General features: G+C 38.8%; 1 protein-coding gene across 1 annotated transcript; it reads right to left on the bottom strand.

Annotated features, from left to right (window-relative positions):
- On the bottom strand, window positions 21,702-68,719 carry NDNF (neuron derived neurotrophic factor). Its single transcript, XM_003482448.4, has 4 exons — window positions 68,145-68,719; window positions 38,443-38,631; window positions 32,717-32,841; window positions 21,702-31,079 (listed from the first exon to the last, which is right to left on the bottom strand). The coding sequence occupies exons 2-4, from the start codon at window positions 38,628-38,630 to the stop codon at window positions 29,686-29,688; spliced, it is 1,707 nt and encodes a 568-aa protein (XP_003482496.1). The 5' UTR covers window position 38,631; window positions 68,145-68,719; the 3' UTR covers window positions 21,702-29,685.

Here is a 72,089-nt window from a genome sequence, read left to right as displayed (position 1 = left end):
TAGAAAAAGGCTAATGGTATAAGGACCGAAGTCTCTATATACTAAAGCATTACAAATGTCCAGAGAGTAAATTTAGCCCTTGAAATAGGATAGGAAAGAAAACAATATACCCTTCCGGGAAAGCAATATTCTTCTAGTGTTCTTTATTCATTTGGACAGACAAAAAGCATGTTCTAGGTCAATACTCAGAAACAGACTACAATAGCATTACCCTGTGCTAAGGGGTTGCTCAAGAAAAATGGCAGAACGGAGTTCCCTCTGCGGCTCAGTGGGTTACAAAACTTACTAGTAACCATGAGGATGCAGGTTCTATCCCTGGCTCTGTGCAGGGAATCTGGCATTGCCACAGAGGTTCCAACTATGGCTCAGATCTGATCCCTGGCCCAGGAACTCCATATGGTGGGGGCAGCCAAAAAAAAAAAAAAAAAAAAAAAAAAAAAAAAGGAATCAGCTACAGCAAAAGTCAAAGCTCCAGCTCTTAAAGGAAGGAATATCAAAGATTTTGTGGGCTTATTTTATTTTATTTATTTATATATCTTGATTGTGGTGGTGGTTATACGAGTGTATAGCTTTGCTGAAATTTGTAGAATTAAACGCCTTAGGAGTGAGTTCCCATTGTGGCGCAGTGGAAAAAAATCTAACTAGGAACCATGAGGTTTCGGGTTCGATCCCTGGTCTCGCTCAGTGGGTTAAGGATCTGGTGTTGCCATGAGTTGTGGTCTAGGTCGCAGCCGTGGCTCAGATCCTGCATTGCTGTGGCTGTGGTGTAGGTTGGCAGTTGTAGTTCTGATTTGACTCCTAGCCCAGGAACCTCCATATGCCGTGATTGCGGCACTAAAAAGTAAAAAAGAAAAGAAAAGAAAAGAATTAAATGCCTTAAATAGGTACATTTTATATGTAAATTAGTCCTTAATAAGGGAATAATTATCCTTTCATCTTGTTTTTTATTCTAACAAATTTCTTTTTTCCTCCAATTTATAAACTTGATTGCATCCAGAATGCCATTAAGAAAGTGAAAAAACAGCCCATAGAACTGAAAAAAAAATTGAACATATCTAATAAAAGGATGTTGTCCAGAATATACCTATAACTTTTACAACTCAATAACAAAAATGGGCAAATTTTTTTGTGTGTCTTTTTGCTATTTCTTTGGGCCGCTCCCGCAGCATGTGGAAGTTCCCAGGCTAGGGGTCAAATCGGAGCTGTAGCCACTGGCCTACGCCAGAGCCACAGCAACGCGGGATCCGAGCTGCGTCTGCAACCTACACCACAGCTCAGGGCAACACCGGATCGTTAACCCACTGAGCAAGGCCAGGGATCGAACCTGCAACCTCATGGTTCCTAGTCGGATTCGTTAACCACTGCGCCACGAAGGGAACTCCTAGCCAAATTTTTTTTTTTTTTTTTTGTCTTTTTTTGCTATTTCTTTGGGCCGCTCCTGCGGCATATGGAGGTTCCCAGTCTAGGGGTCCAATCAGAGCTGTAGCTGCCAGCCTACGCTGGAGCCACAGCAACGCGGGATCCGAGCCGCGTCTGCAACCTACACCACAGCTCACGGCAACGCCGGATCGTTAACCCACTGAGCAAGGCCAGGGATCGAACCCGCAACCTCATGGTTCCTAGTCGGATTCATTAACCACTGCGCCACGACGGGAACTCCTAGCCAAATTTTTTAAATGAGCAATAAACTTGAACAGACTCTTCCCCAAAAAAGTCCTAGAAATGATCAACAACCATATGAAAAGATGTCAAACATCAGCAGTCATGATAGAAATGCAAATTAGTACCATAATGCAATACCCCTTCAAACACACTAGAATTGTTATAATCAAGAAACATAAAAAACAGAGAATATTGGCAATGATATGAAGGAAACGGAGCTTTTAAACATTGCTTGTGGAAATATAAAATGATGTAGCCTATGTGTACAATACTTTGAAATTCCCTCAGTAAGATAAATGTACAATATGATATGGTTCAATGATTCCACTCCTAATTATGGACGCCAAAGAATTAAAAATAGGTGTTCCAACAAAAACTGTACACAAATATTAACAGAAGCACTGTTCATGGTAGCCAAAAGGTAGAAAGGATTAAAATGTCTACCAACAGGTGAATAGATAAACAATATGCAGTACATCCATGAACTGCCACATTATTCTGCCATATACATGAATAAAGTAAAATGGTATTGCCACTGGAAAATAATATGGCAGCCCTTCAAAAAGAGAAACATAGGGTTAACATAGGATCCATCAATTCCACTTCAGGATACTCACTCAAAATATTTGAAAGCAGAGACTGGAACAGATATTTGTGCACTCATATTCATAGCAGCATCAGTAACATTAACACATGTGGAAGCAACCCAAGTGTTCATTGATAGATAAATAAATAGACTGTGATTTATATACAAGGGAATATTATTTAGCCTTGAAAACTAAGGAAATTCTGGCACATGAATGAACCTTGAAGTTACTATGCTGAGTGAAGTAAGTCAAACACAGAAGGACAAATTCTATGATTCATCTACACAAAATTTCTAGATGAGTCAAGTTCAGAGACAGAAGAAAGTGGCTGTGAGGAGCTGAGAGGAGTCAGTGTTTAATGGATCCAGTTTCACTTGGGGAAAATGAAAAAGCTTGGGAGATGGTAAGGATATTTTTTTAAACAACGAAGATGTAGTTAATGACACAGAACTGTAAACATAAAATGGTTTAAATGGTAGATGTTATGTGCATTTAATCATAATGGAAAAAATGAAGTACTGAGACATGCTACAACATGGATGAACACCGACAACATCCGAAGTGAAAGAAGCCATGCAGGAAAGGCCTCCCAGATCATGTACTCATCTCATGTTTTATTATTTTTATTATTATTTTTAAATTTTTTTCTCTTTAAGGGCCGCACTCACGGCATATGGAGGTTCCCAGGCTAGGGGTCTAATCGAAGCTACAGCTGCCGGCCTACGCCACAGCCACAGCCACGCCAGATCCTTAACCCACTGAGCAAGGCCAGGGAACCTGCAACCTCATGGTTCCTAGTCGGATTTGTTTCCACTGAGCCACGACGGGAACTCCCTCATCTCACGTTTTAACTCCACCAAGGTTTTGAACAGAAAGGAAAGTCTCATTCGGGGTTCCAGAAAAAAAAGAAAAGAGGATCCAAATGAAGAAAAGACATTTCCACAGAGTTGGGGCAGTTGGTGAAAGTTGAAGTGGATTTGTAAATTGGATTACTGTAAGAAACTAACGATTCCCATTTGGGGGTTATATGAGGGTTCCTTGTAAGAGTGTCCCTATTTTGGTAAAACACGGTGGAGTATTTTGTGTAAAGTGGCAAAAGTGAGTACTTTGTACTGCTCTTGAAAACTTTTCATGTTTGAAATTATTGGAAAATAAATTGCTTTTCAAAACAACTATGTCAATAACAGGACAGAAAAGTAGAGAAGACATCAAACTTTGCCATAGAGGCTGAATGATATGGATTCCCTTTTCCTCACAGTGACAATGCAATTTATCCTTGTAGGATTTCATATGTTTTAAAGGGACACTGAGGAAGATTATATTAGTAGCCACCATGTCTTAGGTGCTATGAATGATGATATGGTAGAAACAATGGAATTTTTAATTCCAGTTTTCCACATCAAACTACCAAAACACTGTTAGGACTAATAAATGAATTCAGTAAAGCTTCACAATATAAAATCAATACACAAAATCAGTTGTGTTTCTATACACTAATAATGAACCATCGGAAAGAAAAATTTACAAAACAATCCCATTTCCAATAACATCAAAAGAACAAAATACCTGTGAATAAATTTAAACAGGGACATGAAAGATGAGCACACTGAAAACTATAAGATATTGATAAAGAAATTGAAGACAAGTAAATAAAAATTATTTTATGCTCAGGCATTGGAAAAGTTAATATTTGTGAAATGTCATCCATCCAGCCACAGCAATATGCACATTCAAAGCAATCCCTAATAAAATTCAAATGGCATTTTTCACAGAAACAGAACAAACAATCTTATTGTTTGCATGGAACAACAAAGGACCCCTAACAGCCAAAATGATCCAGGGAAAAGAGAGCAAATCTGAAGGCATCTTGCTTCCTGACTTCAAACTACATTAGGAAGCTACAGTAACCAAAACTGTGTGATACTGGCACAAAAACAAGCACATGGACCAAAGGAACAAAATAGCACAGAAATAAACCCATTCATATGCGGCCAGCTAAATCATGACAAAGGAATCGAAAACACAAAATAGGGAATGGACTGCCCCCTCAACAAATGGTGTCGAGGAAACTGGCCACCAGAAGCCATGAGTGATACTGGAAACTATCAACATACCTCATACAAAACTAAAAACCACAATCCTCACATCAAACCCTTCCTCTGCTGGGTCCTCTGAACATCCCTTAGCAATAAGCCTCGAATAGGAAACTCTTCCCCATTTTCCCCTTACCTTTTACTCCCACAGGTGTACCTCCCAGCGGGTCCTGAAGGCATCTGGCTCCTGTTGGCAGGTATGCAACCAGCATTGTCCCAAAGTTGAAACCTGGGTGGTCCTGAACAGAAAGAGCTCCTATCAGCGGCGCAGGGGTCCAAGTCCCGTGCAGAGACTGGCTGCCAGTGAAACACACTTGCACCTCACGGGTAAGGGAGGCGGGCTTGGCTCCACCTGCTGGCGAGCTGGGAAGTGCAGGCCACAACCACCAGTTCAGTGGAGCTCACCTCCAAGCTAACAAACCCAGACCAAGTTCAAACAAAGCTGTGATGCTGAACACCCTGCAGAAGTCCACATGTTATTAAGAGGCTCTGTGGGAAGAATATATTAGTAGCCCCCATGTCTTGGGTACTGTGGACGACCATTTTCTTTGGGGGTCACCTCAGTCATCAGGAAACCTAGCTCCCGTCAGTGGAACACAGCCCTGTATTGTCCTACAGCTAAACCCTGGTGAGTTCTAAGGAGACTGAGCTCTGTCATTGGAGGTGCCGGCCTGCGGCATCCCAGCTGAAGCCCAGCCATATCTGAGGAGACACAATTCCTCTCAGCTGTGCACAGAGCGCTCTCACAAATTTCTTTATCCTGGTCATTGGGAGAAAATACCACTTACATTCATTGTGCCCTTCCTTTCTGAACTTTCTGAGTCACTTGTCTATAAATTATCTCCCATCTGGCTTGTATCTTCAACAATGTGCTTTTTATTAGCTCTCTTTCTTCAACAACAACATTTTTTTTTTTTTTTCATTTTAGGGACACACCCTCAGCATATGGAGGTTCCCAGGCTAGGGGGAATCCAAGCTATAGCTGCCAGCCTTCACCTCAGCCACAGCAATAGCAACACCAGATCGAAGCCATATCTGTGACCTACACCACAGCTCACGGCAACACTGTATCCTTAACCCACTGAGCGAGGCCAGGGATTGAACCCTCAACCTCATGGTTACTAGTTAGATTCGTTTCTGCTGTGCCACAACGGGATCTCCATCAACATATTTCTATCAACATATTTCTACCTGCTTGGTACTAATGAAACCAAGCAGGGCCCTGTGGGGCTCCTGGGCACCAAAGACTTTCTGTGTTCCCCCATTTCTTATTTTTAGGAAATGGGCCTCATTCAGCCTTCATGACCTTCCATGTGTTCCAAGGGGCAGGTTCAGACAGTTGCTGATCAGGGAAGGAAAGGGATGCAAAGACAGGGGAAGAACAGTCAAACAATAGTACAACCTTGGGGCAGGATCCTGGTTTCCCCCTCAAGGGATACATATAATGATGTAGGCATCTTATATGCCTTTAAGAGAAAAGGTGTATTCCTTATGCTTCTTTTAGAAATGAATACTTTAAAATTGAACAGCTTGGAGCCTTTCCTTGAGCTTCCTCATTTGATTGCACCCTAAACACAATCACTTGTGAGCTAAAGATTAGGCACCCTGAGCACAATTGCCTGTGGGTTAAAGATTATTAGCACGCGATGTTTTTCAAGGATTTTCCTAGTTTGTGCTCATCTCTGATCAATATGCCTTTTCTAGGAAAAGGTATTTTTATTCTAGGAAAAATTTAGATGCCATAACCCAGAAGAGCACCACCAGGATCATGCTGAGATCTCCTGACACCAGCTTCGATGACTTAAGATTCCCTGAAAGAAAGAAGAAGGCATTTCTTATCTGAAACCCTGTTTTTCTCCTTTTAGACTCGAAAACCCCTTGCAATTCTTCCCCCCAAAAAGGCACAGTCTTTAGGGCATTAGCCTGCTGTGGCCTCCTTTGCCTGGCAAAGCAATAAAAGATATATTTTTTTTTCTCCTTCACCCAAAACTCTATCTCCACATTTCTATTTGGCACCTGTGGACAGAGGTTGACTTTGGCCACACTCTTACTACAAAAAAAGCAGACAGGAAAAAAACTTTTCCTTACTAATCCTTAGACTTCCTCATCCTGTACCCTATCTCCATACTGTCCTTGAATGTTTCTACTTTCATATACACTCTCCACTCTAGTTTTCCTGCAGTGATCCATCTCCCACTCCTAATCTGAAGTTGAATTTTTAAAGGTCAATAATATCCCGATAATCATACAAAAGAAATACTAAAAAATTTTACTCTCACCGTGCTCATCTTCTTTGTGGCTTTGGACTCTGTCAACCACTCCCCTTCTTGATACTCTCTCTGCTATTTCTCTTTTCTCACAAATAAATGCCCCCCCCCAACATCTACCATGATGGTCTGTAAGAATAAATATAAATTAGATGTTTTCCTAGGGAGAAAGATGTATCTCATTCTAAACCTTAAATATCTGAAAATTTGGATTTTTTGAGCATATGCTCTACCAGGAAACTAGATTTTTGCATCCAAGCCATGAAAACAAGATCCCTAATACAGCTGGGTAAGTTCTAGAGAGACAGGTTAATTTTTCCTTAATTCCAGTCACAGAGTTTCCCACCTAACTAATGGTATTTATACAGGTGCAACAGGAGTGTTAGTTATACATTACTCCTTGCCCAGCCAAGACAAATCAAGAGCTATGTGATTGTCCATGATAATTCCTGCTCGTAAATTTAAATTAGTTTTGGGGGCACCTCAAGAGCGCTTGCAATGCTACAAATAGCTTCTTATTAGTTAGATTTGAAAGAAATTTCACCCATTTTTTTTCTAAGTCAATTATGCCTACTGTTGGAATAACCGTCTATGTGCTACACATGGGGTGGCAGCCTGACTCTCTCATGTACCTTTCCAGGTAATTCTCCTTTTTTTACTCATTTTGCAGGCATCTAGGTATCCTCTGAAACTCTCTCGCTATTATGCTGTATACACAAGACAGTTTTGTGCATGTTAAGTAAATAAAGCTTGGGGTTCATGTAAGAAATAGTAACTTAGTAGGACACTGGTTATCAGAAAAGAAATGAGGCAATGATTGATCCCCTGCAGAGGCTGGCAGGTTTCTTGAGTGGCGTTAAACAGGTGGTAAAATGCTGGCCAGAGAATATTAAAAAATAATAATAACACTAGTACAGCCAAAATGATCGATCTAACACCTATTCTCAATCTGATGAGGTCAATGCCACTGAAATGGCTGAATTTCAGTAGAAGAATTTTGGTGACTTTCGGTGAGTGTACATTTCCCTAAGGCTGGAGATTGGCTCATTAACATAAGGAAATTTTGAGTTCCTGAAGAGGCCATAAAAAGGAAATATGATTTCTGATAGTGCAGCTAAATAGCTACTAAATTTTTGTTAGCAGGATCACATGGGAGAATGACAAATCCAATAATCCATTAGATTCTTTTTTGCTGGTGGAGAAAAGTTATGGGAAGTCAGACTTCCAAAAAAAAATGTGTATGTAAGACATACACTGGAAACATCCTTGGCAATGCTCTTAAAATTACCTAGCCAATGATGATTCAATACCATGACATATTTATTTATTTATTTATTATTTATTTATTTTTTTGCCTTTTCTAGGGCCGCTCCTGCGGCATATGGAGATTCCCAGGCTAGGGGTCGAACGGGAACTGCAGCCGCTGGCCTACGCCAGAGCCACAGCAACGTGGGATCCCAGCCGCGTCTGCGACCTACACCACAGCTTATGGCAACACTGGATCCTTAACCCACTGAGCAAGGCCAGGGCTCAAACCCACAACCTCATGGTTCCTAGTCGGATTCCTTAACCACTGCGCCACCACAGGAACTCCCCATGACCAATTTATATATGCTATTATGGGTAAAATGATGAAGCATTTTTTTCTAAATTCCAGAAGATCATTTTGTATGCCCGGGCAATGGTTTTGTGAACACAATTATCTTTAAGCATTTTGCATTCTGATCTTCCCCAATGTTTTTTCTCTGAATCAGGGGCTTATCTTCAACAATTAATGATGGCCTTTGACTCTCTCTAAGGCTTTTACTCTTTGAGTGGTATGGGTGTGATAATTTTAGTTAATGCTGCTTGTTTAGCATAGTGACTGGGTAGGTCATTATGAGATTCTGGATCATTATGCTTTAAGTGAGTCTCCGCTTTTATTATGGCTAAATTCTTAACTTGTTTTCATTTTTATGTGAGTTTCTGAAGAAATCAGAAGTCCTCTTTGATTGGGGAGCATTACCTATATCATGGTTCATCCTACCAGCTTACCTACTGTTGGTATAAATACTTGCTCTTTAACTTTTGTGACTTGATTGTCTCATAGGTGAATGATTAATTCAGCCACTTAGCAGATTCAACTTAATAGAAATTCATATTCTAATGGTGAATTTTGATTGATGGTAATATTGTCTGCTTAACATTTTTATTTCCCAATTTTAGGTACAAACAAAATGAAATCAAGATTATTCAAGGGAATTTCCAAAAAATTCTCCATAAAATCAAAAGATCATAAGATTCTCCTTCCTTAAAGAATTGCTGGTTTCCAGGTATCATATCAAGTGATAGAGGTGTTTATAATGGCCACATATATCCATTGTATAAGTACTCCATGCTTTTTTTTTTTTTAACTGGTCTTTTGATGTACTCAGAACCCAATTTCCAATGTGAGGTGTGAAGGGTTCCCCATACCTACAACAAGGAATTCTCAGGCACCAGGATGGTGTCCAAGAATTCAACTCAATTCTGACACTGTCTATTTGGAGGTAGTGTCAAATCCCACAGGGTTAGGGCTTAGTCCTATAGGACTGCTCTGTTCTATCTTCAGACACCAGCCGCAAGCCTGGGTGGTTACCTGTACTTCTGAACAAATGGCTAAAAATCAGAGGTGCTTAAGACTCCCTCCTCGGGTTTGGATAATTTGCTATAGAGGCTTATAGAATACAGAAGAACATTTTATTTACTATGGTCAGGAATGGCTAAATGGAAGAGATAAAAGAGGCAGGTGCAGAGAAAGGGTGTGGCACTTCCATGTTTGCTTTCTTGCTTTGAGCCTCTCTCCCAGCACCTCCATGTGCTCACCAAACTGGAAACTCTTCAAATCTGTCCTTTCGGGGTTTTATGGTGGCTTCTTTACATAGGTGTGACTGATAAAATTCATTGGCCACTTGTTGGTGATTCCACCTCTAGCCCCCGTCCTGAAGGTTAGGGGATATACTGAAATTTCCAACTCTCTAATTGCATGGTTGGTTCTCCTGGTAACCAGCCTTCATCCTTAAGTGCTTTCCAAAAGTCATCTCATTCACATAATAAAAGACACCTTTATCACTCTTAATACTTGGGAAATTCCAAAGATTTTAGGAACTGTGGATGAAGACCAAATATATGAGAAGTAAATTTTTGTCATCTGAATGACTAAATATATATTTCTTATAAATCACAATATGGCAACTTGTCTCCTATTGGTAGATATTTGGGCCTGTGTTTGGTTTTTTGTTGTTGTTGTTAAATAATGAAGCCATGAATTCTCTTGGGTATTCCATACCTGTGCCTGTCCATCTAGAAGTGGATATGTCTTCAGGAATAGCTGGATCTGCTGGTGGGGGAAAAAAAATGTGCTTGCAGAGCCTCCTTCTCTATCCATCTCCAGCTCTCCTTCTTTGGCTTTACTCTGGAGCTGGCTCTTCCCACATTGCCTGGCATGGGCACTGCAGTCAGACCCTGCAATTTTAAATTTTGGATCTACCACTTACTATTTTTATGATTTTTGGAAGTTCCTACATTTTCTATATTTAAGTTGCTTCATTTTAAAAATGACGGCAGGAGTTCCCGTCGTGGCGCAGTGGTTAACGAATCCGACTGGGAACCATGAGGTTGCGGGTTCGGTCCCTGCCCCTGCTCAGTGGGTTAAGGATCCGGTGTTGCCGTGAGCTGTGGTGTAGGTTGCAGACGCGGCTCGGATCCTGAGTTGCTGTGGCTCTGGCGTAGGCCGGTGGCTGCGGCTCCGATTCGACCCCTAGCCTGGGAACCTCCATATGCCTCGGGAGCGGCCCAGGAAATAGCAAAAGGACAAAAAAAAATAAAAATAAAAATAAAAATGACGGCAAGGAGTTCCCTTGTGGTATAGTGGGTTAAGCATCTGGCATTGTCCCTGCAGCAGCTTGTGTTACTGCTATGGCATGGGTTTGATGCCTGGCCTAAGAACTTCTGTATGTTGCAGGTGCAGGCAAAAAAATGAGATTATACATGCAAATTACTAATTCACATTTATTAGAGTTCCTGGAACATACTAAACATGGAACAAATACTGGCTTTATTATTATTGTTGTTTTTCTAAATGATTATTGAACCATGATCAGGGTTAAATGCCCTTGAAGGAGAAAAATCAGTCCATCTAAACTATATGGATTGAGAATGGTGAAGTTTCTCAAAAGATATGCTAGAAAGAATAAAAAATGTATATATGTATATATGTATGTGTACCTATATTTATATATACATGTGTCTAATACATCTTGTCATAATCACAAAGTACAACATAAAACTAAAATGTGGATAAAGGTGCATAGTGAATGAAAGCATATTTATCAGGAAGGTAACAGTGATTATGTTTAGATGGTTGAATATTGGTACTTTTTCCCCAACTCCTCTGTTTTAAAAAATGTCTATGGCAAATATGTATTACTTTTATAATAATATCACCAATAGTACATTCAACAAAATCTTGTTGGGTGCCTGCTAGGTAGACACTCCTCTGGGCATTAGGGATAGAGCAAGACACAAACCTTCTAAGGACAATCACACTCTATTAAATTAAGAGAAAAGCAGAACTGGATTTGACAACAGAGCTGTCAGCACAGTCTTAGCTCTGCTACTGCAGCTGTGTGACCGCCAGGAGGTCATTTAATGTCTCTGAGCTTCAGTATCCCAACCTAAATGTAGGGATAAAAGATCTACCTACCAAGGTGCTGTAACAACTAGGTGAAATAAGGAATATGTGAGTGCTCTGAGGGGTAGATCATTGTACAAATACATAAGGTGTGACTATTGTGGATTTTCTGTTAAGAATAGGACTGTCAAATTATTTTATGACAAATTGTGTCATAGGAAGTATCAAATACTTAAATATTTAAATGTAATATTTACATCCTTTTTATTGGAATAGCATAACAGTGAAGAGCTATCTGAATGTAAAATTGTCTTAAGTTTTATGTGATGAGGAAACCAGACATTAAAATATCCAAGATCTCTTTTATGGCTTAAAATTGGAAACATGAAAGAAACTTTGGATAAAGCTCATAATGGAAGTTTTTATTACCTAGGAAAGATATCTGATTTTTACTATTATTATTATTATTATTATTTTGCTATTTTAGGGCCACACCCATGGCATATGGAGGTTCCCAGGCTAGGAGTCAAGTCAGAGCTACAGCTGCTGGCCTACACCACACCACAACAATGTGGGATCTGAGCCGAATCTGCGACCTACACCACAGCTCACGGCAACACCAGATCCTTAACCCACTGAGCGAGGCCAGGGATCGAAACTGCAACCTCATGGTTCCTAGTCAGATTTGTTTCTGCTGTGCCACGATGGGAACTCCTGATTTTTACTGTTCTTTGAAATGCATTTTATAAAGTCTGCCTAATTTGCTAAAAATTTTATTCAATTTAAATGATAATGAAATCTCCTTGACTTAAAACTTGCTCAAATACATAAAATGTTCCTTTTTGTTCTACTTTTTAATTTTCACCAAATATTTTTTAGTGATCTCAGGCAAGTAAAGAGTGCATAGAGTTACTTATATTATGAATCATAAAATTTTATTATTAAAAGGAATATTAGAGAACCTCTAATCCAACTCCTCATTTTATGCTGAGAAGGTAAATCTCCAGAAAAATGAAATGACATTCATGCACAGCCAGTGAGGTTTCCACCTGGGCAGAGCCCCTCACTTTGACTCCCAGTTCAGCACCACCAGCTTAAGCTTTGTTTTGGTACATCCTGGCCTCTCAACAGTCTATGCCCGTTTATAACTTTCCATGGATCCCTGGGGTAGAGCACCCAGTGATATAAAAAATGCAATCTTCACAGACTGTTAGATAACATAAGTTTTTTTTTTTTCTTTTATTCCCATAGGATTGTTAATGTTCCTGAATTTTAAAAATGTTTTCTCAATGGGACTTGTCCTTTCTCTTTTTCTCAGTCCAAGTTGCATTGTTACCCCAATGCTTCCCTTCTAATCATCCAGCTCTGGCATTCAAGAGCAGAGCAATAAAACTTCTCACTCTCAACTCCTCCTTTCAGGTTAGATTTATATTTTCATTTGGAAGCAAATAAGAGGATATCTTTTGTATAGTAAACTTTGATACTTTTAAAGCAGTCCATGCCAGTAGTTTACCACTAGGATTTTGTTTTGTCCCATTATTCCTATTCGAAATCCCCAAATCTATGTCTTAGAGATAGAAAAAATAAACAAAGCAAATAACAAAACCTTCCAGTCTCACTCCTGTTTACAATGGCGTAAGAAACTATCACTAGCCCATTTTATGGCTCCCTCTAATACGACTATCACAGGAGAGACCCAGACATGCCCTCAAAAGCCCCACTCTGCCTTCATTCTGCTCTTCCTCACAAAGCTGGATTCTCTGGAAATCCTCTGCAGTACTGCACGGGCAAGCAAACTGATTGATCAGCAGCATTCTCTCTGATGAGGCTGCCCTTCTCCTTTTGTATTGCTTGTGGCTTGTCACTACTTTGAAGGACAGAGGATGTAGAATTTCTGTTTCTGCACCAGCTCTGGCATTTATCAGTCCTCATTGCCTTTAGCTTTAGAAAGCAACGTTTTTAGTTTCACCCAGATGCCTGCAAACAACTGGTACCTTGTAAGTTTCACACAGTTGTTATTAATGCTTATTGCTCCCCAGACTGTGAATAAGTAGGAGTGGGTCAGAACTTGTTTATCAAAAGAAAATAGACTTTGATTAGATATGGTGTGTCTTAAAGTCCAGCTAAAAGGAGAAATGATTTACTGGCCAATCTCCCGTTTTAATGCTATTACTGTGAATCAGTACATGCTATTTCTAAAGCTCCACATATTTTTAATGATCAATGTTATTGCAAGTTGGAAACACATAGGAGACTAGAAGTCTATCCTCCTGCATGTTACTTTTACCAATAAACCTGGAAGTTATATTTCCATGGAGTTTTGATTATTGAAGAATTCCTTTGGGAAATAATTATGACTATCAGGTCAAATTTTGCTAACTAATTTTGAAATTGTGCCAGTGCATGGAGGAGCCAAACAAAGGAAAGGAAATATTGTAGAAAAAAGCCTTTGAGTAGTAATCTAGGAACAGCCTCCGTAACTTGCTGTGTGACCCTGGGCAACTTGCTTCATCATTCTGAGTCTGTCTCTTTACATTTAAATGTAGGATGTTTGGATTAGCTGAGAGAGCTCTTCCAGGATTAATTATCTATAGTGGTCTCTCACTCTCTCTGTGGTTTTATGACTTGCTAGAAATTACTTGGTGTGGAGGGGTGAGATTGTTTATATTCTGTTTCTTAATTGTCGATAAGGTATATTGTTGATTTCTCATCATTTGAGCCCATCTGCTTCATAGCATTGCAGATTTACAGCCCTTGTTTCAAAACACCCACATTATCTATATTGTAAATGTGGAGGATTAGAGAATGTTTTTAATAACTGAGGAGTGAAACAGCAGGACCATTACATAAGCTTCTTAGAACAGTCATGTGTTAAAGAAACTAATCACAGAAGCCCAAGTCATGACATTAAGCAGACCTAGAGAGGGGCGTTTACCTTTTATTTGCAAACAGTCATTTTTAGTTGGCCCTTGGAAGAGTATAATGTTTGGATAATACATTTAAATGGTAAGATTTGCCAGCTCTCAATGCATGGGTTATTACTAATACACTGTTTCTCCTTTTATCCAAGTGATAAATCCTTTATGGTTATTTTGTAATCTAGGTAAGGGGAAGTCGTGAATTTTTACAGTTGCAAAATGCATATGCTTTCCCAGACCATGTTATAGTTATGTTTTCCAGGGACTTCTTTCTGGTTTATAAGAAAGCAAAGACAGTTTAAGAGGAAACTTTAGTAAAACTAATATCAACAAAAAGGAAAAAAGAGAGAAAAAAAAGGCTAAGATTTTCTTATCTGAAATCAGGTTTAGTTTCAATGCAATTTCCTCTTTTGATCCTGATGTCTGCAATTGTGTCAGCAACCTTGAGCTTATTTATGGCTTCTTGGTATAATCTAACTATGTGTGAAAGCCTGGTACGAGGCTTCCCTAAATGTTTGGTGATAAAGGTCAGTTCAGAACAGAGTCAGTGGGGGGTGAGGGGGAGCAGCTATCTTTACTCTCTTCTGTTTGACCTAGCAACAACACATCTAGCCAGAGTTAGAAGTGGCCTTCCACAAGAAACGAAAATGTAAAGGTGGATATATAGACATGTATTTTACAGATAGATACGTATGTACATAAACAGGCATTCAAATATGGTAAGTTGAATTTAGGAAGAGATGGCTGAGGTCAAAATTAGTAAAAATCAAAAGGATTTCAATGGCCCCAAAGCAGCAATTTTCAGTTGTACCTTTGGATCTGCAATCAAGGCTAACGTCATAACCAAGGAAAGAAAGTCAACAACATAGAGGTAGTTTCCACATTCTTGAGTTTCTGGCTCTTAGATTTTATACCAGTAGAAAACTCAACTAACTTTCTTAAAATTTTGACTTAATATTTGCAAAATTTTCTTAAACCTTAGAGTCTTTACCTAAATTTGAAGATCAAATATTCAACGCAACTGACATAACACCCTTAAAGGTTGTTTTCTTTGGTAGCGTCTTTCTTTTATCAGTTAAAAATAATGAAAAGATATTTGTTTGGGTTTCTGAATTCCCTTTGCTCTGTTTAAACAACATTGCAGCCAAAAGACCCTAATGAAAGTTTCCCTGTGACAAGCCCAAACAATGATCCAATAGGAATGAAAAACCAAACTAATGAGAAAATGATGTAAATGGTCAGCTTTCTGCTCTCCCCACAAGGATTTTAATTACAGAGAAATCAACAGCTGTGCCAGGGGTAACACCGGAGTGCTGGCCGTGCAAAATAACACCTTGGAGTGGAATGAATTTAAAGTCAATGGGCTGGAAATATTGGCTTTCCAAGCAATCAACAACACATTAGGGGAAACATAGAGCCTTTAATTTGGTTAAGTGTGTTGATCCAGATTTCTCTGTAGCATCTGATTCTGGTGATTGTGCAGACACTTGTGAGCCCTGATTAAATGGGAAATAATATTTCATATAAATGTCGGTCACAAGTCTGGGAAGGCAAGATGGCATTTAGCCCAGCATTTCATAAGCCCTGAGTACTTCCCCATTTGTGAAGTGTATGTTCCCTTGACTCTGTGACTCACCATAGGAATAGAATAATATTCTTTATTGTCATGCCTTTTGTATGCTCAACTTAAACAGAATATTCAATGAAACTTATTTTTTTTTCTCATTTTATGAGGGCTTATATCCTTTTCTTGTCCTGATTCTTTTTATATGAAGTTTATAGTTGAATTTGGATGCATTACCTAAAACATGCTCTTATTAATCAGCCCCCTAATGAGAAGTCTAGATTTGCTGATGAGTACCTGAAACACTGTTGTGTCAACCAAGAGATTCACAGGTTTTCACAAGTGGGTTCAACAGACTAAAATAATGCCAAGTCTAAAGGAAAACAGAAACTATTTTTTCAGCTTTTGTGACTAAACCTGAGCTTATTTTTTACATGAATATTTTGATAAAATTGATCCACTTCTTGAATGTTCTATTACATATTGCAAAATGAAAGAGGATCCGTCCTTTTAAGGGGAGAAACTGAGCACTTTGAGACACCAGTAGGGAGCATGGCAAAGTGTGACCCTCTGCACCCACTGTGGGCATTCCCATCTCAGGGACAGACAACTGACCATGTGTAGTGACAGTGTCTGGTCCCTCTGGGCTTTCTGCTCAGGGAGACAGCTTTGGGAATGAAAAGTGGCCTCTGCGTTGGAGTAAGACTTGAGTACAAGGCTCAGCTGTATGATTCAGGCAGTTTGCTTAACCTTTCAGAGCCTGGGTTTGCTTAACTAAGCAACTTGTCCCAGGTGACCTTCTTAGTAAGTGGAGGAGCTGGCACTGGAGCTTAAGGCTGTCCGACTTTAAGCTTGTGCTAATTTAAGTTTTATTTTCTTGGCGAAGATGGATGTTTCACATGTAGTCAATATGGATGGCTTTAAACATATGCGGATTTCATTAGAAGGCTCTACTTCTTTCTTGAAGGCTTTGAAAAAGTCCAACTGCTGCTCACTTCACAACAAGATGGCCCTGAGATGCCACTGCTCTTGGCCCTGAATATTCTTTGGTTGCATTCTCTCTGCAGCTTCCATCTGCTCCCATGACCCAGGTTCTGCTGCATGTATGCTGAGCCCAAGTGAGAAATGCAGGGAGGAAGAAATCCTACCTTTTAACACGTGTGCGAATGTCATAATTAGGGTCATGATCTCCTGATCCTTGGAAAATCAAGGCTACGTAGTGTTGGTTCTTTTTCTTTTTCTTAACACAAGTTTTTGTCTTAATGATTGAAATTGCTTCTAAAGAATCAGATGCCTTGTTTTTTCTTTCCTCACCAACCAAGCTAAAATATTTGGGACTCAGACAATTTGGGGGCTTCTCTCTGTTGTTGCTGTACATAAGTAGGCATCTGCCTTAATTCAGTTGTCAGAAAGAATAGTATAGTATTCACTAAACTAGACCTTCTGGGAAGATAGTAATCATGTCTCGTTTCTCCCTTTTATATACCCAATACACAGCATGGTGCTTGGTGCATGAAGGGCACTTACTATTTGTTGCATGAATGAGTGAATAAAAAGCACCACCTTTAGTTTCAGAATGGTTATAAACTCACTCATTTAGCAAATATGCAGCAAACACATACAGTAGATACATTCATTTAAATGCTTAAGGGTATATTTACAACTAGAATTCTTTGGTGGATTCACCGGAAAACTGTATTTTTGAATACTAGACATGTGCTGGCTGCATTTTTGAGATACCTATTTACATATTGATAAGTGTTTTATATGTAACCATCTTAACTGTATTATTCTAAACATAAGTTTATACATGAGTATAAACATGAGCTTATACTGGATTCTCCAACTCTATTTCATCACCCATATGGATTATTCTAGCCTCTTCTCCTTGTTTTATCAGTGAGCTCCCATTCTAACAGTGAGAAACTTGCTTCACCTCTGTGTCACACATTTACCCTATTGTCCAATTCCAGTGTACATGTATAGCACTACCAGAAATGTGAATTCTCACTCCCATTTGAAACAACTTTATCAACTGGACCACATGCTCATGTAAGTTTCTTATGCTCTTAGTCTTACAAATTCCATTCATTTCCAAAGTTACTTAGGTCAGCAACTTTTCTGCCCCAAGCTTTCCCTTCAGTGGGGTTGTTTCATACACTTGTAATACAGTTTGATCCTCTGGTCAAAATCTGTATTTCCTTCTGGAATCCTGTGGCTGCCTAAATTATTTCCTAAAATTTGCATACATTAAACTACACTGAAAATAAAAAAGTAAAAACAAATAAGCTAAGCGATCAACTCATACAATTTAAAAAAGAGTATAAATGCAAAGAAAACAAAAAGCAAGAGATCAGAAATTAAGAAAACATAAAACAAAGAAATAATTTAGAAGAGTAATAAAACCAAAAGCATCTTTTTTTGAGAAAAATAAAATAACAGATGAGCTCTTGCAAAAATTTAAGAAAATGGCAAGACAAATAATAAATAACAAGATAAAATAAAAATAAATGAAAATAATAAAGGAAATAAAATTATAAATAGGCAAATATTTAAAGAGCTTAATATAATACTGTAAACAAATTTGGAACAGTGCATTTGAAAATTTAAGTAAAATGACAAATTTTAAAGAAAATATAAATCAAATTTTTAATTCAAGAAGAAATAGAAAACATGAGTGAATACCATCAGTAAATAAATAGTCACTCAAAGCATAATAGAACCAGATGGTTCACAGGTGTTTTATCAAATATTCAAAAAAGCAATAACTTCCTAATAGTATACAATTTTTTTTTCTGAGAATGGAGAGAGAAGGAAATCTCTCCAATTAATTTTGTGAAGCGAAGAAAATCTTTATAAGAAAACCAGACAAAGGCAGTCTAAGAAAGAAAATTTATAAGACATTCTCATTCTGTGACATGAAAGTATAAATCCAAGACAAATATTTTACGGTTATATTCTCTATATGGTTTTATAAATAACCTTCTATCCTCTGTGTATTTATAAAAAATACACATAATTTTTTGTAAATACATATAAAATCAGGACCTGTACAACAAACCAGATGTTAGCATTAACTGTATATTTTATCTTATCCCAAATGCTGATGCAATAATCATTTTATTATGTACTTTCCAATTCTTAGTTCGGTCCTCTGTAGATCCCTTGAGAGTAGTTTCACTTCACTTTTTACGGTTACTTCATTTAACCATAATTCAAAATGAGCATGAAATGGGAATTTCAAAGGTATTTGCTCAAGCTCTTGTCAGAGAAGAGTGTCATGATATTTAACTTAGGGAGGGCTGAGATGCTGAACCAGTCTGTGCCCTTCCTGGTGCCTGCCATTCAGCCACCTGCCTGAACACTCCAAAGAGCAGCCTGCAGAGGAGAAAGCCTCAAAGTGGCTTGAAGATGTGTGTCATTTAGGATTATTTGGGAGCACTGGGTGAACAGATAAGAGACTCTCTTTCCCCACCATTCCTGCCCCTGACAGGAGACGGATTATGATTCAAGACACAAGAAGACTGAAGAACTACTTAAAAAGGATTTGGCTTCTTGCTCTCATTGTCTTACGTGGGTGGGGGGTAGAGGTTTAGGAAGGTGATTGTAAAAGAGAAGCCAGGGGATGACCGACCTGTTTGTAACCCAACCTCCTCACATGGACTTAGGGATAATTTCTACGCAGATTCTCAACTTTACTTGCCAATGTCAACTTCATTAGTGGGGAGCAGAAACACAGATCCTCCCAAACAGTGTTTAATATAAATATGAATATATAAAAATCACTTAAACTGTGCTTTAGAAACATTTCCTTTGAACTTACATTTGAATGTATTTGCCTGATTGTTAGTATCATGTGTGCACGAACACCTAAGCAGTCTTCCATTTTGCGGGTGAACACACCCGCAAAGATTCTGATGAAGCTAAAGATGAAGACAAAGTCTGGAAGCATTTTACTTGTGTTAAAAAATTATTCTGATGCTTATTAAAATAGTAAGGTAGGCTTTATTCAGGACTGCTGCAGTGGGTGTAGGGACTACTACAGTGTCATGGGGTTTTGCAGTGGGCAGAGATTGGGCTCAACCCTGGATACAGTAAAGAATAGCAGGGGTTTATAGCCAAAGAGAAGGATGGACGGAGGAGTCAGTGGATGAAAAAGTACTGTGGAAGTGTGATAATTCTTACTACACTGAACTAAAGAGATACTTACTGAAGGAAGGCCAGGGTGATAAGATGTTGTTTGGGAGGGGTAAAGAGTAAGAAGTTTGGTCAGATATTCAGAGTGATCAGATTCCAGGGTGAGAAATGCTAGCTAAACTGAAGTAGCAGGGTTCTTGCTAAAACTGGGCTATGCGAGACAGACACTGAAGATCCAGGCCTAAAAGGCTCAGCTGAGTCTGACAAGGGGTCAAGGAGGGACTTTGTCACCTGCTGGGAGAAGATGCACGTGGGCAACAATGAACACAGGCAGAAGGCAGAAGGCAATAGTTCAGTCCTGAATTTGGGATGGTTTCACATGTAACTGATAGAAACCACTGTGTGTTTATATTGATACACATTTTACGTGTCTAGGAATATCTGGGAAGAACTGATGTTTAAAAAAGAATGAGTTCAAGCAGACATGGAATGTGGGCCCAAATACCAAATTCAATGAAAAGAGCCAGTAGCAAAACTGTGTATTTAGTACAACTCCATATTTGATACAAATGAATGGTAATAATAAATATAAATTTATACACAGGGAAGGAAAAGTTTTGGAATGTTAAACAGAATTGCTAAAAATAGCTTTCTTCGGGAAAAAGAATTAGAGGGAAAATTCAAGTTTCATGTCATATATTTTAGTAATTTTTCACTGGTAGTAATTTTCTTTTTATAATAAACACTACGTTAGCAATTTGGAAAAAATATTTTTTAAATGGGGTGGGGCAAGGGGCAACAGAGTCCTCATCTCCCCTTAGTATTATCTAGGAAAGAGTTCAAAAGAAGAAGCCATATCAACTGACTCACTGGCCCCAAAGGTGATGTTTGAGTCTTGTCATCAACTGCTCTCTTCTCAGGCAGAGCACAGAGTTCACCAGCTTTCAGCCTATGACTCCAGCAGCAGCTGGACTAGTACCTAGGGAAAATTCATATGGGAACAAAGGTATAATAAAGTGAAGCAGGAATGTCAATGGCAAATACTCACTGTGCCAACAAAGTCCTTAGTAGAATAAGCACAGCCCAGCAATCCTTGAAAAGTAAATTTGTGCCAGCAAATTCCATGGAAGCAATAGTCAAAGGATCTTTCCCAGAGGAAGGAAACAAGAATCATCCCTTCCAGCACTGGCCTTATCTATAACCCTGGATTTGACACTGGGCTGCACCCCTTACTTGCTGTGTGATATCGGGTAAGTTACTTAACCTCTCTGACCCTTGGTTTCTTCATCAGTAATGTGGAAAACAATAGCATATATCTTATAGGATTATTGTATGGATTATCACCTAATGTCTCAGCTCAGGAAGGTAAATACAGAGAGTTCCCACTGTGGCTCAGGGTAATGAACCTGACTAATATCTATGAGGATACAGGTTTGATCCCTGGCCTTGTTCAGTGGGTTAAGGATCCAGTGGCCCTAACAAGACAAAAACAAAAACAAAACAAAGGTAAATACAAAACAAAACCCAAAACAACCACAGTCAACTCTATATACTAAAACACAAAAGCATTATGGAATTCCTATTGTGGCTCAGAGGGTCATGGACCTGACTAGTGTGAGGATGCGATCCCTGGCTCTCCTCAGTGTGTTAAGAATCCGATGTTGCCCTGAGCTGTGGTATGGGTCGAAGCTGTGGCTCCGATCTGGTGTTGCTGTGGCTGTGGCTGTGGCCGGCAGCTGCAGCTCCGATTCAACCCCTGGCCTGGGAACTTCCATATGCTGAAGGTGAGGCCCTTAAAAATCATACAAACAAAAACACAAAAGCATTAAATAAAGGTTTATTGCCATCATATTACAGACATGTTTCATCATATGTAAGCATTACAGCAAATTCTGTATAATAAGATATATAAGCAAATACCAAAAAATGTTGTTGCGATGTAAGACATCATGAAATGGAGAAATTCTACACAGTAAGGAACTTAGTGATACTTCGTGAAGTACTTCTCTTTTGTCTCTAGCTCTTCATATTTACCCATGTCAAAGATAATTTGTCGATAAATGTCCAGGCCAAGCTTTGAATGTTTTAACTTTTCCTCACTTTATCAATTTACTCATTTATTCTATTCTGCAAATTCACTAAAAAGCACGAGAGCTCATGCCATACAAATGGAAATAAAAAGATGCATACATTTGGAGCCAGATGTATCCATTTTTAATTCACTTTGTGACCTTGGGCATATTATACAATGCCTTTGTTCTTTGGATTCTTTGTCTGTTCAATGAAAATATTATAATGTCCTCATCTCAGGGTTGTTATGAGGACTAAATAATTGTATTTCACATGCATGGCACTCAGTATGTGCTTAAAAGTTGTGAGTTTCCCCGCTTTTCCAAAAGGAATCTTAGAGATCATCACCCTTCTCATTTTACAAATGAGAAAGCTCAAGATCACATTTTTTTTTAAAAATACCCATTCTGAGTCCCATTTCTATACTTTTTCCACTGCTGTCCTTTCTCTTATTAGCTTGGTTAACTTCAATAAAGAAGACAAAACTCAGTGGAATCAAAAAGTATTCTTTTCCTCTTTTTAATATAGGTAAGCCAAGAAGAGACTTTTAAAGTAGGAGTGAGTTTTATGAAAGGTAATAAGTAGTCTAAAAACTGTTTTAAATCCTCAGAGATATTAAAAACAGAAGTTCTGTTCTTCCAAGATTTCCACAGCAGAACACAAGTATTCTGTATGCTTTGGCACCAAGAACTCTAGCACAGAGTATTTATCTGCACATTTCAACTCAGGCCTCCGGAATGCTTGCCCATGGAATTGGCAAAGGAACTGAATTTCAGTGTTTAGAGCAGTCAAGTTTGCTCAGCACACAGCTGTATTTGAAGTCCAGATCTCTTCCTTTAGTCAACAAAACTTGCACAAAACACAAGTATTTTAACTGTAAGTGCTGGGATCTTACCCTGCTTTCATATCTTTGTCATCCTTTTCCATACCTGAAGATTACCCATGGATAAGCCAAGAGAACCGTGATTATGTTCCTGATGTTTGAAAAAGGCAAAATTGAGCAAACTGTAATTTAGATCTTGGCCTATTCATTTGAGGAAGAATGTAAAGCTTTATTTGGCAGGAAGGAGATATCCAATACTACCATTAAAAATGGCTTAAAAATCAATTTTTAAAGTTATTTCCTTAAAAACATGTTTTTAAAATGACATTTTACCATAATAAAATTGGTTGCATCTTATTGGGTCATTTAAAGACTATGTATATTTGTTTGTCTCTCTCATTTGTTTCACTTGCTTCTTGACTGATCTCAGGTAAAGTTCTTACTGCATTCAGAAAGAGCAGAAAACCTTAAATGTCTAAGGCTACTTTGAACTGCTATATTACGTGGAAACACAGCCACTGGAAATGGGCCATATTGGTGATTACAACCCCTTGCTCTTAGCAAATTGCTCATATAGCAAACCATAGCTGTTGTTATAACTTTTTTTTTGTTGTCTTTTTGCCTTTTCTAGAGCCGCTCCTGTGGCATATGGAGGTTCCCAGGATAGGGGTCTAATCGGAGCTGTGGCTGCTGGCCTACACCACAGCTCATGGCAATGCCGGATCCTTAACCCACTGAGCCAGGCAAGGGATCGAACCCGCAACCTCATGTTCCTAGTCGGACTCATTAACCACTGAGCCACGATGGGAACTCCTGTTGTTGTAACTCTTAAATGGTTCAGCCACAATCCAGATACTTCAGTCATGCGGATCTGTAGAAGAGCACAAAAATCATTCAGAGGCCTATGGGACATCTTTGTGGCTTCTGAGGTAACACACTGCTTCCCAAAACTGCTCCTTGATTTGGCATTGGGGAAATTTTCCAGCCTGCATGGTAAGAGGAGCAATATGTTAATTTTATTTAATAGGCCTGAGTTCACTTTATAGGAAAGGGTGAGGCTGAACAAACCTCTAATCCTGCTATGTATTAATGTACTTGGTTCCATTTCTTACAGATAATTTTTCTCAGGAGAAAAATCCTATCAGAATTGTAATTAAATTTGGACTGTGGGGGTCTTGTGAAATGTATCTTAAAACAACTTTATACTGTGCTGCCTCAATTACAAAAAGTAGGATTATACCATGGGCTAACTATGAATACACAATGGACATTTGCTCCCTTCCAAATTATAGCAACTTGACTGGATATTAATCTTGGGGATATTTTCACAAGAAGAGAGACTGGAAGCATTTCGAAATTGCTGTCCAAAGCTCACCAGTTTCTGACAATAATACCAGACTCATAAACAAAGCAGTGCAGTTATCACCTCTCTTAGTTGTAAAATGGTTATTTATTGATTTATTTTTACTGTTATTTCTGGATCTCATCACCCATAGCAAGAACCCATCTGCTATGAATTCTCTGTTATACACTTTAGTCTCGACTCACAAAAAACTATTCAAAATTCTGAAGTCTTGGGGCATGTCCACATCCTGAGAGGCTGCTTGATGTATCCCTGCTTCAAAGTTTTTAGACTCTGTGTTTCTAACAAGTTTCCAGAAAAAAATACACTTTTCTGAAAATTCTCCCCTGTAGTACTATAGGATGCTGAGTTACATTCATTCTTATTTTGTTTTTAGTTTTTTTGTTTTAGGCTTACTCATGGCATGCAGAAGTTTCCAGGCCAGGAATCAAACCATGCCACATTAGTGACAATGCCAGATCCTTAACCCATTATGCCACAAGGGAATACCATTCTTATTTGTTTTTTTTAAGGAGTCCTTTCCTGGGACTCAATGTCCCTCCCTAACTATTCTCTGCCTCTTCTAACACTTGATGCCACACTATCATTATTATCTGAGTAATGGCAACAGAGGAACGTAACTATGTCTAAGGGCTTGCACTCTTCAATCTGCGAACCAATTATTTTTCTGTGATGGTGATCAATAGCCTTCTGTTTGCTTTATTCTTTAAAAGCATATCTTAAGCAATCTTTGAAAGACATATAAGGGTGGACATGAAAATCCAGTCTAAGTAACTTCATCTCTAAACTTTGATTACTATGCTTATTTCTCAAAGGTTAAGGAGGAGGAATGCAAAAAATAGAAATGAAGGAAGTCTTACCCAGATACATGATCAACCATTCCTAGCAAACAGTAGAATACAATTTTAATAGAGTGGGTAGTGATCTAGGTCGAATTTTCCAGTGCCAGGTTGTGTGTAGGACAGAATCCAAAACCTTAATAAAATTAAGCTATATTAGATCTCTAATGTCTCTTGATCTCTCTGGCCACTGAGAGAAAGAAATTAGATAAAACTGTCTTCCTCCATGTTCCATTTCCTTGATCTCTCTATCCCATTTCCCACCTGTAAAACAATAGTAAAGACCCAAATCCCAAGACATTGCATATTTTTCTGCCCAAAATTCCCTGGGAAAAACATAATGATGAGTGTGCCCTGATGACTTCAAGGTCCTACGGACAACTATAAACAGAGGACGGCTGATATCTGGCCATGGTCACTTCACTGGGTCCTCGAGGGAGGACCCAAAGGTAAGTTCCCAGCCGACTTTATCTCTACGGCACCATATAAAAGCAGGGAAGGAAGTGGCTGGAGATGTTCCAAATGATCTTGCTCTTCAGGCTAGATGCTAGTTTTTGTTTTGGAATAAGCCAGTGCAGACAGACAAAGATGCATACTCTAGGTGGGTCTCTATATGCTTTCTGGAGTAAAGAAGTGCTTAAAATCAAGTCTTGGAGTGACCATTAAACTGGGAGAACAGGAAGCTGGTCTTAGTTGGATCTCAATTTTCTCATCTGTAAAGTGAGACAATAGAACTAGATGATCTCTAAGAGGTGTTAGTAAAGTGTTGGAAGAAATCCCAATTGGTTTCAGGTCCAACAGATAAATTCCTTGAAATCGTATGCAAAACTAAGTATGTGAGTAAGTGAGTGTGTGCGTATGTGCGTGCTTTCATTGAAGATGTCTGGACCTCCCAAACTGTTAAAAACCATTAAACTGATTTCAAATTCTAAAGTTCATTTAAGTGATATTTTAGTTTGAAGTCATTTCATTTCACTTTTCAGGATACAAAAACTAACTTTTCCACATGTATTATGAGTAACTAAGATAAGCAATGAGTTATGTCCTTTCCAGAGCTAATTCTCTGATGCATGTTTAAGACAATTAATCTAGACATTGATCATAAAGTAATTTAACCAAGAAAAGCATCTGCTATTATTTTTTGTAAATTCTGAATACTTTTAGAATAGAACAATTGACTAATGATCTCATGGCCTTATATGTGCATGCAAACCTAGATAAGAATAATTTGTCTCTAAAAATAACCATCCTTTTTTTTTTTTTAACAAGTTTGAAGTCGTCAGTTACGGGTTATACACACATTCTTAAGGAAATTTGAAATGATCTTTAAGAATGAGTAGCTTTGAGGAGTTCCCCCTGTGGCACAGTGGGTTAAGGACTCAGTGTTACCACAGAGCCACAGCTGTGGCACAGGTCATAGCTGAAGCACAGACTTGATTCCTGGCCCAGGAGTTTCCATAAGCCACAGGTGGAACCTGAAAAAAAAGAAAAAAAAAACAATGAGTTGCTTTGAAATCATAAATAAGACAAAAAGTTTATTTCCCTTTGGAAAATAATCCACAAGTAACACTCCCCCCACCAAGAACTGGTGATTTATATTCTAGTAAGGATTTTGGCGTCTAAGCAATTTCACTACTTATCTGACTATGAGAACTTTCTTTTTATTTCTCTAGTCTTCAATTTCCTTTTGCACCTGAAAAATAAAGATAATGAATTTGAATGAAATGTCCTCAAAAATTCCTCCTTCCTCAGCGATACTATGGCTATCCTTGAGATTCTAAATGCCCTGTACTCAATATAGCTATCCTTGAGCTTAATAAAGAAAAGGTTCTGCTTTCATATTAGCTACTTTCTAGTCCTTTGGTTAATTAAGAAAAAAATTTTCTTTCTTGTCCTCAGTTCACCTGAATGCTCCTAAAGTCTAAACACATAAGACAGCTTTATTTTTAATAGGTTTCTCTGTTCTTTTATGAGTGACAGATGTTTCAGAATATGTATTTAATCTTCCTATAATTTTTAAAAGGCAAATTTCACTGGGGCCATTAAAGAATTCTCTGAAAAATCCAGACTTTATAGAAACCACCATCTCAGCTGGCTGAAAAGTAAAAGCTTTGTTAAATTGACTTGGCCTGGTTCCCAGGGTTTCCCAGGTATTAAGCAATATCTGAAAGTTAAGTCCATCACCTTCAGAAGCTGCAATGACTCTTTGATTCTATTGTAATCTCATATAGCAACTTCGTCTGTAATAATACATTTGCTAATAATATGAGAAAGTTGATTATCTTTCCAAAGGCACCACAGTTATAACTTAGGATAGAATATCTCTGGGATATTGTCAATTTTGAAGTTCTCCTTCCAAGTTGGTTGGTTGCAAGGCCATTGGGGACATGTATTTCAGGTGTCACACTGTTTCATATATGATAATTTTTGTTTTCATATCTAAACACTGATGAATTAGATGGTACATTTTTTTTTCTTTTTTTTCTTTTTAGGGCTGCACCTGCAGCATATGGAAGTTCCCAGGCTAGGGGTTGAATTGGAGTTGCAGCTGCTGGCCTACGCCAGAGACATAGGAATGCCAGATCCAAGCCACATCTTCGACCTATGCCACAGCTTTTGGAAAATATCCCCCTTAAAATGTGCCATATGGAGTTCCCATTGTGTCTCAGAGGATTAATAACTTGACATAGCGTCTCTGTGAGGATGTGGGTTCGATCCCTGGCCTCACTCAGTGGGTTAAGGATCAGGTGTTGCCACAAGCTGTGGCACAACTGAGACACAATGGGAACTCCATATGGCACATATGGCAGTTTTAAGGGGGATATTTTCTTCTAAGGTGAGCAGAGAACTTTTCATAAGGACCAATACTTATACTCCCTAAGCCATAGCGATCTATACTCCACAGGAATGTTACTCATGCATGCCTACTGTATGAAAGGGAATGCCAGCACGTAGGGGAGATGTAGTGATTAAGGAATTATACCTGACCTCACCTGTAGTTACAGAAGCATTTGGAATTATAGAATTCTGCGAAAGACATCTTATGATAGAAGGTATCCTAAAATATCATCTTATCCAAATCTATCATCACTTAGTCTTATAATGGGAAAGAGGGACAATGGGAGGTAACAGATTTTCTTAAAACCATATAGCTTAGTTGATTGTAAATCTCAGACTCTTTTGAATCCTGATCCAATGTTCTCATGACACATCATATACAGAAATGTGGAGTAACTGTATAAAACTGTCGTTTGTGCAGTTTTTTTTTTTTAATTTTTATTTTTTTATTTATTTTTAGGGCCACACATGCAGCATATGGAGGTTCCCACGCTAGGGGTCAAATCGGAGCTACAGCCGCCATCCTATGCCACAGCCACAGCAACGCAGGATCAGAGATGTGTCTGCAACCTACACCACAGCTTATAGCAACACCAGATCCTTAACCCACTGAGCGAGGCCAGGGATCAAACCTGCAACCTCATGGTTCTTAGTCATATTCATTTCCGCTGCGCCACGATGGGAGAGTTTTTGATAAATGGTTTCTATTATTCTTTGCCTAAATTGTATTTTACACCTAAACTGCTTTTTAATCCTTCATGAAAAATCAAAGTTAAAAGTATCAGACTGTTAGTGTTAACACAACAGCAGCTTCCACAGTTTTCTCATAACTAATGATAGCACTAATGTGGTGGCTAGGATGCTTTCACTTAAAATCAAAATGATTATTTCACTAATAAACAATTGGAAAATACTTGGAATATCCCAATTTTGTAGTTAAAATAGAGGCTTATTTTTAAAATAGAGGTAATATATTTTGGGTTAAGGACGATTTGTTGAATACTTATTGAGCTAGAGTGTCTGACTTGTCCTATTCTTTTAAGTCCACTGGTGTTGTTTCAAGCCTCACAAAAGCTAGCTCCTACCCAGTGTCAAAATACAAATAAATTGTAATAATTGTACCTTTAGAGAAATGCGGTATGCCTTTTAACTACTAAAAAAGGGTCAATTTTGGTGCCAAATTACATAAAGGTTGCAGTTTTGGGGACAGAAGAGAAATGGAATACACCAAGGTAGCTGCTTGGGAAAATGAACAGTATATAATCTAGTATCTTTAATTTTATATACATGAATATAATGTATGTCAACTTTGTACATGAGATACATATTTAAACATTTTACTCAACAGATAAGAATTTACAATAGCAATATAAATGACTAAAGGGCTTTCCACTTAATATACTTAGGTTAGATCTGTACTTTAACAGGAAAGGAATTTAATAGTTTACAATTATAGAAACACTGACATTTAAAACAAGACTTTATAAAATAATTTATATATATATCCTAGCATCTATTGAAAGGAATGATTTGCATTTGTGGTTGTGTGCAATGAATGGCATATTTTAAACTTTTAGGTAATAAAATAATTTAGAAGCAGTTCATGCAGTGGTCAAAGCAAGGGATGGCCATTCCTTCAAGATATCCTTTATCTTTGATATCAGATGCACACTAGGTACCATCGGGGCTCACTGGACCAAGTCTCCTTCAACAATTACTTATATGAACACCAATATACATGAGTGGATATCCTTCCTTCCATAGTACAAATACAGGTCACAACTTCTCTCGGCTGTGGGAGTAGTCAGCTTATACTTAAAGTGATTGCATGTCTCTCTAGGAGTTCTACGAACTGTATCTCTATCTGAGGTAACTAACAGAACTTCCTGGTTTTCACAACTTTACTCTGATACTTCACAGAGTGCCCCCCATGTCCGATGACATAAACATCCAGCAGGTAAGATTTTCCAGGCTGAAGACCTTTAATTGTTTCTGTGGTCACTGCTTTTTGTAGGTTTTGACTATGGAAATATTTACAGAGGACCTTCTCTGATTTCTTCCTTGTATCTGGTCCAAGGCATTGGTTTTGTTCTCTTTTCTTCTGGTCTTCATTGTAGTTATCATCCACTTCCTTTTTGTAGATGCAAAACTTGTTCCTTTCCTGGGTACCTAGCCAAGCCACGGTGGCTGAAGAACAGGTACGGAGCTTGTCGAAAGCTTTGATTCGTGTGTCTTCAGGAAGAGAGGGAAATGACTGCTTACTCGGCCTGGTGGTGGCTAGTATTTTCAACAGAGAGGCTCCTTTCTTGTTTCCTTTCAGTCGAATGAGATATTTGGCCTTAGGTTTTCCTCTCAGCTGAAACTGCCGTATGCCTTCTACATTCTGAGACAGGAGAAGTTTCCCATCTCTTCTCACTTGGATCTGCACAGCATCCAAACAAGAGTGAATAAAGAAGGTGACTTTTTGGTGAGAGGAGACTGGAGCAAATCGTAGAAACTTTGCTCCCTTCCTTTTAACAAACACATCTGTAACCTTCCCATCTTTCAGCTCAACTGTCTTCTGTTTTGCTTCTTCCTTGGTCCGGGCAAAGGTGCCCACGTAGGCAGTGCTCGTGTTGCTGTTGCTGTTGGCCACAAAGACGTCAAAGTAGTACTGCGTGTCAGGTTTCAGGTCCGAGACAGTGAAGATGTTTTTATTTCCTATGCAGATTTTCTGAATGTCAACCTTGGGCCTCGAGTAGGCATGCCGCCCCAGTTTTGGGGAAGGCTTTGTCAGGAAGCTGCGTTCTTTACCTGAGTTATCTGAAGGAAATCCAAAGTGGGCAAAGTCGAAAGGGCTGAAGTCCACACCGGGTTTTGGTGCCATCATGAAAGCATCATCTGCACTCAGCTTCGCTTCCACTGCACAGAGACTTTTGAAATTGTGCTCTTTGTTGATGACCACACAGTACTGAATGGGTTGTTTCAGCAAAGAGGCTGTGGGGCTTGGTTTCCAGGCCAAAGTGACTGTGGTGCGTCCCAGCGAGGTGACGTCAACTCTTGGGTCGTAAGGTAATTCAGGGTAGGGCTGGTCAGACTCTGGAGTTGTGGTGGCATATACTTTGAAATGTGTATCTTTCTCTGTTGAAAGAAGCTCCAACTGATATAAACCAGATGGAGAACTAGAAGATATGAAATATTCCACATCATTGCCTTTGTAGGAGAATAACTCTGTGCCTTCCTCATTAATGATCTGCTGCTTCTGCTGATCCAGAGGTTCTAGATCACCTAAAAGACATAAGAGAAGCCGTCTATGCGTAAGGGCATATGCTGTGGCTTGCCAACCTTAAATTGTGATTTTTAAGACAATTTTTATTTGGTTTTTCTCCATTATAAAAAGAATAAATGTTCCCAGTAGAAAACTGGGAGATATAAAGAAAAGACAAAAATATCATCTAATAATGTCTGATCCAGAGATTGTCCTTTATTAATATTTTGGCTTATTTCTATCATCCTTTTACATATTTTTATGCAATTGATATTATTCTCTCTTATTTTTCACTGTAACTTTATTGTCATGCATATAAATACCTAGAGAAACCTCCATTTTTCTCACTTAATATTATATCATAAAAATAATATTGCTGGTTAATTTTTGACTATTATAATAATGTTCTATGTATGTAAGGCTTTTATTATTCTAAATTATTTCTTCAGGATACATTCCAATTAGTGGGATTTTTAGGCCAAAGACTGCAAACATCTCAGAGACTAATCCCTACTATCAATCTACTTACTAAAAGGATTCTATCAGTTTGCATTTGAATAGCTAGCATTTTCACTAACTTCACTTTTGTTAGTAGGACTGAGCAGTCTCATTAAAAGATAGAATGCAAAGCACAGTAAGAGGACCTAATTTTCAATGTGTAGAATACATGCCCAGGAAGAAAGTAAGGACAGTATTTAAACTAAAATAATGTTTTCCATTTTTGTTACTGTTGACATCAGCTATCACACAGATTTCAGTGTGTGGATAAGTTGGAGGACCTGGAGAAGGACTGCATAGCCAGACTGGGGTTGTATCTTTTCCAGATGATCACTGCAGATCGAGAGTGAAATATATAAAATTTCATATTCCTAAACCATGCGATCAACACAATCAAATCACTATTCATTTTCTCAATCCCAATCTCATCACTCTCCATATGGGTTTTCAGTATCTTCCTAATTACTGCATGCATTCCCTCATCACTGTAAGTATCCAGCTTGCTAGCATCCTGTCCTGACACCAGTCTCAAGCCTTCACCCCTATAAGGGAGTAGCATCAATCCAGGGTCTTAGACAGACTATACTCCTTGTATCTTGCTATTTGCTTTCCACTATCTGCATCTTCTTTAAATGCCTAACCAAATCCTCCTCCTGACTTTCTTCTCATCCTGAACTTTCAGTGTTGCTAAATGCCTTTTTGTTCTTTGTTTCTATCCTTCATTCTCCAGAGATTGGAGACACTTATCCTTGGCCACATATTAGATTCACCTGGGGGAGGGGGGCGGGCACTTTCACCAGTCCCAGTATCCAGAGCTTACCCCAGGGGAGCTAAATCATGACCTCTGAGGTAGGATCCAGACATCAGTAGCATATAAAGCCCCCAAGTGATTCCAATGTTCAGGCAGGACTGCAAACCACAGCCAGAGAAACTGATTCACACCTCTTGCCTTTCCTCAAGCCTTCAGTCGTCCACACCTGCCTCTCTGAACCTTTTATTTCACCAAATCACCGTCATCTGATGCCAACTCCCATCTCCCTCATTTCTATCCCCGAGTCTCCAGCTTCACCTACGCATCCCTGCTGTTTTTTCTTACTAAGAGAAGGCTGCATGTCTCAGAAGACTTTCCGCCATCCATCCAGAGGTTAGGGCCGCTCACCTGAGCCTTCCCCACTTGCCTCCTCTGGCAGCTCCTGGAGGCTCAGCTTCCACTCTAAGGGTGCATCACAAGGAGTCACTGTGACTGATAATGGAGTGTTGTCTTCTTCAACCACAAAGAAATACCTGTGGGAAAGTGGACCAGTTCAGACTGAAGTAATTCATTCTAATGCTTATAACCAAGATTACTGGAAAAATCACTTAACTTATATTCAATTAACAGAAAATAAAACTGGCTACCTGACACAAGTGATACTTTCAGCATTAACTGTGGAAGCCCAAGAACCCAAGATTCTGCAATCAGATCTCCTATCAACATAATGAGAAATAATGAAGTGATTTTGAACCAAAATGTGTTGTTTGGGTATTGCTTGAGTTAAGAATCAAAATTTAACAGTTGGGGGTAAAAAAAAAATTAACACAAGCCTGCTGGTGCAAAGTAAGTCACACCAAGAAGAATTTCCAGGTATGTTGTCCTATAGGCACTGATTTTCCATAAATTTGGAGATAATTTCTAAGTTAACCTGAGGGCACTCTAAGGTAGTCATTGACTCTTCCAAAAGATCATTTTCAGAGTAATGTTGTTCTAAAATGCATACTGATTTCTGGAAAAATAACACTATTCATATTTCCTTTATAGGTGATTACAAAGTATTGAGTATAGTTCCCTGTGCTAAACAGTAGGTCTTTGTTGGTACATTTATGACTTTTATTCACAGCTCTACTGTTCCATATCTTTGTGGAGAGAGGTATCTAATTACTATTTGAGGAATATTTATAAAAGTTAAAGATCACTGTGTCAGTGGAAAGACACATTTCCCTATCCTTATGATTTTCTGTTGAATTAAATAACCTAATGATTTTAAAACAAAATTTTAAAAGATAAAAACGTTCTCCTCCAAGCTTACCCCTCAGATTTTTTTAAAATGATGCCTCAAAAGAACTTTTAAGAAGAATAAAAATACTGCTTATATTGCTTATTTATAACAATACTACATATTCTTACTCTGAATAATTTAGATGATTTCATTTATCGTTCAAAGTCCATAATTTTTCAAGGGAAGAAACAGCGGTTTCCATTGCAGCAAACCCAGAGCTGCTCACTGGTTTCAGGGAAAAGAATAAGCAAGTTTTATCTTCTAGAGATTGCACCTCCTGGTATCTCCTGCCTCTCTACTCTCGCCATATCCACTTCAACACCCTCTCTAAACTGACCACTGTGACCTTTTTCTTTCTCTTCACTCCACATACACTGAATTAGCAGACATTTTAGGCTTCATCTTTTTTTTTTTTTTTTTGGTCTTTTTAGGGCCTCACTCTGAGCATGTGGAAGTTTCCAGGCTAGGGGATGAATCAGAGCTGTAGCTGCCAGCCTACACCATAGCCAGAGCAATGCGAGATCTTTAACCCACTGAGCAAGGCCAGGGATTGAACTTGCATCCTCGTGAATCCTAGTCAGGTTCGTTACTAATGAGCCACAATGGGAACTCCCTAGGCTTTATCTTTAAAATATACCCAGAACCCATCATTTTGTTCCACTTTCCCTGGTACCACCAGATCCAAGCCACCATTTTGTCGTGCCTGAGCATGGCAATAGCCTTCTGACTGGTCTTGTTTCCATGTTGACTTCTTAGCTTATTTACCTCCTTCTAGGAGGAGATAATCCTTGCATCTCTAAGTCCAAACCCTCCAAAATCTTATTTCATTCAAATAAAAGCTACAGAACTTACAATGATTTGGGCCCACAACCAAATCTCTAAACTTGCCTCCTCTAGTCTTTTCCTCCTTTCATCAGTTTCTTGCTGTCTTTGGAATGTTTGTGGCATACTCATTCCTCAGGGCTTCTGCACTTGCTGTTCCTCCACCTGAGATGCTGTTCCTCCAGCTTTTGACCTTACTTGCTCAGTCACTGCATCAGCTCTCTACTCAAGCACCATCTTGCCATAGAGCTACTTTGACCCTTTAAGATATCATCTTCCTACCCATGAAGCTCTTCTCTTCATTTTTCTTCAAAGCACTTATCATTACTTGATGTATTACTATATGTATGTATCATGATATGTATTATTGCCTGATGTTATCTTTCATCTCCCTCAACTAGAATGAGATCTACAAGAGAGCAGGGCATTTGGTTCACTGATGAAGACTTAGATACTAAATTCTTAATAAATACCTGTGGAATTAACTAATGAATGGGTGTGTAGCTTTTCTTAATTGTTCAGAATCTAAAACTTCTCAGCTGGCGTCACTAGCATGTTATCATCCATTTTACCTTCTGTGCTCAAACCACATTTCACTTCCAGATTCCAATATTAAAGCCATTGGAATACTGCTTTATCCTTACTATTATTTATAAATAAATAAATAAATTTAAAACTTGAAATACAGTTGATGTTCATGCCCTTTCTATTATATAATGTCATTTCTTCAAGACTGCCTTTTCTTACTCTTTTGGATCAGGTTCTCTCATATATTCTCAGTGTCCTATATTTTTCACTTTGGGCACCTATTGCAATTTGTGACTATTTATATTACTATTTGATTAATATCATTTTCCCCACAAAGGCCCACTGAGGGTTCGTTTTCCATGTCATTTTATTTCCAGAATTTAGCACAGATTTCTGTATGTAGAAGGTACCTGATAAATCTTTTTTTTTTTTCTCATCTTTTATCTTTTGTCTTTTTTTTAGGGCCGCACCCACGCCATATGGAGGTTCCCAGGCTAGGGGTCTAATCAGAGCTACAGCTGCTGGCCTATGCCAGAGCCAAAGCAACACCAGATCTGAGCCACGTCTGCAACCTACACCACAGCTCACTGCAATGCAGGATCCTTAACACACTGAGCAAGGCCAGGGGTCGAACCCGAAACCTCATGGTTCTTAGTCGGATTTGTTTCCACTGTTTCACAACGGAGACTCCGCTAAATCTTTTTTTAATGAATGAATTACTAAATGAATAAATAGAACCCAAGAGTCGTAACACCAACCTTATTCTAGCCTGAGGATACCTACATCTAGAGTCTGTTTCCGCCTGAAGATACAGAATCTGAATGGAAATACATGTGCTTTTTCTCCCCTTACTATTCAAAGAATTAGGAGGTGGAGGTAGACATAGGGCTGTGCAAAGATAAATAAAGTGAAGACTTTATAAAAGTAAAAAAAAAAACTTGTTCAGAATATAGCAAAGTTACACAATCATCCAGACAAAATAACTAGATGGTTGGACTGTTTACTGGATGGAAACTTTATGTACCTTAAGTATCCCTAAAGATAGGTGTCACATGGTTTAATTTTAATTTGGTCAGCTTTTGGAGAGTAGAATTTTGTTCCTTTGGCCAGTTGCATAGGTGATATTAACCACATAAACACAACTGAACCTAGCTGCATTACAAAGAATTAGGTAAGACAAAATAATTTATAAAGCATCATGGGATTTAAAAAGTACTCAAAACTTGTGGTTTTGATTTTTACATGGGTAGCAGAGCTGACACTGAAGCAGAAATCAGTGTGCAAGTTCATCCATTATCTTTCGTTCTTATTTCAAATAAGAAAGTAGTTTCTTTCCCAAAGTAAGCAACTATGTCTTAGTAACTTAAATATAGGCCATAAGCAAGCAATAACAAAGAAAACAATGCTTACATTCCACAAGGTAATCATTATACATATAAAACATCAGGGAGTCCCTCTAAGTCAACATTTTCATATGGAAGCACTTATGATTAGGCATAAAGGATAATCTGAATAAACTTTAACAATTCAACAAACGTTTACTGTCTACCATGCACAGCGTACTCATGGAAGGGAGCTGCAATCAGAGATGACAGGGCATGATCTCCGAGCTCCAGGTATGTACTGGCCAGTGACGGAGACAGAAATATGATAAACATGCCCCACATTATGATGATACAGAACTGAGGGATAAACACTCCATGAACCATTTAGACTTTGGAATTTATGTATAAACATAGAATAATTAATGAATTTGTTGTCTTTTGCAATCCTCTGCCACCAAACTTTATCTGGAATTGCAACTTTAGTTATAATATCGACAATGTCTATGTCCGTCTCCCGCTACATATTTCCCCCTAGAAATGATTGTGGTCACAACTCTTTACCTAGTATAAGTTAACATTGCATCCAAATGTAGATATCAAAGTCCCCAATCATTATTTGTGGGTGAAAAAGAGACCAAAAGAATGAACAAAGGAAAGAAATAAAGATGGAGGGAGGAAAGTAGTATGTGTTGTTTTGAAATATCTTGTAATAAAAACATGGGCTTCAAAGAAAAATATGTTAATTTTAAGACAACTCTTAGAACTAAGACTTACTTAATTTTTAAGAGATTGAAAATTAAGGATAACCTTTTTATTTAAGTAAGTGATATGACTGCATAATGAGGAATCCTATATTTTAAAGAACACTGCAAAGCAGTACACAAAGCACATTTAGGAAATCAAAGTAATTTTTAACAAAAAAATTTTGTTCACTCAAAAATTTCAAGAGACAAAAGAATATGAAAAGCAAAATGTGTTCAGCATGAATTCAGCTGATATTTAAGGCTAATTTGAATCATTAGGACTGCCTCCTCTGCCCTTCCCTGTTTTTACAGACTGAGCCACTGTAAATACCAGAACATCGAGTTTCCTTCAGTGTAATCATCCTTGCATTTTGTGTCTTCACTCTTATGGCTGTCATCAGCAGAGTCATAATTCTTTTATGTATCACTGACAAATCAGTTTCCTAATCCATTACATTCATTCTATCAAATAATTTCATTCGGGTGGTGCTGAAATGACCTAAACAATAGGTCACACCAGTCAAAATATGAAAGCCGATTATTGACTGTCATTCAGACTGACCAGAGGGTAATATTGACAGTGTCATTCAGTGGAAGGGGAGCACTACCTGATATTATTGTCAATCAAAACTGAAGTGACAAGAGAAAGATTACCTGATGATTTGACACATCTCAAACTTTGGAAAATAGATTACTGATGATGTGACACAGTTTTATCCTTTGGAACGCCAAGGCACCCCAGGTTAAAAGGAGAAATAGTTCAAATTATCACAACAATGTAAATCAATGATACTTCATTAAAACTTTACAAAATGAAAAAAAGAAAATATGAAATATGATAGAGAGGAGTTTGGGCATTGCAAAATAAGTAATTTTAGATATAAAGAGTTTACATGATATATATTATTTAGTTAGTTATATGATATATATGTAATTTTTTAAAAGTCAAAATATTTAGAAGCATTATGTGAGCGCCATTTGCTGATTTGGAGTGAAGGTAAATGAGCAGCCAGTTTTAATCCTTGTTTGGTAAGATGCTTTCAGAACCCAATCATATTGATTAAAGAAATATTATCCTTACGAATCAATGCAAACCCTTGAAGAATCACATGTATTCAATTAATTCCATTAACCCTCTAGAGTCATTCTCAGAAATTTCCTACTGTCCTGAAAAAAACAATCATTCTAAAACATAAGACATGCAAGGATTGCTCTGTCCACCCCAAAGGAGATCACAGTTAGCAAGAATCAAAGAGCCTGTACATAACGACTAGTAGTTGCACTGCCATTGCTTTTCTTACAGAGAGAAAAATAGGCAATGCTATACAGAATTTGATTGCAAATTATCTAAAGTAAATCTAAAAGGCTCCTTTCTTTTTTAAAGACACCTTTATGAGCTTATTGATAGAGGAACTACTGCAGGGAGAATACCTTTTAGGTGTGTCTCTAAAGAGATAACTGTTAATTTCAGCTCCATCTGGAATTACTGATGAATCATGAAAAAATGCCTTGTCCCGAATTTGCATCTGGAAGAGTTCCTCATCTCGAGTGGGTAACTTCTGGGTCTTTGAGCTGAGTGGTAATAGCAGCCACAGCATACACCAGTGGAGAGGCACCATCCTGGGGCAACAGAAAGAAATGCTTACATTAATTCTATAGGCAAAACACATGGGCAAGTTGCAAACTTTCTAAAGGGTTACCACTACTTTGGTTTTGACAGGAAAAGCTGTACTCTGTATTTTGGATATAGGTACATGATCCTGAAGGCAACTTTCCTGTTTTTTTTTTTTTTTTTTCCCTAAAGTATTTCATTGAGTTAATAATGAATTCACCAGAATTTCAGACATTAAAAAGATTTTTGAAATGAAAGGACTCTTGGTGCATTAATTCCCTGAGTATTCAGAGAGAAAAATCCTCCTTTCATTATAGCAGAAGCCAATATGGTTATCGTAGCCAAAATTGTTATCTCTACACAAATGTCTCAAATCATGAACCGTAACATAAGTCACAGAGACCCACTTAGAGACAGAAAATTGCCACTGGACAGTTATTCTTCCTTAGAATTCGACTAAAGGGAGTTCCCATTGTGGATCAGCAGTAACGAATCCAACTAGTATCCATGAGGATGGGGTTTGATTCCTGGCCTGGCTCAGTGGGTTAAGGATCCAGCTTTGCTGTGAGCTGTGTTGTAGGTCACAGACATGGCTTGGATCTGGCGTTGCTGTGGCTGTGGCACAGGTTGGCAGCTGTAGCTCTGATTTGACCCCTAACCTGGGAACCTCCATATGCTGTGGGTGTGGCCCTAAAGAGAAAAAAAAATTGACTAAGGGTCATATGGATATAGAATTATTCTTATTATGCAAATCAGATTTTCATAAATCAGAGATTTTAAGAGATTATGAAGTTTAACTTTCTCATAGGATAAGCAATTTGTCCAATATCACAAGGCGATTTACTTGTTATTGTCTCACATGACAGATTTATCAGATAACACACCATTTATATATAAACTTTTACCATATTAAAAAGCAGGCTTGGGTTCACACTTCAAATCAAGAAAGACCATTGGGAAGTTCTATAGTTAGGTCATTTTGTCTTAATCTCCAGCAGAGTTATGTATTTACCACTCCAGGAGAGTGTTTTCATTGAGTTACATTTTGGCATTTGTCACTGACTTTCATCAAAAATCCTTAAAGTATTATGGATCATTCTTTAGGGCACATTGCTGTAGGGAGGTTTTTCAAGGACACCATCTTCTACATGCTTCCCTCTCCCAACAGGAAGCTTCAGGTGAGTTCTTTTCTCATCAAGTGCTAGTGAAAGGCTTTGCTTCCTTTGAGGATTTGGTGCCTGTTTTCCTCACAGAAAAAAACTCTAAGGAGTTGTTTTCCCTTATCCCTTTGACAACATATATCAGTGAGTTCTAGCATTAGGGAAATAGAGTGTCTTTACAGTGAAGTACTTTAAATAGTGAGAAAGTCAAATGCAAATATTTGTGATAATTTGGAGTGATTGCCAGTTTTATTTCTAAATAGTTATTGCCACAGCTATGAGGTCACCTCTACTTAAACTATCACTTGATTTTATCTTTGAGTGCTATCAAAAATAGATCTATACAACTGAAAATATTTTTGAAGGGAATAAATTTCTCTTTTTTATGAGAGTCTAAGAAGTAGTTTTTCTCAGTGAGCTAGCTCAGAAGACCATTTAACTTACTTTTTCAAAAGTTGTTTTCTGCCATGTGTGCTGCAGTTTTCCATATAAAATATCTTCAGTAATTAAGAGTTATTATGTGCAAAACACAGTGCTAAATTCCCTAACTGCATTATTGCATTTACTCTTCACAAAAACCTTGTGAAGCTAAGTACTATTCTTATATAAGAATAAGCCTCCTAAACATAAGCAGAGGGTGAATCGACTGCAGAGCCCAAACATTTATCCTTTATTATATCTCTTAAGAAGGCAACAATAATTTCTTACGAAAGGCTCTTATTTTTCATTCTTATTTTTCAATTGTGTTGCAACTGAAGGTAAATTTGACAAACAGCTAAGAAACTTGAACTTTTAGTTTCAGCTCCTAACTAGAAGTGTAATTCTAGGCAATTCACTGAACATTCTGGACCTCAACTTTATAAAATTTTTGCTTGGATGATCTCTAAACTCTGAAAAGGAATGATGATTCTGAGACTAAATACTAAAATCTTGTTCCCAAGTAGCTTGTAGTTTAGGAATAAGACCAGTCTCCTTAAGTTTCATTAAATAATCTGTGCCACAGATATCCAGATGGTTGTCAAGGTGAAATCCAAAGGGAGCTGGGGATGTAAATGGGTGCTCCCATGAAGTTATTAACAAGAGACAACGGTTTTATCTGCCAAAGATGGCTGGATGGGTCAAAATCAAAACTCAGTGAAACTATTTGAAACAAATAGGGACACAGTGAAGTAAAGTGTATGGCACCTCCCCTCATAACCCTAATCCCTCCCCTCTGTCACCCTTTGTCCTGTAGCTAACAGACATGGAAAATTGGAAGAGAACTTGATATGCTGCCCTTGTAAAGAAACACTTATTATTTCAGCATAATAAAACATATTCAGTTTATTTTATCTCTGAAACTTTGCCTCCTGAGAGCAGAAAAGGCCAGATAATAAAATACGTCTCCTTAGAAATGCTTAGAATTTGGCTTTCCATATTTATTAGGAACTTAGAGAAAACATGCCATGGCAGCACTTGAGTGTGAGATACTTGGGTGTATTTGCCCTAGAATCATTCAAGGGCAGCTTTCTCTCATTAGCCCCGTGTTTTCCCTTAAAGCTGTCAATTGCACAGTACCTCTACATAATGAGGAGGACAAGCTGCCCAATGCCCCAGGATATTTGAGATATTTAGGTCAGCCCCAGAGTTAGAGAGCTAGATGGTTATGGCTGGTAGGGATTTACCCAGCATCCTCAGCTGCCTGTGGGAGGAACTTTCTCTTTATCAAACCAGCTAATTACAAGAGGTAAATTTTGGGTTAATAACAATATTAATAAATTTTATTGTATATGTGCTGTACACATATTCTCTCATGTAATGCTAATAACAACCCAATGATATAGGTACTATCATTTATCCCATTTCAAAAATGATCAAACTGAGGCTTGGATAGGTAAGATCACATAGTGAATACAATCTAACATGAGATATCCAAACCATCAAAAGTGACTTTAAAAATATGGTAAATATGATTATTATATAGTCCCCCACATCAGCTACCTAGCAATGTAATATTTAGTAAAGTAAACAATTTCAGATAATAAGATTATGCATAGTAACTGTTCAAAGACAATTCTCCATGGGCTTCTGTGATTCTTTTTGCATATTTGGGGAGCAGGAGAACTGACTGCCTTTGTTCCAGATAATCTTTTCAAGGATGTTCATGTAGGAAACAGTCTCTGAAGAAAAAGCTTCTGGAGCAAGAGAAGGCATGATTATCACCCATTATAAAAATCCAGGTTCCCCCCAAATAGACTGCCATCAGGCCCTCTTTGCATCATCCTGTGAGAATTGCGGGTCAAGCAGCCAGTAGGAGAAAATACTGCTGCTGGGGGTCTGTGGCTTTTGCTAATGCTCTGAGCGATATGTCCTTTGTCTCTAACCCAAGAATCTCATGCCATCAAGCACCCATGAAACTATGGCAGGCTAACTTGTTAGCTTGTAAAGGAGGGTAAATTCTCAAACTCTTCACAGTTCCTTGACACTAAGATTTGATTTTATTTTTACTGGCTTATCTACTGGCTCAGGTAGATATTTTTTATTCAGATTATCATCAGTAGGGAATAGATTCCACTTTATCTTTTGCTTTCGTTATATAAAATGTCACATTTCCACAGCTAAAATTCTATCAGGTCACATTTTTTTTGTTTCTGAAACAATTTTAACCATTTTAATTGCCACATCAATTATGGGAAAAATAGGTATCTTTCAGAAAAGTCTTTAAAATTAGTATGATCTCTTTTTATTGTATCTACATGAGAAGATGGAAGTTAACTAAACCTACTGTGATAATCATTTCACAATATATGTAAATCAAACCATCATGCTGTACTCCTTAAACTTATAGAATGATGTATTATTTTTCAATAAAACTGAAAAAAATTAGGATGATTCCCTAAACATAAGACTTTATATTCTGGTGCATTATTGTTTTCAAAATGTTATCTAATAACATTCATCTACTTCTGGGAAAAACATACTCAGTTATTAGAGAAAGTTAATAATCTGTTCAATTTGATCAGGTTATAGGCAGAATTTTTTTGGACAAAATGTACTTAAAAGAAGCACTGAATACAGCTAATCAAAAATAATTATGCAGACATTGTGCATATTTTTATAATTTATTACTCACTGATTCAAATGTAAAGCATTACTTAAGTATTGTTGAAAAAATAGAATTTTATAGATTTTTTTTCCCTTCCAAAAAATGTTCTCTCTCAGACATTCAGTTTAATAATTAGTTACTTTAAATAAACAACTGAGAATATATTCTTCTTAAGAAATAAGCCTTGGGTAAGCCAGTCTATAAGGACAGACTTTTCTTCTAAGATTACAAAAGTGCCCTCTAATGGCATAACTTTTCCTCTTATTTCTTTTTGTTCCTTTTAGGTATCTAGTGCTTATCTAGAGCTTAAATTTACATTTAAATTAAATAACACTTCTCAGAATTTCTCTTTCAGTATCATTACTTCTGCCAAGGGCACTTGGTAGATATTTCTGAAAATGTGTTTGCACAGCAAGAAATTTTGCTATCTATCTACAATCAAGGGTCTAGTTCTAACAGAGGTAGAAAGTTGCTAGGATGATTCTAAATATTTTTATTTTGCTAGGCAGATCAATCGACTTGGTTGCACAATGATTAACAGCCCCCAAAAGTAGGTGGTGTTATACTACTGCTGAGAAACTTGACTTTAACTGTTTCGATTGAAAAGTTCTAATGAATCATGTATTATCAGTGCTTATCTGAAACTCTGATTGTTCATCTTGTCAGAAGCCTTCTCCACATTTGGCATACTCCCTCCTATCTGACCGAGACTGAAGTGAGAAAAATGATTTGGTAAACCTCAGTTTTTAATCTATATTATTAGCAATCTAGAGTACTGAAGATGTGAGATCCTTTTATCCTTTGGAATGCCAATGGGTTCTAGGTTAAAAGGAGAAATCATTTTTGAAATATAATTGTCCAATGAGACTAATCATTATTCTATACTTAGAAAGGTGGAGAGAGCTTTAGGCACTGAAAAGTCACTTTAAATATTATTCGTTTATATGATACACAGAGATTTAAGGTCAAGCTATTTAGATACATTATATGAATGCAATTAGCTGATGTTAAAGATCCATGAGCAGTGGTTCTAAAAGAACCTTTTATATATACATTACTATTATTATTATTATCATCATCATCATCATTTTGGTCTTTCTAGGCCCGCACCCACGCCATGTGGAAATTTCCAGGCTAGAGGTCAAATCAGAACTGTAGCTGCTGGCCTATACCACAGCCACAGGAACGGGGGAGCCGAGCTGCATCTGCAACCTATACCACAGTTCATGGCAACACAGGACCCTTAACCCACTGGAGCAAGGCCAGGGATTGAACCCACGTCATCATGGATACTAGTCAGGTTCATTACTGCTGAGCCACGACAGGAACTCCTATTCAATTTTATTTTTCTATGTGCTGACCCCTCTCTGTCGAGCAGGTAAACACTAAACACTACTATAGCTTTAGAAGGGTGGAGAGAGGTTGCTTTTGGGTGTTTTGGACTCTGATGACTGGGGCTGCTTTTCTTATTCCACTCACCTTTACCTTCTCTGCTGGGTTCTCTGCTGCCCCACCCCACAGTGAACTGCAGACCAGTTTTAAAGAAAATGCCAGTGAAGAGCTCTAGGTATTTTTATTGTCCTACAGAGGGAGGAAGTGGGGCAACTGATGAAGAACGGAAAGCATACAAATAATTCTAAGGCTTTATTTTCAGCATTAACTTGAACGTTTTAGTCTGTGGGGACTTTAGCACAGTTAAATAGTCAAACAGACCTGGCATGTCCTTTTCCCACAAATCTGTGGCAATACTTGAGAACTGTAAAATGGTCAGATGGTAAGCAAGAAACAAAGGGAGCTTGAATAATTTATCAATGTATCAACTAAACACCCAGGATGACTTCAATCATCACAAAAAACACAACAGGAGTTCCCTTCGTGGCTTAGTGGTTAACGAATCCGACCAGGAACCACGAGGTTGTGGGTTCGAGCCCTGGCCTTGCTCAGTGGGTTAAGGATCCAGTTTTGTGGTGAGCTGTGGCGTAGGTCGCAGATGTGGCTCGGATCCCACGTTGCTATGGCTTTGGCGTAGGCTGGCGGCTACAGCTCCTATTTGACCCCTAGCCTGGGAACCTCCATATGCCACAGGAGCGGCCCTAGAAAAGGCAAAAAGAAGAAAAAAAAAAAAAGGCAAAAAACAAAACAAAAAAACCCACAATGGGCCTAAAAGCAAATAAAACTTTCCCTTGGGAGTCAACAGCAGCTCATTACTGTCATTTTGCAAAAGTTATCTTCAGTTACATAGTCAACTTACTATCTTGGTTAAGCCAATGGTTAATCCACTTGGTTAACCCAATTAGTGAAAATAAAAAATTATTATTTGAAATTGTGCAAACAATGATAGTAAATAAATCTGGTTACTTCTTTTGCTTCTCTAAAATTTGTATTAAGTGGGTTTAACCACAAATCCTAATTGAGAATCTTGAGTAGGGAAATATTTCAAACCACTAAAAAGCTTGCCTTTAATATTTATAGATCACTGATTAGTTACATTACCTCACTAATTGAAGAAATTTGCAAGTCTTGTAGATAAAAAGTTCTTTCAGGTTTTCATGTAACTTTCCAAGGCTCTCTTAATAGAAGATGTCATATAAATGAAGGCACTGCAGGTTTTCTTAGCTCTATAGTTTCCTCAGAATGGCAGCCAGCAGCCCTACCTAACTGCAACACGATCAAAACAAATCCCTCCTTCCCTTTACCACCAACCACCAAGGTCCTGCATGTTCCTTGTAGAACATGTGAACATATTTGTAAAAAAATGTCATCAAGATTTTTGGACATTACATGGTATAAAACTTAATAAGATCAGATTCATCAGTATAAATATGCCTCACATGGGATGCAATTAAAAAGAAAACTCATAGTGTCATTAAGATTCACTTAAAAACTATCCAATGCACCCAATCACATGTAGGCCACAAACATGAAATAAATTTACAATGACCAAAAAGAAAGATGGGCATTCTGAATTTACTTGAGGCAAATGCATCTGGAATAAATAAAATCTAATGTTTAATTACAGGGAGTGGAAAGTGCATGATTATAATTTAGTGAGGATAATTTCAAGGAATGGTCTGCCACAGAGATTTCTGTTATTTTCTTTTCCTTTTTAAGTGCAAATATTTAGTCTTTTAACTTCTATTTTTAAACTCAAGGGCATTTGTTTTTGTTTGAGTCATCCATGCCACATCTGATAATAAATCTGAAGCATTTGATCTAGCTGTAAAGAAAAAAAATGTAGCCTTGGTCAGGGAAAAGACCCTGTGTCTCCCAGGATCTTCTCTGTGAGCAAGGAAGGTTGGGAGTGCGTGTGTGTGTGTGTGTGTGTGTGTGCGCGCGTGCGTGCGTGCATGCATGCATGCGTGCGTGTGTGTGTGTGTGTGTGTCTCTGTGCACTTTAACAGTAGAACTCCTACCCTCGACCCACAGATCCCCTCAAGGCAGAAACAAATGAAAAAAAGCTGAATTCCCAGGAGCTGTTTTGTTCTGCTATCTTTCACAAACAATGAAAATGTTAACTGAAATTAATTGGTCATTATTTTTTAAAAAAATATTTTGACTTATTTTTTTAACGTTTTTTTTTTGGCACCACATGCAGCATGCGGAAGTTCCTGGGGCCAGGGATAGAAACCTGTGCCTGCCATGGAAGCAACCCTCTCTCCTGCACCCCTAGCTCCACCCCCCGCCACTGCCACTGCAGTGACAATGCTGGATCCTTAACCTCCGTGCCACCATGGAACTCCTGGTTGTTCTTATAAATACAGAAATAGCCTCTGCTGTGGTTGAAACTTTGAGGGAAATTGAGCATATCGTGGTTTGGTATATTTCCATGTTTGAAAGGGGTAAAATGAAGCAGGTAGAAGTCAAGAGCTCCTGGTCTGCGCTAAGGAGTGTTTTGCCAGCACTAGGTGAGCTCTTGTTCTGTGATCACTTCGAAGACAGCTGCAGTAATTCTGACTCCTATAGCCCAAAAGAGCAGAGCCAGTGCGGGGCACAGAATCCATGGCTAAAGCTCTCTAAATGCAGGCTGTCATTACAGAGTGGAATGATTATTAAGGGTTTTAGAGTTCATTATGTCAATAATCTATGGATTAGGAACCTTCACAGACATTTCAATTTCAATGGTTCCAACCTCCTCTACCACTTCTCTAAATGATTGCCAACTTTCATTCTGGAAGGAAATTAAATTAGTATGAAAAAGCAATGTAAAATTAAAACATGCCAAAGATCTGAATAAAGTTTCCATTCTGTCATCCCCTCCCCTCTGATCCTTATGGTGTACAGTTCATAGCAGGGCCAAGGCTAGGGCCCTCCAATTTTAAAAGATGGCCAAGCCTACATAATAAGAACAGCTTGAAAGAAGATCAGGTTTAAAGTAAGTAATTTTGTATTCCCACCATCATTAATGTCAACAGAAAGAATAACGAACAACTGAAGTTCCTGTCGTGGCACAGCAGAAATGATTCTGACCAGGAACCATGAGGTTGCAGGTTCAATCCCTGGCCTCGCTCAGTGGGTTAAGGATCTGGTGTTGCCGTGAGCTGTGGTGTAAACTGCAGACGTGGCTTTGATCCCACGTTGCTGTGGCTCTGGCGTAGGCTGGTGACTACAGCTCTGATTAGACCCTAGCCTGGGAACCTCCATATGCCGTGGGTGTAGCCCTAAAAAGCAAAAAAAAAAAAAAAAAAAAAAAAAAAAAAAAGAGTAATGAACAATAGAAATGGTCAAAATAAATGTACTACAGACACAAAGTAGTATTTGATTCAGGAAGCTAAGACTCATTGTATTAAAAGAAGAAGTACATTTCCTAAAATATATCTGATAGGTGATTTGAAAATATGACAAATTCAGAAGCAATGCAGAAGATAATGCAAAGTAAAACTGGAACAAGATACTGAATGTCTTCCTCCTACCAAAATTTCCTCTGTAGGTACAACAGAGATAGCTGGGATCATATCCACTATCTTAGGGGAAACTATTGATTCCTGGAACAATGAAAACGCCTAGGGGAGGAATAATATGCTTGGTTGCTTTTCTTTTTTTTTTTTTTTTATTTTCCCACTGTACAGCAAGGGGGTCAGGTTATCCTTACATGTATACATTACAATTACATTTTCCCCCACCCTTTCTTCTGTTGCAACATGAGTATCTAGACAAAGTTCTCAATGCTATTCAGCAGGATCTCCTTGTAAATCTATTGTAAGTTGTGTCTGATAAGCCCAAGCTCCCGATCCCTCCCACTCCTTCCCCCTCCTTACTTTAGTTTGGCAACTAAGTCTTATTTCCTGTTGATCTGCAACAAAATGGAAATGACTTCCTGTGCAATGTTCCCCAAAGCAGTTAACAAACTGCGGACCCCATCCTCCACAAAATTTAGCTAAGATAGAACATGGCAGCGTGCCAGCAGCATCCAGCAGGAGCACATATTGGCCTCGAAGGTGAGACATTAACTGTTATGGTCAGCAAACACCGAGTCCCTGCTGTGTGAAACATGCTAAAATACACTGAGAGTACGACAGTACTGAAAATGCATATGTACTATTCCAATGTTTACCATCGAGTTGAGCTGATATTAATTATGCATAAAAGAACCCTCCTGTGTAGGGGTGGCTGAAATAAGTGCTTAATAGAGTTGGAATGAAGAATCACCAAGAGCTGGTGAGGGCAGAGAAGGATTCAGAGAGGAAAGAAAGTGAAGGGAGAAGAATGAATTAGATTTAGGGATAGGAGACAGAGGTGGGACATCAGGGAGTTAAGGCACAGAAGTAGAACTGCATCAGCAAGAGTTCAACAAATGTCAATCGAGCGCCTTCTATATGCTGCACGCTGAATGATGAACCAATAATACAAGCCATCCTCTCTTCTTGAGGTGTTTATGGTCTAGTAAGAAGTGAGGAAGAAAATATTCCTATACAGAGGTAAAGAGAGATCAGCAGGGAACTAATTGTGAAGGTCTGTAAAACCAAAATCTACCTTTATAACGGATGAGAAAACTTAGAAAGCTAAAAGATAACTATCTAATGGTTTACAATCTATGTCTTTAAGCAACTGCTGAAATTCCTGGGAAAAGATCTGAAGAGGGTCCTTAAAATTTCACATCATGTGCTTAAGACCACAGAGAAGTACTCCAGAGGCAAGGACAAGTATTTCCTCAAAACAGGCTACTTTTTCAAAGATCACTATTTTCTTTTCCACACAAAATCTCCCTCCCCTGCCACCTCCAAGGTCAGGAAGCATAGTTCAGTGGGAAAATCATAAGACTCATAGTCAAGACACTTCCACTGTAGACAGGAGAACTCATCCTTGTTGGTGGCTTGTTGGCCCAAGTGTTCTCCAAGGTACCCTACAGCTGGGAACCTCTGAGTCTAGGGTTAGTTCATTCTATCTCTTGCAAAAGCCAGCAGCATAAAGCAGAAAGAAGTTCCTTAAGGACATACAACAACCTAGGTTCCTCTGTATCTAATTCTAAGACAAGAAAGAACAGGCCAAGGACACAAGTGAAGGAACAGACATGTTTCCTACTTTTATGGAAACATGTCCATCCATTTCATGTACTGAATGGTTACTCTTATAGGTTAACCTTGAGAAAGAGTTTCCATAACCATGGTAATAACAAAGAAGAATATTAATGTGAGGGTCTATTGGCAAGTATACTCAGTTCTACTTCCCCTGGAAATAACCATTAAAACCCTAGAGGTGGGTGAGTAGTAGACTCACTACTCAATAAGTCGTTGTAGACTCATTGAAGTTTGGGACTATAATATATCAATTATAGATGATATTTTTACAGTTATTTTAACCAGGAAGGAAACTTCGGTAAGGTACTCCATAGATTTCTTAGGCTACCAAAAACTAAATACGGTCAAAAGAGTTAACCACCCCCCCAAAACAAACAAACAAAAAAACCCAACCAACCAACCAAACAAAAAAAAGGAGTTCCCATAATGGTGCAGCAGAAACAAATCCGACTAGGAACCACGAGGTTTTGGGTTCAATCCCTGGCCTCGCTCTGTGGGTTAAGGATCCCGGAGCTTTGCCGTGAGCTGTGGTGTAGTTCGCAGATGCAGCTCGGATCTGGTTGTTGCTTTGGCTGTGGCGTAGGCCAGCAGCTGTAGCTCTGATTAGACCCCTAGCCTGGGAAACTCCATATGCCATGGGTACGGCTCTAAAAAGCAAATAAATAAATAAATAAATAAATAAATACATAAAAATCAAGAGAATAAAAATTTTCCAAGCACTAACTCCATACTTCAAATTGAACTGGATGATATGAGGGCTCAAAAGAAATATCCTAGTAATTTATAATCTACTTATAAAGACAGTAGTTACCCAGACACCAGAGTCCAATAACGTCCATATCACTCATGCACTACTTTGTTACTTAACATATATGTAATGAGTCCTTGCTACATGCCAGACACTCACTCTTCTGGAGACAGGAATGATCTAATGAATCTATGTTCTAGTGAGGGTGACAGCACATACACAGATACATAAATAAGAAAGCACTACTGGCTGGTATTCATAGCACAAATGCTATGCAGAGAATTAAAATAGGCCTGTGTGAAAGATAGTATGGTGATAGCCACTTTAGATATAGCATATTTAGAGGAGATTTTTTGGAGGAAATGAAAGTTACTCTGAGATATGAAGTAAAGGAAGCTAGTGGAACAAATTTCAGGGAAAAGAGCATTCTAGACAGAGGAACAGCAGGTGCAAAGGCTCTAAGGTGGCACTAGGCCTGGGGTATTCTGAGAGGAAAGGATCTCAGTGTGGAACAGAGTGCATGAAGGGGAGAGTGAAAGGCAAAGGGCAGATCATATACAACTTTGAAAATCATATAAAGGAATTAGGATTATATCCTGAATGTGAGGGAAAGCTCTTTCAGCAGGTCAGGACCATGATCTGGTCCATGGATTTTAGGAATAACTCTATCAATAGTGTAGAATATGGATTTTAGGGAAGGGATAATTATAAAAGCAAAAACCAATCTCATCTCTGTAAAAACAAAATGATCAGATCAAGGCAAGGCTACTGCAGTAGTCCATGGCAACATGCTGATGGCTTAAAGCCTGTGGAGGAGATGGAGAGTAATGGAGAGATTTGGGGTGAATTTTACAGGGAAGGTCATGATAATGTGCAGGTGAGTTGGGGGTAGAAAGTGAGGAAAAGAGAAGAACCGAGTACCTTGATTCCAGGAACACAGTTACAATAAAATGGCAAAACATAAGTAATGAAGAGATGGAAGAAATCATAGACAAATGAGGTTAGTCAAGCAGGATTTCCAGGTGATATCAAAGAATTTTTAAATTGCTGGTCATCCTAGTTGCACTTTTAAATTCTTATATTGGATAAAGTACTCGAAAACAGGAGAAAAGAAGATGGTGTTATCTTCATGTTATGAGAAACATAAAGGAGCACAGCCAAGGTGGGTAGTAGCAAGATGAGTGGGTTGGAAAAAAAATGTTGATTTCAGTAGTCATGGTGGGAAATGGGAAAGTGGTGAGACATACCGGGAAAGGCAATACATACACATGTACCAGTAGTTGCTTCTTTTTTAAAGGGAAGGATGCTTAATATTTGAGGCTAATTTGTCAGAAGTTCTGGTAAGGGGTTGTTTATGGTAAGTGAGCAGGAAATGAAGAGAGAAAGATACAGAAGTTAGGAAGAAAATCTGAAGAGAAAACTTTGCAGTTTGGCGTATGTGACCAGACCTCTTCGTAAGCTGTGTCCAAATGGATAGGCTAATGGATAAGTTTTCTGATGAAGGCACATCTGTCAAATGTTCCAAAAAGGATGCTACCAGGCACTTCTCTGGTGAGAAGTACCACTAATAGAGGACAGAAAGATAACATGAGAATGAGGTGGGCTACCCCGGTGTGGGCAAGGAAGAGGCAGGTAGTGAGCTCACTGACCAGGAGGAAAAAGCAATGGGGAAAGCAAAGGTGTGACCCAGCACAGCTATTAGGACACATGCCAAACTCTAAAAGATAATAGTCTAAAAAAGAAAAATTAGCAATCCTTTCAGATATTCTGTAATATACATATTAAGTGTTCACTAAATATTGATTGATCCAAATTAAATAAGCATTGTATCTTCTGAACTGAGATCATTACTAGTCTTGTGTGTTAGTTGACAGCAAGGATAAAACTAAAAGATGAAAGCAAAATACTGAAGAAGGAACAAAAGACTAAAAAGTGATCAATCTCTTCACTCATCCATCAGTAACAACCTTGAATTTTTATGACCTTTCTATCTATCTCAAGTTAGACATGTTACTTTCTCAAATGAACTTCAAAATCTAAAGGACTTCTTTAGTTCTGATTATATTAACAGAAACAGTTACTTAAATTAAGTTCAAATATATTCCTGTTCTCAGGACAAACCTGGATTTAAAATTTGCTTTGATAATTCTGCCAGCTATGTCTGCTAAACACATGGGCTGCATTTTCCCTAAGTTTTGAACAAAGAAATCTTATACAACCGAGTTTCTAATGATGTCATAAAAAGCGATACTCATCCACAAGGCAGTGACAACAGTAAATTTTTCTAGGACAGTAGGCATAATGGAATTGCAGAGCTCACTGGCTGACTCAACAGTTATTAGGCACTTACTCTGTGCCAGGCACTTCTTGAGATCTGGAAATATAGTTAGTGCACAAGATGTGTGCATGAGGTTTTCATGCTTGCAAAGCTTATAATTTGGCAGGTGATGAAGGAGTAAACAACTACATATAATGATTCCAGAGAGCAGTAGCACTGACAAAAATGAAAGAGGTTGGGGGAATCACAGAGAGGGGAAGGTTTGGCAGATAGCTTTTAGGTTGCATGATCAGGGAAGACCTCTCTGAGGAAGACATTTCAGCAGGGACTTGAATGGGGGAGACTAAGCCATGGAGAGTCACAGAATTTGGGGACTGGAAGGGACCTCTCACAGATGAAAAAACTGAGGAAGAGAAAGGGGAAAGACCTATTTTGTCTCCTGGGCTTCGCATCTGAGAATCCGCCTCACCTGTGCATTAACTGCAACCCTCAGCTACCAAGAGGGACACTTTGGCAAGCCTTAGGGACCAGAAGACAGGCATTGACCCATAGAGGCCAGTGATAATCACATCAGGTAGGGAACAACAAGCCATGTTAAACCCAGGGAGTGCTAGGAGGCGTGACACCATGTTTTAAGGTCCATTATCAGATATGAGGGATTAGAAGCCCTCTGGCTAGCCCAGCTAGTCCCAGTTGCTGGCATGACATTATAGGGAAGGAGACTGGGACTCAGAAAATACTTATCTAATAAAGCTCTTAAACTGAACAGAACAGTTTGAAAAGTAGGAGGTGTTCAGACAGAGGAAGGATGCTGCCTGACTTTCCCCAGGGAGAGTCTTAATAGGATTGCAGCAGTGTGGTGTTTACTTAGACGGTTTGTTATCTGAGCTCTCTCTGTACACTGTCAGTAAGTGAGCTAGTGTTTATTAAGTGCCTATTGCCAGTTCTCTGGGGACTTTAGAGGAGTGTAAGTCAGAATCACAGTCCTCTGGTAAAACCAGAGACTTTATTCTTTTATACTTTGTTATCTCACTTGAATTATAGCTATTTTTACATTTTTTTCTTGCCCCTAAAGAAAAGCATTTGAAGAGGCTTACATAGCATGAGTGAACTCATAAGTGTCACTTAGACAAAAATCAATTTTTACTCTTTACATCCCCTATATAGACTATTTTTTTTTAGTATTTGCACAAAGTGGACACAAAATAAATAGTTGCTTAATTATACTGCTTTTAAGAAACTTATAGCAGAGAGTAAGGTAATCTGAAATGCCCCCTACTAGAAAAATCCCTTATCGTTCTGGACTATCCAGAAAGTTGGGGGTGCGTATTGGCCAAAGCCTCAGGGCTGATTGCTACCTTCAGACCCATTTTTCTTCTTCCCAAGCATCTAACCTTCAGTGGTGTGGAGGGGCTCAGGGGTGGCCTTAACAAGCTGGACCTGGGAGTGAGGATGGAATCTGAATCTGGGCCCTGTCCCTTCCTCCATACCATTGCCACTGTGGGCAGATGAAGTAAGTGGAACCACTCTGAGCCTTGGTTTCCATGTTTGTTTCCCAGTAGTTCCTGGTGAGGCTGCAAAAGGGCCACCTTGAAATCAGCACATACTAGTATTACCTCAGCAGCATGGTCCTGCCAACTGCTAAACTAGGAACCTCAACGTAATGTGATATTTTATTTCCCAGGTCCTGTTACCCATCAAATTTGGCCAATCTACCTGCTGCATCTTTTCTTTTCTTTTTTTTGTCTTCTGTTGTTGTTGTTATTGCTATTTCTTGGGCCGCTCCCCGCGGCATATGGAGGTTCCTAGGCTAGGGGTTGAATCGGAGCTGTAGCCACCGGCCTACGCCAGAGCCACAGCAACGCGGGATCCGAGCCGCGTCTGCAACCTACACCACAGCTCACGGCAACGCCGGATCGTTAATCCACTGAGCAAGGGCAGGGACCGAACCCGCAACCTCATGGTTCCTAGTCGGATTCGTTAACCACTGCGCCACGACGGGAACTCCAGCTGCATCTTTTCTATAAGCTGTTCTCTCTTCTCTATCCAAATGGCCAAGGCCTCAAATTGTCCTCACCTGCATCTCCCCTAACTGCTCTCATACCTATTTCTCTCAGTCTTTCTGCCTGGCTTTATTTTGCCCCCTATATAAACAAAATCTGTTTCTCTCTTCTGCTTAAAAAAAAAAAGTCAGATGCTTCCCATGAAGTAGAGAATGAAGGCCACACATGTGAGGTCCTTTAGGTCACTATTCATTCTACAAAGTCATTCCTACAACTTCCCCACAGTCCTCTGGGGTACCCTTGCCCCTTATCTGGGGGCGAACTCCCACTCATTCTTCAAACCTCAAGCATCTATAACCACAGGGAAATTTAGTTGTGTATTCTTCTGTGCTCAGTAGAACAATCTCGATTGCAAACCATTTGAATTCTGTTTGCATGTATTCTTGAGAGCCGCCCCCCCCCCCAGAGTGGCAAGAGCATGCTCTCTACATGTCTCTCCACAACAGTGACATGCTGATCACTGAACCCAACATCGAACAGATGCCTATCACATTTCTTGGGTGTGATGAAAAGTGGAAATGAAAATAATAAAATTGATCATTTTTGCTGATTTATGGAGTTTCACAAGAGATAATGTAAGCCAAATAGGAAATAAGTTATGGATGTTTCGACAATTTTATGGGTGCCAAACTTATAATAGTTACTGTATGAAACCTTAGAAGATAGGAAGAATATCTTTTGAGGTGGACATCATGGGTATCCATTGGCATGGCTGCTCTAGACAGACGGCATGTGCTTGCAGGGGCCGCGTATAAGGATGTATTTCTTATTTCCTTAAGAACACGAGAATGTCCTGGTTAGAATAACACAGCACATTACTCAGGGGGGCCTCTTTCCTCTATAAACATGTAAAAAATGTTTGGTTGAGGTACATTCTGATCTGAGAACAGGAGTTGTATAGATCCATGCTTCTCAAACCTTAATGTGCACACAAATCACCCAGCCTCCCTGGTATGACGCTGATTCCAATTCCAAAGCTCTGAGGTGGGCACTGAGACTTGGCCTTTCTAACAAGCTCCTGTGAGATGTGGATGCTGATAGCTCATGGATAGTACTTTGAGTAGCTCTGTCTCTCCAATCCTATTATCTGGCAAATATGCTGTAGATTTTCATCCCCAGGATTTTCATTGTTTGAACTTTCTGATTTCTAATTTTCATCCATTTCTGAAGTTTAACATCTTAAACACTACTTAGGGAGAAACAGGGGTGAAATAGAGATTGTCCATGTCCTTTTTTCCTCTTACTTTGAGAACTATTACTATATCCACATGATTTCACAGCTTTCTCTTTTCTTTACCTTCTTCATATGGAAAAAAAAGGGGCGGGGCATGCAGGTTTGTTCTCCCTGGAGAGCGTCTAGATTTATCTTAAAGCCCAATAATGGATTAATGAACCATTACCATTTGGGAAATTGTAAGAAGATTCAAAATTATACCAAAGTTCCTAACTTATTCATAGATTTGTTTGGGTTGGCAAGTACAGTATTAATAAATAAGATGCCATCAAGAAGAAATTATTTATTACCATAGAATAAGAAATACCACAGACTAGGAAGTAGCAATTGATTCCATGGATACAATCCCATTTTTTTCCTTAAATATCTGATGGTCCTGAGCTAACTCCTTCCTCTCACCCTACAGTTGTTTCGACATGACAGCCTTACAGCCTGGCTGCTGTCAAAGAGGATTTGAGAGGGTTTCTTGTGCCAAAGCCCAGGACAAAATTAAAACAGTCGTTTAAAAATAACTATACTCAGGAGTTCCTGTTGTGGCGCAGTGGTTAACGAATCTGACTAGGAACCATGAGGTTGCATGTTCAGTCCCTGCCCTTGCTCAGTGGGTTAACGATCCGGCATTGCCGTGAGCTGTGGTGTAGGTTGCAGACGCAGCTCGGATCCCGTGTTGCTGTGGCTCTGGCGTAGGCCAGTGGCTACAGCTCCCATTCCACCCCTAGCCTGGGAACCTCCATATGCCGCGGGAGTGGCCCAAAGAAATAGCAAAAAGACAAAAATAAATAAATAAATAAATAAAAATAACTATACTCTTAATTGATGATATAACCCAAAGACAGATGAGTGAGGTAGATATACCAGGGATCTTAAATAGTTAAAATGGCTGAAGTTTTAATTATTCTTATTTCCAGAAAAAAAGAATAAAAAAGGGGATTGTCACATGAGTGTGTTGTTCTTGTTAAAGGAAATAAAGTCTTCAAACTGTTTGGCCTTAAATTCCAAGGCCAAAAACAAACCATAAACTTGGAGCCATGTATTTGGAGAGATGAGATCATATTCTCCAAGGACACTGGTTCCTGACAATCTAGAAGTTTAGAGAATCGCTTTTGTCTTTCCCTTCTCACTCTCCTATCCCTGTCTGAATGTCTCAGGTGGCTGTTCCCACATCTTGGGTTCCTGTCAATTCAAGATTGAATGTTCTTACAAAAACTTTAATTTTTGGTTTGCTCGTTACTCTTTTCTACTCTCCCCTGTTATGTCATTTTTATGTATATATTCATTTATTCATTCACATTTGGGGACAGTTAAAAGGCTGCCAAAATTCCTATCTAAAATAGAAAATGATCACTAGACTTAGAGTAAGAAGATCTGAGTTGAAGAAATTCTAACTAAATAATCATTGGCTTTTGTATTTTGAGCAAGTCTCTTAATCTCTTTGAGTCTCAGTTTCATCTGCAAAATGAAGACAATTATCTCCAGGATTGTTATAAGATTAAAAATAGTAGACATGAATGTTCTTTTAAAAGTAAAGAAGGTTCTCCTTCTTTGAAAATACTATAAACCAGCTTCTCAAAATAGTTGCAAGGTTTTATTCAACAGCAAAAGGTACACGTTTTTACTTGCTCTTAAAACAGAGATATGAGGAGTTTCGGCTTCAGATCATTCTATCTTTATTTACTTAATCTATCAGGTAAAAGATTACGTTCCTATTTAATGACACTGGCTAGAAACAGAGGAAAGGCCAAGATGTTGGGTTTTTAAAAACAATCATACAACAGTAGGAAACCCTTCATATATATTTTTTGTTATCCTTTATACCCCTTATCTGAGGACATCAATACTGTTTAATAAAAAAAGCTGGATTAGGAGTTCCCACTGTGGTTCAGTGGGTTAAGAATTCAACTGTAGCAGCTCAGGTTAATGCAGAGGGGAGGGTTAAATCCTTGACCCAGTACAGTGGTTAAAGGATCTGGCATTGCTGTAAGCTGTGGCATAGGTCACCGCTGTGGCTTGGATTCTATCCTGGCCCTGGAAGTTCCATATGCTGTGGGTGCAGCCATAAAAAACAAAAACAAAAACAAAAAACTGGATTAAAACTGATTCAAAGGTGAGTATGCTCAGGCTTTTCAGGCACTAGATTAGCAAAGGATTTAAGACACACGTGCTGAGATTAGAAAGTTGAGGATTAGGCTCCGTTCCTGGGATATTCTGCACTATTATTTCTGGATTAAGAGATGATTAAAGAACAGGACACTCAAAAGGCAGATGAATGTGGACAGACTACACAGTCACTTTTAATGAAGAGTTTATAGTAAATTGTGACAAAATAATACAAATATGAAAGCCTACAATTACAGAGATGACAAACCATAAAATACTGATCCAACATGGGAATTTAGACCTATGATGATTTCATTCCTTTTTCCCTCCCAAAAGTAAAATATATAGTTAGGTGTGGTATTTGTTCTTATTAAAAACTTTTAAAGTATTAAGAAAAAGCTGCAGTGAATAAGTTTTGGGTGGGGGGGATTCCACGGTGTTCAGGGCTCATTACAAGATAGAATCTGCCAAGAGCAAAAAATGTTTCCACAATGCCTCTTGGCAGTTGTTGCTTTGTAGGTGTGAATAAACTTTAAATGCAGAGATTTTTGTTCAATTATAGACTGAAGTTGGTGGCTGAGGTGTTAATATGAGTGTGTGTGTGTATGTGTGTGTGTATAAATACTTTTATTGTCTGAACTTACTTATTCTTTATTGTATTTTAAAGGACTTTAAACTTCCAGGATATTTGAAATATCCTATTACATTATGTCTATAATAGCTCTCATCATTACATTGAAATGTACAATTTCACCTAATTTTTTTGAGAAATCATTTAAGAAACCTAATAACTGATCTAATTTCAAATCTTATCTCTCAAAAAATGGTACATTTTTAGTGGAATAATAAAATAACCATAGAGCTGAATTACTATTAATTACTACTAATTTAAAAGAAAATTCTGTAACGTGTTGATTTTTCAGTATTGTATCTACCATAAACACTTGGCATATGTTACACAATCATAGAATATATGTTTCTAAGAAACATATAATCTATGATTATATCCTTTAACATATAACTCATTTTCTAATACCTAATTCCCTGATTTTCTTCTGTGGAAAATATGTTTTATTATTTCCTTTTCTAGTCAGCTTTTCTCTAAAGTATGCCAAAGGCTTTGTCTATTGTGTGAGCGCATGCACGTGTGCACACACACACACACACCAGACTCAACAAATAGTGTATCTCAGGGCATTTTAATACCCAGGTTTGGTCAGTGGGATTCATTAAGAAGAAGGTTGAAGAAAGGAAAAGAAACTTGCTTTCAATTAATTCCATGGCTATATGTAGACTTAATAAATCAAAGTGATGAACTCATTTGCCTTTTGTCATTGGGGAAGAATCTGTGCAAATAGTGGTTGGAAATGTGAGGAGGCAGGGGAACTTTTCCGCAGAACTTACATGTAGTCAGAAACTGATACATCATTTCACTTTCAAAAATTCCCCCTATTAAAACAATACTTTTTATCCTTTGAGAAGGACAAATATGGGGCATTATTTGTCTATTTATCATTGCTCATCCTTTGTGTTATTTTAAACTAGAATATATTTAGTCTCAAAAACAGGATGTTTAGGCATGGCCTTAAATATTGACTTAAAAGTGAAAAACATAATCATTTTCCCCTAAAAAATTCCCTAATAAGTTAACTATTACCAAAACAAACAAATGAAACCCACCAAGTATTACATAAGAAACCTATGAGTAAGGTCTTACGGATTTAGACTAAATTAGTGATTTTTTGAATACTTAAATTGTAAAAAAAAATCTAAGCAAATTGTGTCCCTGAAAATTAGTTTGGCAATTAACCTCAATTTTATATTTTTAGACATTTCCATCAATTTTTTTTCCCTGAAACCAAAGAGTTATCACTTTATAAAAAAGTTTGTGAGCTTAGGTAATTCTTTTCTCAGAAACTGAGTCTCAAATTTCTCAGGAGTAGGTGGATAAAATACCCTCCTCACTGGTTTCCTGTAAAGATTAAGGAAAATGATGGATGTGGAAGTACTTTGTAAACAGTTAAGGATTATGATATTATTAATAAATAGAAGCTTTTTCATTCACATTGTGAAATCCAAAGCACAGAAACAACCTTAACACAATGTTTAGCATAATTTAACTGACAACGATACTGAAATATAATAAAATTTCCAATAAAAATTTCAAAATCTACCACAATACACCTTTTTATGAGACTGATAGGAAAGCTGGATAGCTTTTTAAACTCTTAAGAGTACTGCAATTTTCATAACATAATGGAGTACAATATCCAATTATTGATAGCAGAGGAATTATGAAATGTTTATATAAATAACTAAGAATACTCTTGCAAATAAGCGTGGCTAATTTAATTGAGGGCTCTTTCAGCTACCTGTTTACCTCCTTTCAAGTCCTCTGGCTCTGTAATGTGTTGTCTTCAAAACTCTTAGAATTGTGATTAAAATATCTCTATCTCTATCTCTTTCATTTATATAAAACACCTAAGGCATTCTATACTGGGATGAATATCATAGTCATAGCGAGTGAAACTGTATGTTTCAAATCTTTTTCTAGTTGATTTGTGGAAGTCAGTCAGGGCTGACTTTTTGTAAATGCTGATTAAAATGTCATTTTCACCTTGCATTATTTTTACTTCATAGAAGCTGTCAATTCTGCCATTTTTTATTGTTCAATGACCATCTGATATGCTGAGTAAGAGTATGTTTGTCAAGAGATATACTAAATAATATTAATAAAACTTATTTTCCTTCTGTATACATATAAGTAAATATAAATATCTGACATTTTCTCTTTTCATCATAATGAGACATTGTGTATACCATAATAAGGGTGAAAGGATACTCTCTTTTAGAGAACTCTGCTCTACAAGATTGACACTATTAGAAGGTGGATAACTATTCTGTATAATTTTAGAGGTAACGGGAAGCCTCTACTTTAGCTTTTTAAAGAGGTATCCTCTATCTTTCATTTTAGTTAAAAGACATATTTTTAAATCAAATAATCACTGGACCTAACCTTGCAAAGATAATCTCAAATGTCTTTTCCAATTCCTTGACATCAAGATTCCCAATTCCTTGACATCATGATTTCATCTTAAATTCACAGCCAAGTAGAATAAAGGTGAGTTACCTAATTTGTGGGACTCAATGTAAGAGCTCTTGTTCCAAAATTAAGAATTTCAGGACGACAGCATCAGGTATTCAACTGAGCATGGGGAGCCCCTCCTAAGTGCAACCCACGAAGCTATCCCTGAGTATAACTTATCCTAGAGTAAAAGAAACTGAGAATCAATAACCAGAGGAGGAGAACATGGAACAGGTATATGTTGAAGGTAGCCTGTCTAAACAAGGAGGCTCAGAGAGCCCAAGATATATATCAAAGCTTTCTATAATTTTATCTGAAACTAGCCTCATTCCAATCTTGCTTTATCTAGCTTTTAACATCTTTGGAAGATGCTGGTCAATTGTAGCCTACCCTGTTTCCCATCCCAGAGGTATATATTTTCACATTTATTAGGAACACTGAAAAATAAAATTAAAAATGAAAAATCATCTTTTTTCAGGTGGTGTTTTAGTACCATAAGAGACCTTGGTGACATTTGGGGCAGGGTTTCAATACTTTTCAAGACATCTCTCATGGAACCTGTCTGTTATTTCATCTATTAGTACAGATAAACTTGCTACTGTAATTGTTAGAGTATTAAATTTATATCTCCTATATGAGGCAGTTTTATTTTTCCATAACATGTAATAAGTCTTCACAGCAATTTTAGCAAACTTTGAAGGACTGGCCCTAGAATTGAGGCATCTGAAGACCTGAAGAGGCCAAGGGGTAAATAGTTGAAGTCCCTTCTCAGTTTGCCAAGTGTTTTAGCCAGAACTGCTGATTCTGATCTCTGTCACCACAGTTGGCAACAAATATCTCTTCAGTAACAGGATCCAGTTACTTCTGAATAAATCCCAATTTGAAGCTTTTGATAGTATCAGTGAATTTTAGTGAATGCTGTAATTTAATATGAAATTACAACATTTACCAAATGCTATCAACATATGAACAATATTTAGATTTAAATCCTGATATATATTAGTATTTACCTTTAAATATATTTTAAACAAGATAACTAAGAAGGGTCATGTACATTTGTGTGTGTGTGGTATGACTGATAATTTAATCAGAAACACACTACTGGAATAAAATGCATAATATTACATTATGCATGCCTATGGGCTTAGAATACATATGACCTGAACAAAAGACAGTAATCAAACCCATCTCCTAGGTTCATAAACATTGCTAGCATTTACTTTTCACTATGGTGTGCTATAAATTGCACATACATTAGAGAAATTAACTCAAAATAAATCAAGCCATTTTATATTAGATTTTCCCTTTTAAAAATAATATCTGCAAGTAAGTACCACCATGTTTAACTTTTGTCTGTCAAAGGTCTAGATATGGTATTATCTTCTTTTTTTTTTTTTTTTTGCTTTTTAGGGCCCCACCTGTGGCACATGGAAGTTCCCAGGCTAGGGGTCGAGTCATAGTCACAGGTGCCAGCCTACGCCATAGCAACATCAGATCTGAACCGTGTCTGTGACCTACACCTCAGCTCAGAGCAACACCAGATCCTTAACCCACTGAGCAGGGCCAGAGATTGAACTGAAGTCATCATGGATACTAGTTGGGTTCGTTACCACTGAGCTACAACAGGAAATCCTAGATATGATATTATCTATCTTTGCATATAAACACTTGCACATAGTATCTACAACTTTAAAAATAGTCATGGTGATTTCAAGAAGAAGGTATCACATCTCACAAATCTTTCTAATTATGAGTTCAGTTTTTACTACTTATTTTAGAAAATGATAAATTTCAGTCTCATATTTTATCTAGATCTGTATATATAAGGATGTTCCCTCAGAGAACAAGATGTAGTTATGATAATTATTTTTTGTTGATAAAACATCCATTTGAATATAGCCCATATTTTTGGCTACGTCTTTAGACTGTGAAATATATGCTCTTTGAGCACACAGCTGGAAGAAACAGGGTGTTTACCTTGATTTCACAGTAGGAAGAAGAAACATTAATAGACAGAAATTATGTAATCACCATTTAAATCAGTTGGTCTCCACTTCCTGTAATTCTGACAGAATCATCCCAACTATAGAACAGATATGAGTACATGTTGCTAAATTTTTTTTTTTTTTTTTTGATCTTTTGTCTTTTTAGGGCCGCACCCTCAGCATATGGACGTTGCTAGGCTAGGGGTCTAATCAGATCTACAGCTGCCGGCCTACATCACAGCCATAGCAACTTGGGATCCAAGCCTATCCAGCAACGCTGGATCCTTAACCCAGTGAGTGAGGCCAGGGGTCAAACCTGTGTCCTCATGGATCCTAGTTGGGTTCATTAACTGCTGAGCCATGGCAACTCCATGTTGCTAATCTGATTTGTGTTATTTGGTTATTATATATAAAATCTCTATACTGCAGAAGCAGTATCTAAGAGTTCCACTCAAATGAGTTGATTTCCAATCATGTAATATTGTTTTTGTTGAGTTCTTTCTAAACTTTACACAACCCCATTATTTCTAAAAATGCTTTTTTCTTTTCTCACAACTACATAAAAGGCAGCAACTTCTTTCAAAAGAATAATTTAAAGAGACATTTGATAAGCTAACTATATACAGTCTGCCATATTTTTCTTTTGCAAAGAAAATATTCATTTCAGAGTTTTCGCAAGTGAAACTAAAAATAAATACTTCAGGGAAATATATGAAACATTAAATAGATGTCATGTCCAAATTTGCTACAGGAAAAAAACTGACAAATGAAAACCAAAAACTTAACTAAAATAAATCAGTTTCCAAAGGATCCAGAACTTATTGAAGGAATAATGACATGTAATCTTTGAAATTTCTGTACTTAAAAACTTGAGATCTGCAGACTTTAAAGGGAAGTTTAAATCAAATCTAGTTTGGTGAGTTCTTTAAAAAAAAACCAAAAACTGATGTTGTAACAGGACCCAATATCCAGCTGTTCTGTGGTCAAATCTGTTTCTTTATCCCAAAGAGAAAAGTCTGAAGAAATATACTGCTAGTTTGCTTTTATTCCATAATGATCAAATACCTTATTTTTGCATTTCATAAAGGCAAAGCAAGCAATGCTTTTAAAAAAATTTGGGGTGAATTACTATTATATATTTCATATGTTTCAAATATTCAAAAGACTGAAATATATGGATTTGTTGGTTTGCAGTTTTTGGTAAAATACCAAAAGGAAGAGGGAAGGTGTGCATACAGCACCTTCGGGCTTAAGAAGTGTGTTTAGGAAGTAAGCAGCCAAAAACAAGCCTGCTTCCGATATTGGCTCTGGCATTGGTAGGTATGGAACACCGAATGTCAGGTGTCAGGTCAGAAGTTGCAAGAGATACATGAGTCTATATACACATCCAAACAAACAAAGACTCATCCTAAAATGGTATTGGTTTTTCCAACAGTATAACTAAATTTATGGTTAGCATACTATTAGTATAAAATATTAGTAATTCTGTTATTTCTATGTCTTACTATAGAATTCTTTTTTTTTTAAATGACAATAACAACAATAGCAGTAAAGTATTTACTTTTCTTCCTAGGTAGACATTAATGTAGAGGCATAACTGCATATATCCTAGGTGTCAATATGCATTGTAAATACAGCAGAAAAATAAAACAATTTAGCCTAAATCCAGGATTTCAATTGTAAAGTATTCTGAAATGGGGTGTTAAAATATTGGAGGACTTCTAATTTTAAAATTAGTTTTTCAAAGCAAAGATTTGGTGTGATTGTGATTGAGTATTCAGCTATAACTTTTTAAGCTGTTGCTTCCACAAAATAACTGTGGAAAATACATTTTTCAGAATTATGATTCCAAAATAAATATTTAGAGGTACCAGAAAGCATTTCTAGGTCAAATGAAAAATCCAAATGATTATTGCAGAAGACCCAGTAGAGATGATTTTTAGGACATTCTTTCTGGTGCCTGGCTGACGGCAAGTGACCCTGGCTAGTTTCATTCATTACTGGGCTGCTAACATGGATGCATTGGTCCCCAAAGCAACACCTGACAAGACAGAGAACAAAAATATTGTCAGAGAGTACTGCTTGGTTACTGGAATCAACCATCTAATCATTGTGAAAACTAAGAGAGGTTAAAATAACTTCAATTAACACAAATTATGTGGAATTCACACTACTAAGCTGTTTATTCAGGTATAACAGTTCCATTTCTGGTATCTACTCATCCATCATGGCAAAATGAAAAATAAGCTCTGTCCTAACAATGACAAACACACACAGTTTTAAAATAAAAATTCTGACCTCTAGATAGACTGAATAAAAAAATGAACAAAGGGAGATAACAGACAGATACACTTTATTTCTACCTTTCCTCCCTTCACTTCAAATAATTTGTTGGCATTTTACCATACATTTCCCCCACTATTATACAGAGAGTCTGGTCAGTAAATCCACGTGAGAAAATGAGAATCTGAATCACCAGGTTCACAAAGCCAAGTGAAAAAGTCACTACATTACGTTATCTGACCCACTGTGGCTACTTGGAATGTAGCATTCCCTCAGTATGCTGTTATTCTTTACTTCTTATCATTCATATTTTACAATATGAATGTTCAATAGACCCAGGACAAATAAACTGAGAGTGGGGGCTTCCCTCATTCTTAGAAGGATAATTTTCAAGTATATATTTTGTTACATTTTAAAGAGATAAAAGCAGTACCTGCAAGGAATTAAAAGATGTTTTATATTCATCGTTTCATTTCTGCTGAAATAAATAATTTAAACCACACATAATTCATAGCAATTTAGGCCCATTACAGAGTTCTAGCTTATTTTGTGATAGCTTCTAATTAAAACAGAGTGTTACTGCCACACTGAGTCTCGGACTTTGACAAACAGGTCTAATGAATAAAATGTCCTGACATAAAAATGAAAACACTAATACAGACAAAGCTGCTAGCTGTTATGTTTCGAGTGTGTGGTATGGATTAAGTACATTTACTGAAGTTAAGAACTGTGCAGGGAAAACAATTGTAATTTCTTTTTTAAAGGAAGAAGTGAAGGATTTTTGAGAGAAATCTGAAATAGCATTAATTTCTCAAACTTCTGGGCCCCTCACTCCCAACCCCCCCACAAGAATTTAAACTCATCAGAATCACTTTTAAAGGATAAATGGTGGGATATTTTAATATAATCCTGAATATAGGTTAAGATTGAAAATGGGAATTGGGACCATAATTAATTATGTTGCCAAGTTTTTTGAACTTTAAGGAGACAGACTGAGGCAAATGAGGACACTTATAAGACTGTAACCTTATAAAAGGCCATGGGTTAAAACTTTGGTAAAATGACAGTATCTTTTGGACATTTGATTAATTCCATATGCAGAATGAGTGTGAGGAATTAATACCCTTTTGGTGTTTTCACTTCCTGAAACCAATGTAACAAGAGACTGACATAAAATCAAAACCAAATATAAAACAGTCTTCACCTAGGGTTATGGCCTTATTATCACTCTTAATAAACAATAACGAGTGATAATAAATACTGATCGCCCTCAGTACACTCTGCGCTGTACGCATATTTGCTCTCTATTTGCTCCCGCATCCATCCATCACGTCTTTCAAGATAATAAAACAATTCAATCCCATCAAATCCTCACAACTGCTCCCTCGGGAAGGATGTTTTATCTCTTCTTCTGCGAGCCCAGGGAGGATTTTACTTGTTTGAAGGGGGCGGAGAATGGAGCAGGGTCCTATTTATTTCCATTGACGACTCCCCTGGTTCTCACAGGCACTCAGGGGTCGGGTGGGAGGAGAGGAGGAGGTGTGGAGATTCCCTCCTTCAGAAAATAAAAAGGGTTCAGGAAGCAAGGCGGGAGGAGGGGGGAGGGGGGAAAGAGGGTAGTGTGTTTTGGGGAATCAGCAACAAAATGAAGATATGTATGTATATATTTTGTATGATTTAAAGGGATTGAAGGATGAGAAATAAATTTACAATCCAACTAAGTTGCTAAAAAGAACTCTGTTGAAAACAAACCAACCCCAAAACATTTTCTCAGGTTCATTTCCCGCTCAAGGTCTTGGTTTCAGGGAGCTACTTGTACCCAGAGCAGGAGATGGACAGCGCCCCAAAGGGGACCGGGAGAGGAACCACGACCTAGCCCTAAAGACAGCTCAGCAGCAGCCCAGAGGTGGCCACGGTAAACTGCAACGGCCTCGGTGACTCTGGCGACGCGGGTGCTTGGAACTTAATAAAATTCTCCCGCCTTTACCTCTGAGGTCTGGGGTGTGCAGTGAGTAAGGGGCTCAAAGGGCGCACAATGAAATGAAACCGCACCCTAAATTCAGCAGTTTTCGAAGGGCCCCCAAAAAGCAGCTGGGACCTGGAACCACTCGTTCGGATTCCTGAGGGTCAGGGCCGCCCCAGCTCCAACCCTGAGGGTGGCGCAGACTAGACCGAACCCCGACTCTCGAATGGGAGTCTAGGGCACGACGCCCCGTCACTCCATCTGGGGCGGGAAGGAACGTCCTCTTGGTGACCGCTCTGCTTTCCCCGCAAAAGTGGGATCGGGTCCCAGGCCCCCGTGCCCAGCTCGAGTAAGTTTCTCGCCTACTAAGCAGAGGACAAATAAGGAGCCAGAACGGCGGGGGGTCCGCTGGGTGAAGCCAGCACAGATCCGAGCGTCCCCGGCTGTGCGGCTCCGGACAGCCCGCCTGGAACCCGCGTCCAAGCTGCCGGCGGGCGAGCCTCGCGCGCTGTCCAGACCCCTAGGTTTTCGCCTCACTAGCAGATGTGCCTTGCAAGACCCCGGTCCCACAGTCTTTCTCCAGCAGTGGGCGGAGGCATGAACCCTGGGACGGAGGCAGCGGCCCTCCCGGCAGGCGGGCAAAGAAATTGTCCAGGCCAAGTCGGGGATAAAGGCTTTACCGCTCCCGGGACTCTGCCGCACCCGGGGCATCGAACTCGGTGTCCCAGGCCTGTGCACTCTCTCCACCTCCTAACACAGCTGGGGCCACCCTGACGCGAAGCCACCCTGGAGAACCGAGGGAGACCTGCTCTACGCCACTCACGCCCTCAGCAACCCAGGATCCGGCGCCTTTGCCCAGCGGTGACTGAGAACCTAGCGGGACCCCACAAAGTGAGGGGGTGCGTGCTTCCACCCCTACCCCCACCCCAAATAAGCCCTCGGGTGTGAACTGTCCTTGGGCTAGGTCTCGAGTGGCCGGCTAAGGTGTCGAAACATAGGAGGTTTGCTTTTCTCTCGTTACTTACCTTAAAATGTTTGCTTCTCCAGGGGAGAAGAAATATTCCTCCCCCAAGGTGTGGTGTGCGCAACAGTCCACGTCCCCGGCGCGGGCCAAGATACTAAGCACCAGTACTCATGAACCAAAGGGACTTGCGGAGTGAAGGGTGGATGGGTGGTGGAGGAGAAGGCAGTTAAAAGAGAAGAATTAAATCGGCCAAAGTGTCTCAACTTTGCGGCCGGCGCTGCAAACTTCAAAGGCGGTCGAAGACTGGCTGAGCGCCGCCGCCTAAGTTGCTGCGAAGTGGAGCGGGGAGAAGCGCGGGACTAGGGGATCCCCGGGCAGAGCCAGGGAGTGGCGGGAGGTCCTTTTAAATAGCAGGGAGAGTGCGGCGCTGGGCGGCGGGAGGATGCTTCAGCTGAGAGCAGAGCTGGCGAGGGCTCCGCGGGCGGCAGCTCCGGGCACTGGCGCCAGGCTGGGGCGCTGCGCTGGGAGAGCAGGGCGCACCGGGCGGCGGCGGCGGGTACGCGACTGGGTTCCCCCCGCTCTCTCGCGGCTCTGAGCTGGGAGTGTGTGATCACTCCAGAGTGTCACTGCCGAAGCCCAGAGTCACTCCCCCTCCCGCCTCACCACTGCCCGCCCTTCCCCTCCCTCCTCCTCCCTCCTCTGCCCACTGCCTCCCGCTCAGTTTCTCCCTCCCTCCCGCTGCGCGCCATCGCGCGCGCGCACCCCCCAACACACACCCCCGCCGCCCCCACTCACGCAAGCCTTCGCAACGCTCCCCAAACAGGGATCCTAGCTGGCGGCATCGCTGGGGAATGTATTCTAGTCCTTACCTCCCCGTCAGTGGCGGGGAAGCAGATGGAGGCCCACCGAGACCCCCTCAGAGCTACGAAACTCAGAAGTATACGCGGGACCATCACACTGTCTTCGAGACCTGGGTGCACAATAAGGGGGAACTCTGGGGTTAATTCGAGGGCAGGGTGGGAAGACGAGCTAAATCTAGAAGGTTGGAGGCTGAAAGCAGAGTGTGCAAACTGTGTATTCATGTCCCATTTTTCACCCGGCCGCCTGCCTACCACAGCCTTCACTCGGGGAGCTCTTCCCTCTTGGCGCACTCTGAGTCCGAGCCTTCTCCGGTTAGAAACTCAGCAGCTGTTTTAACAATTGAAAAGCCGCCCTACAGGACCAGTGAGACAGCAGAGCGTGTGAAGCCATTAAGGCTGACTAGGTAATTATGAGAAAAAGTTACCTAATTAGCAACCTGGCCGTGGCGCAGGAAAACAAAGGGGAAAGAAAGAAAAAAGACTAAGTTATTTAGTAATCTCACTTTTGCTACTGTGAACCTAGTTTCCAGCAAACCTGGAAATTTAGACACTTTAGATTCTCAGAACATATAGTTTATTAAGATTTAGTGTCAACAGTGAAAGTATGAAAAATAACTTGACTGCTTCTCATCGCCACAGAAAAACGAAGATGAAAAATCAACCCTACCGAGGTCATATTTTTGTTAAATACTTGGTCACAGAAGGCTGTCCAGTGCAGGTCCTGAATGAGAACACTGCAACAGGTGAATTTCTAAAACGCATTCACTCTGCAAAATCATTGTATAAAAGACAGAATTTTTAAACGCCAAAAAGGATGTTGAGCTCACTGTGCCAACATTTTTATCAGTTGAAAGGGAAAAAGGGATGAGGTGGGAAAAAGGAATCTCTGGATCTTTGCTCAGAAGATCTGGAGAAGTAACTTCTGCATTTAAGATATGGCCCCAAAGGAGTCATTGGAGAATTCATTAACAAACATTTATTAAGTGTCTACTGTGTACCATATATGTCTTGGCGCTGAGATTTCAAGGTAAGACATGATTCCGGCCTTTAAGGAGTTCACAGCCTGGAGGGGAGACAGGCATCAATGAAAAGTTTATTAGTGCTATAATGTGTGTTTTTACCTGTTTCTGTAGGAGCATGAAAAAGGAAGCGGCTAACTCCCCTTTAGAAGTTACTCTTGGTAGAGGTTTTAGTGTAGAGTTCTGAAGGATGAGGAAACGAATGCCAAGCAAACAAGGATGGGGGAGGAAAGGACTTCTACGAACAGAGAAAAGAAAAATGAAAAGGTTAGAAAAGTGTCAAAGTGCAAGGTCTGTCCTGGGAACTGGGAGAAGTTAGGTGTGGCTGGACTGCAGATGAAACAAGCAAGGTCAGGTCCCATCACACTGTAAAGGCCCAAAGAACCAGAACTTTCTGAAGGTGGTTGGGGAACTACTGAGGATTTTAAGCAAGGACAGATTTTAAGGTTTTTAAATGTCATCAAATATGAATTTTGGAAAAGTACCTTTCTGGAATCATTGTGGAAGACAAATAATAGTGAGGATGTTATTTCCAGAGGAAAATTTAAGGTAGGGAAATCCAGCTGGAAGATCAGGACAGCTCTAGAGATGTTTAGAAAGAGAACCTCAGGACCCAGTGATTGATTGGTCATGGAGGGTAATGTAGAGGAGGAATAGTCTAGACTGCTTTCTAGGCATCTGGCTGGGGCAAGCAAATGGATGAAGGTGCCATTTGCCAAGAGAAGCAAGGTATAGAGAGGAACAGTTTTAGGAGAAATTGAATGAGTTGTCTTAAATTTGTTGAGTTGGGGGCACATGTGGGCCATCTGAGTGCAGCAATATGTAGGCATCCAGAACCTGAGTTCTTCAGAGAGAAGATCCAAGGTGGAGTGATCCCTCAGGAATTAACAGCATCCAGATATGTCTTGAAGCCAGGGAGAATGGAAGGGCAGCCAGGAAGAGAAGACATAGGAAGGAACATGGCAGAACACCTATGTTCTAGGGCTGGATGGGGGAAGAGAAGCACTCAAAAGAAACAGAGACCACAGAGGTAAGAGGAGACTAAGAAGAAGCAGTATTGATGAAGCTGAGAGAGTATGGAATTGGTGACTGGGCAGAAAGTGGCCAAGTGATTGAGACAATTGGGCTAAAAAGTGACTACTACTCTTTTCAGAATGTCTCAGTGATCTTGGTCTAAGCAGTTATAGTTTCTATTGTGCTTGTGTAATAGATCCAGATAATAGCAGGTAGAGAAGGTGAGATCACAGGAACAGAGAACATAACTCATTTCCCTAGTAGTTTGGCCCTGAAGGGATGAAAAGATAAGTATTTTTTTGTAGTTGTACTTCTGTTTTTCTTATGTGGGACACCGGATCTTATTTGCATGATGCTGAGGGGAAAGCAGGTGGAGAGGGAAAGGCTAAGGAGTCTAGGAAGTTCTCTGAGAATCAGTTTCTACCTCAATACTGTGGTGGCAACAGTATGTACCCTATGATCTCACAGGGTTGGTGTGAGTGCAAATAAACTAGGGATTGCGATAGTGCTTTAAAATTGCTATTAGGAAGAAAGTGAGTCCAAAAAAATGTTAGAGTGACTTATTAAGTCAGCCAGTTAATGAGGGGGGGAAGTTCTGTAAGAACTCTGGAAGATATTTTTGGGAAAGCTCTGCCAAATATCCCTTGTTTTGAACATAAGGCTTTGCATATATCAATATAGCTGTCTTCTCAAAAACATATGCCAATGTACATGGTATTGTGTATATTTATATTTATATAAGTTTCCTCAATATGTTTTGAGAGAATTGGGTGATGTGCCATATAAGTTAGAACATGCATTATTTAGTCAGAAAGATTTGAATTTAATTCTAAACCCTAATAATTATTTGCTGTGGGACAAAGAGGTTAATCTCAATTGAGCTTCAGTGTTTTGTTTTTTAAATATAAAAATGGAACAAATTATAGCTAACTTACAGGTGTTTTGTGAGGATTAGGTTCTCCACTGTACTCAAGTGTTTGGTTGGTACTTGATTATTTATAAATTTACTTTTAAACTATGAAATTTATAAATATTCAGTCAATTGGGAAAAAATTAAAAGTCCAAAACTATTATAAACTTCAGAGTGTAATTTAAGTCTATTTAAGAGCAGTC

This window comes from Sus scrofa, chromosome 8, assembly GCF_000003025.6.
Source record: "Sus scrofa isolate TJ Tabasco breed Duroc chromosome 8, Sscrofa11.1, whole genome shotgun sequence".
Taxonomy (NCBI): Eukaryota; Metazoa; Chordata; class Mammalia; order Artiodactyla; family Suidae; genus Sus; species Sus scrofa.
The sequence above is the reverse complement of the archived record's forward strand: the minus strand, read 5'-3'. Positions and strand labels throughout refer to the sequence as shown.

Bases quoted from the DNA above. Each gene is read 5' to 3' on its own strand.
- NDNF (XM_003482448.4), bottom strand. From the start codon at position 38,630: ATGGTGCCTCTCCACTGGTGTATGCTGTGGCTGCTATTACCACTCAGC. The intron at 32,842-38,442 runs GTATTCTCCCTG...ACTTTCCCACAG, and splicing joins TTTAGAGACACACCTAAAAG to GTATTTCTTTGTGGTTGAAG. The intron at 31,080-32,716 runs GTGAGCGGCCCT...TATGTCTTTTAG, and splicing joins GGCAAGTGGGGAAGGCTCAG to GTGATCTAGAACCTCTGGAT.